This window comes from Eutrigla gurnardus (genome assembly GCF_963514095.1).
Source record: "Eutrigla gurnardus genome assembly, chromosome: 15".
Classification (NCBI taxonomy): domain Eukaryota; kingdom Metazoa; phylum Chordata; class Actinopteri; order Perciformes; family Triglidae; genus Eutrigla; species Eutrigla gurnardus.
The window spans coordinates 21,539,025-21,610,161 of NC_139938.1; the positions used below are offsets into that span (position 1 = coordinate 21,539,025).

The 71,137-nt window shown below is 41.2% G+C and overlaps 12 protein-coding genes across 12 annotated transcripts in view; all 12 read right to left on the reverse strand.

The window, feature by feature from the left end:
- Nucleotides 1–7,594: 7,594 nt before the first annotated feature.
- Nucleotides 7,595–34,451, reverse strand: LOC311025279 (olfactory receptor 8G17-like; the record flags this gene model as incomplete). The annotated part of the gene is made up of 5 exons (XM_084028130.1): nt 7,595–8,378; nt 28,843–29,019; nt 30,455–30,470; nt 30,662–30,888; nt 34,000–34,451. The coding sequence occupies 5 exons, from the start codon at nt 34,449–34,451 to the stop codon at nt 7,595–7,597; spliced, it is 1,656 nt and encodes a 551-aa protein (XP_083884256.1).
- LOC311025244 (olfactory receptor 8G17-like) lies at nt 12,538–13,494 on the reverse strand (the record flags this gene model as incomplete). Its single annotated transcript, XM_084028077.1, has 1 exon — nt 12,538–13,494. The coding sequence occupies exon 1, from the start codon at nt 13,477–13,479 to the stop codon at nt 12,538–12,540; it is 942 nt and encodes a 313-aa protein (XP_083884203.1). The 5' UTR covers nt 13,480–13,494.
- On the reverse strand, nt 24,032–24,979 carry LOC311025245 (olfactory receptor 8G17-like; the record flags this gene model as incomplete). The annotated part of the gene is made up of 1 exon (XM_084028078.1): nt 24,032–24,979. Exon 1 carries the CDS (start codon nt 24,971–24,973, stop codon nt 24,032–24,034), a length of 942 nt encoding a protein of 313 aa, XP_083884204.1. The 5' UTR covers nt 24,974–24,979.
- On the reverse strand, nt 30,115–34,451 carry LOC311025280 (olfactory receptor 2K2-like; the record flags this gene model as incomplete). Its single annotated transcript, XM_084028131.1, has 3 exons — nt 30,115–30,470; nt 30,662–30,888; nt 34,000–34,451. The coding sequence occupies 3 exons, from the start codon at nt 34,449–34,451 to the stop codon at nt 30,115–30,117; spliced, it is 1,035 nt and encodes a 344-aa protein (XP_083884257.1).
- Nucleotides 34,452–35,967: 1,516 nt separating this feature from the next.
- On the reverse strand, nt 35,968–37,663 carry LOC311025368 (olfactory receptor 52N5-like; the record flags this gene model as incomplete). Its single annotated transcript, XM_084028218.1, has 3 exons — nt 35,968–36,323; nt 36,501–36,727; nt 37,602–37,663. The coding sequence occupies 3 exons, from the start codon at nt 37,661–37,663 to the stop codon at nt 35,968–35,970; spliced, it is 645 nt and encodes a 214-aa protein (XP_083884344.1).
- A 2,042-nt stretch (nt 37,664–39,705) lies between these two features.
- On the reverse strand, nt 39,706–40,635 carry LOC311025369 (olfactory receptor 8G17-like; the record flags this gene model as incomplete). Its single annotated transcript, XM_084028219.1, has 1 exon — nt 39,706–40,635. The coding sequence occupies exon 1, from the start codon at nt 40,627–40,629 to the stop codon at nt 39,706–39,708; it is 924 nt and encodes a 307-aa protein (XP_083884345.1). The 5' UTR covers nt 40,630–40,635.
- Nucleotides 40,636–41,791: 1,156 nt separating this feature from the next.
- On the reverse strand, nt 41,792–43,498 carry LOC311025370 (olfactory receptor 52E4-like; the record flags this gene model as incomplete). Its single annotated transcript, XM_084028220.1, has 3 exons — nt 41,792–42,147; nt 42,330–42,556; nt 43,437–43,498. The coding sequence occupies 3 exons, from the start codon at nt 43,496–43,498 to the stop codon at nt 41,792–41,794; spliced, it is 645 nt and encodes a 214-aa protein (XP_083884346.1).
- Nucleotides 43,499–45,536: 2,038 nt separating this feature from the next.
- Nucleotides 45,537–46,466, reverse strand: LOC311025371 (olfactory receptor 8G17-like; the record flags this gene model as incomplete). Its single annotated transcript, XM_084028221.1, has 1 exon — nt 45,537–46,466. The coding sequence occupies exon 1, from the start codon at nt 46,458–46,460 to the stop codon at nt 45,537–45,539; it is 924 nt and encodes a 307-aa protein (XP_083884347.1). The 5' UTR covers nt 46,461–46,466.
- Nucleotides 46,467–51,318: 4,852 nt separating this feature from the next.
- LOC311025598 (olfactory receptor 8G17-like) lies at nt 51,319–52,266 on the reverse strand (the record flags this gene model as incomplete). Its single annotated transcript, XM_084028570.1, has 1 exon — nt 51,319–52,266. The coding sequence occupies exon 1, from the start codon at nt 52,258–52,260 to the stop codon at nt 51,319–51,321; it is 942 nt and encodes a 313-aa protein (XP_083884696.1). The 5' UTR covers nt 52,261–52,266.
- Nucleotides 52,267–57,167: 4,901 nt separating this feature from the next.
- LOC311025372 (olfactory receptor 8G17-like) lies at nt 57,168–58,097 on the reverse strand (the record flags this gene model as incomplete). Its single annotated transcript, XM_084028222.1, has 1 exon — nt 57,168–58,097. Exon 1 carries the CDS (start codon nt 58,089–58,091, stop codon nt 57,168–57,170), a length of 924 nt encoding a protein of 307 aa, XP_083884348.1. The 5' UTR covers nt 58,092–58,097.
- Nucleotides 58,098–59,253: 1,156 nt separating this feature from the next.
- Nucleotides 59,254–61,275, reverse strand: LOC311025374 (olfactory receptor 2K2-like; the record flags this gene model as incomplete). Its single annotated transcript, XM_084028225.1, has 3 exons — nt 59,254–59,609; nt 59,779–60,005; nt 60,899–61,275. 3 exons carry the CDS (start codon nt 61,273–61,275, stop codon nt 59,254–59,256), a joined length of 960 nt encoding a protein of 319 aa, XP_083884351.1.
- Nucleotides 61,276–69,850: 8,575 nt separating this feature from the next.
- Nucleotides 69,851–71,137, reverse strand: part of LOC311025877 (neuronal acetylcholine receptor subunit alpha-10-like) — a gene marked incomplete at its 3' end in the record, with an annotated part of 10,292 nt that continues 9,005 nt past the window's right edge. Inside the window, exon 6 of the mRNA XM_084029018.1 lies at nt 69,851–70,608. Within this exon, the coding sequence (XP_083885144.1) occupies nt 69,851–70,608 (758 nt within the window). The remainder of the gene's footprint in view (nt 70,609–71,137) is intronic.

Below are 71,137 nucleotides of genomic sequence, written 5' to 3' on the forward strand. Positions count from 1 at the left end.
GTCATGCTATCACTGGGAGTCGTGGAGCCTTCCTCCAGTGACTGGTGCAGCCCAGTGGTGCTGGTGCCGAAGCGAGATGGCACCATCAGATTCTGCATAGACTACCGGAAAGTCAATGCCCTCAGCAAGGTTGACCCTTACCCAATGCCCCGGATTGACGATCTGTTGGAACGCCTGGGGAAAGCGAAGTACATCTCGACGATCGATCTTTCCCGGGGCTATTGGCAAGTGCCACTGAGGGAGCGAGCAAAGGAGATCACGGCTTTCCGGACCCCGTTTGGCGTCTACCACTTTCGGGTAATGCCATTCGGCCTACAGGGGGCGCCAGCCAGTTTTCAGAGGCTCATGGACACAGTTCTGGCGGGAGTCAACGAGTTTGCTGCAGCATACCTGGATGATGTGGTGATATACAGCAACACCTGGCAAGATCATCTGTACCACCTTAGGCGTGTCTTTGAGCGTATCCAGGGAGCTGGGCTGACAATAACCTGGGCTATGTGATCAGCGATGGGGTGATCCGACCGCAGGTGGGAAAAGTGGACTCCATTCGCAGCTGCACACCCCCAACCACAAAAAAGAAGGTGAGATCCTTTTTGGGGTTAGTGGGGTGGTACCGAAGGTTTATTCCTAACTTTTCGGAGAGGTCATCTCCCCTTTCGGATCTCACCAGGGCGGCAGCACCAAACAGGGTGGTCTGGACGGAGCAGTGCGAGTCGGCCTTCCAGGACCTGAAGGGGGCAGTCTGCGGCGACTCGGTCCTGCTGAGCCCAGACTTCGACAGGCCGTTCATTGTCCAGACAGACGCCTCTGGGGTCGGGCTCGGTGCTGTCCTGCTTCAGGAGGTGGATGGGTTCCGGAGGCCTGTGGCATTCATCAGCCGAAAGCTGTTCCCGAGGGAGAGGCGGTACTCAGCTGTGGAGCTGGAGTGTCTGGCGATTAAGTGGGCCCTCGACTCCCTGCGATATTATCTGCTGGGGAGACCGTTCCAGCTGGAGACAGACCACAGAGCGCTTCAGTGGCTGGAGAGGATGCGTGACACTAACACCAGGGTCACCAGGTGGTACCTGTCTCTCCAACCATACAGCTTCACTGTGACGTACCGGCCCGGGGCGTCAAACAGAGTGGCGGATTTCCTTTCCCGCATCCCTGAAGAGGGGGGGTAAGGAGTGAGCAGGGAGCTAGGAAGAGTTTTCTCCTTCCCTGGGTCGACAGGCGTCGTCTGTACGGGAGGGGGGAAGTGTAACGGTGCGGCTGCCCGCTACCACTGGCGCAGCTGAGCTGAACGGGACTGACACCGGAATTTATTATATTAGCACGGACGTAGCATCCCGGCGCACACACGAACATGACGTTCCAGCGCATTCAGGAGGCCGCCTGCAACACAAACATAAGGCACAACATTACGGACAAGTGTTGAGGAAACACGGTGCAAACATTTCCCAAGCATGGATGTTACAACCCAACAGTACGAACGAGTCTAGGGACAGAAGGGAAGCAACAAAGCAAGTGTACGGTTGGCTAGTCAGCCATTTATTTAAACACAACACGAACAAGAGCACAGTAACTTGGCTACAGTCCGCCACAAACACACTGTGAGCAGTAAGCTCTAAGCAGACAGAACAAAAGCAGATGTCAGGCCTGCACGGGGTTTTAGACTAGTTAGTGGCCCTCCAAAATAAAAGTACAAAACAAAACCACTCTTCAACTCGTCTAAATCCCCCCTCACTTTCTTTACCTATATTACCTGGTTTTCAGAAAAGAATAAATAAATACCTGACTTACCCACAGATGACAACAAACTCCTGGCTAAGTGGCATGGCTGCTATGAAATCACCAGGAGAACAGGAGAGGTCACCTATGAGGTCCACATGCCAGAGCGGGGTAAGAAGAAACCGATTTTTCATGTTAACCTCTTGAAAGAATTCCATTCCAGAGGCCAAGCGGAGACGCTCTTTGTCCGGGAAGTGACGGAGGAAGAGGAGCCAGAGGAGCAGTTCTTCCCTGTCAAGACCACCTCACAGACAGTGGACCTTTCCCACCTTGGGGAAGGCCAGCAGGATCAAGTAAAGGAGCTCTTAGACCCCAACTTGTTCCAGGAGACACCAGGGCAGACGACGGCTGTGAAGCACGACATCATCCTGCAACCAGACGCGTCCCCTCAGCGGAAGAGCTATAGGGTGCCAGAAAGGTTGGTGGGCGTATTGAAGGAAGAGCTGGATGTCATGCTATCGCTGGGAGTCGTGGAGCCTTCCTCCAGTGACTGGTGACTTAACTTACCTACTCTGTATCACCTGCATGAACAAATTACAAACAAAGTGCACACAACAGGAGGTACCACAACACATACAACACAGTAGTCATAATAGACTCTACGTTCAGAATTTTATAAAGACAATTTACGTCACAATTGTTCAGACAAGTTGGCGTGTCTGATCAAGGTAAATCACAGATCGCGCCTCGCACCAACACAAGAGCAGCTCTTTTATGGACCAGCAGCAATGAGGCTCCACCAAACTCCACTGACGAGCCGATTGTCCACACCTGCAGCAGGAGGAGACGGAGGCGGGGCACAGAGGGAGTTCCCAGACACCTTCCATGACATCACGGGGATCCCTCTCATGAGGAGACAAGCAGCACAGAAGAAAAAACACACGCTATGCCCCAGAACAAACTCAGAACGCCGCCAGCCGTAACAATGGACAAAGACGGTGAAATACTCACGCTGCAGTTGCACTGGCTTCCGGAGGCTGTGAAAGGACCCGACGTGAAGTCAGGAGGAACTTTGTGCAGTGGGGGGTGTGACGTCAGAGATGTGCGGGGTTCAAGTGTGTGGGATGAGAGGGGTGTTTTTGACGTTGTGTGTTAGGGGAATATTTAAGGGGGATAGGAATTGGGGTATAATGATGTAAGGCGGGTAAATATGTGGGGGATAAGGTGATGACTCTGTTTGGTGATGTTTTAAACCGACATGTACGTTTTTAGAGATAATTGATGGGAATGGGTCAGGCCATAGGTGATATAGGCTTGGCCTAAACAGGTCTATGGCAGAGAGGGGTCTGAGGTGAGTGAGCCAGCATCTAGACCATGGACAGAAGGATTCTGATTTTGAAGTCTAAGTTTGAGTGTTAATTGAGAATGGTTTTGCAGTTTTTGTTTATTTCATTTCATTGATTTTCTTTTTCTCCTGACATGGCATATTGAAAATAAATAAATTCAACTGTTTTAGGCCAAACATCTGTGGCACTGCCTCCAGTCTTTCACCGCCGCAAGGTCAGCCCGACTACACAGTGGCATCACTTTAAAGGCTTCCGAAATATCGGCTTTTGCAAGCCAAGCTCCTTGCCATGCCCTTTTGATGAGCTTGATGGCGTCGTCAACGGTACTATAAAACAAGGAGAACGTATGTAAAGGAATGAGGCTATTGATGCTATCAGCCGAATTATTGTGAGGAGCGGAAAGGTCAATGATCAAACGTTTTTTGCCGGAATATTTCCAAGCGGCTATCCCGATGGGGTTTATCCTAAAAATAGAAAAAGGAGACTTATCGAATGGACCTATCATGAACCCTTTTTATACCTCCTTCTCCAACAAGGCATCTACTATTTCGGGCTCCTTCTTCGCAGACAATAGGTTTTTACAAGTGAAAGACACAGCAGGTAAATGTAACAGTCCAGTAAAGAAACCTTGAACAAGACCAGACAATAAATAATTGACAAAACAGCGATTTGAATGGTTCTTCAAAGCTCGTCCCAGCCTGGGAACATTGATGGGAGTAGACGGCTTTATTTCTTTCGGTCTGTTTTCATGAAGCGGGTTCTTCTCGGGCACAGAGACTTGGGGTGGGCATCATTGTGCGGCACCGGCCGGCTCGGAGAGTTTGCGTTTCTGGGTGTGCTTTTTTCCGGATGCTTGGGGTGGAGGCACTGGCAAGACGTAGGCCGGAGGAAAATCCAGGGAGTCACAGAGGAGGGCAAACAAATCCTCGAGAAAGGCGCCGATCGAAGGCTGGATGTGGTGATTGAACAGAGTTACCAGTATGTTGGACACGGGCCAGTCACCGAAGCTGGGAGCATTCGGATTTTTACTCGCCAGCCGGGAGCTTTGACAGACGGTGGCGGCGGAACTTAGTCAGGGGGAATGAAATTTACCACTTTAGAGAAGCTGTCCACTATGGTCAGAATGGTAGTGTTACCTTCAGGTGGGGGCAAACCGGTGACAAAGTCCATGGCAATGTGTGACCAAGGATGGTGAGGGATGAGGAGAGGGCGAAGGTTGGTCAGCAGGAGCATGGTGAGAAACTTTACTCTGGGCACAGACGGAGCAGGCAGAGATGTATGTCTGGGTGTCAGCTGACATGGAGGGCCACCAGAAGTGCAGTCGAAGGAGTGCCAGGGTCCGACGAGATCCTGGATGGCACATGGGCTTAGAACCATGCCCCCACTGGAAAACTGGGGATCTGGCAGTGGGTGGAAGTCCTGGTGGACACCTAGCAATAGCTAGATGGTCATCCTGGGCCTCCTGGACCACCCTTTCAACCTCCCACCCAGGAAGATGGCAGGATGGCCTCCTCTGACGACGTCTTGACCACAGGAGCAAACGTGACCAGGCATCGTGTTTTACATTCCTGCAGCCACGACCGTAGTCTAAGGTAAAGTCAAATTGTCCAAGAAATATGGCCCACCGAGCCTGGTGCAAGTTGAGCCTGCGGGCGGAACAGAGGTTGGATAGGTTCTCATGGTGTGTCCATACCCCAAACGGATTAGCATGGTCTCTCTCAAGACATTTGCTTATAACAAAACAAACAACTAACAACAAATGTTAACAGTGGTTGCATTGTCTTGGGTTATGACACTTTCAAGCTCTATTTAGTAAAGGTGAATTTTGGATGTAGGTAAATTACAATGCAATCCTGATGTGTTCAACTGTAATCTGGAGAAATGTATGTTTTGGTGAGATCCCAGAATAAATACAGTTGCTTAAATGACATTCTCACAGCAATATTAAATATATATACTAGAGGAAGACTAGGAATACAATAACAATCCAGAATTAAAGATAGTTTTTAATCAAAACAATGTTTTCATGAAAATACAATTATTTGTTTCATAATCATTTGAATTGTGTTATTTCATGTAAAGAATCACTTTTGATGACTATAATAAGGATACCATTTGGAATTTAGGATTGTCAAAAGTATTTATTGTATTCATTTATTTGTTGGTTGACTGTGACGAGACAAGTTCATAGAAAGAAAATCGTAATTAGCAGGTCAAAGTTGTAAAAAATCGGAATTGGCCAAGAAAATTATAATTGTTCATCTGCTTTCTAGTATAAATGTGGATTCCACTGTCTATGATTCACCAGAGTTCCTGAATGGGAATTTTACTGTCTCTCGTTTATAGACCCTAAGTTTGGATGCCAGTTGCTCAATTATTTTCTCCAGATCCTCTGTCTAAAGTAAGAGTCAATGTGATAGGCGATAGTGTCATGACTGGGTTTTCTTGTTTTGGTTATTTATTGTAGTCCTTCTGTCTTGTGTTGTCATGTGCTTTGCTTCGTCTTGGTTTCCCTCCTTTTTCGTCTCCCAGCTGTGTCTAATTGTCTCGTCAGCCTTGCTTCTAGTTCTCCCGAATCCCAATATCCTGCCCTTGTGTTTCCACACTTGTCTGTTGTCGAACCTAATCAACCTCTGTGTATTTAGTCTGTAACTTTCGTTTCTGTCTTGGCTTGGTCGTCTTTTTTTTCCAGGATGTGTGTCCACCACCTGATCTGTCCTGCCTGTGTCCTGGGGCCCGTACTACGAAGCGAGTTCAACATACCCAGGGTTTCTTTCAGAGATCCAGCTTGAGTTACCCTAACAAAGGAGATCGGAGATAAGCGGTCACACGAAGCTGGTTATCAACTCGTTAACTCAACCCAGGGTTTTCCAATCGAGCTATCAGCGCGTGCACATGAAAGAGGCGGCGTTTGCAGCATTTGACCAATCACAAACATGGATCAGTCTACGGCAGCGGAGCGGCGTATTTCACGTACTAGGAGCGAACCATAATCTCACAGAAATACGAAAAAGTTAAACATATAATACAGGCAAAAAGCAACAGTTTCATCTGCCAAATGCAGGAAGGACAGCTGGCAAAAACTCGCCGACTGTGTGGATGCGGAAGTCGTATTAATAGTATTAGTAGTAGTATAATATGACTGCCCCATCATAAGGGCACTACTAGATCAGACTGATTTGACTCCAACGGTAACTTCGCTGATAGCTTAGTGGCATCTATTAAATCATGTCGTCACTCTTTCTTTAGTCCCTTTAACTCTTACGATGTCCTTCAGCAATAAAAGGCCAAACATATAACTTTAAAATAATGAATTTGTTGCTTAGATGTATTCTTATAACGTGGTTTATGACAATATCAGCCTCATTCTTTCAGCTGCAATCCCGGCGGTGTAAAACGGACTTGGGAGCAAATCAAATAAATATAAAAACATAATTCAAAGTGGTAAGTAGGCTGTACGCTGACAAAGAAAAGTCTTTCCCTCTGATGAGAATCTGTATCTCTCATATAAAACATCGTCAGGGACAGAAAAAGGGTTTTGCCGGTCTCCGTACACTCTATAGTTCTCCTACCAGACCCTCTCACGATCCACCGAGCTTCTTTTTTTTTATGTCGGCGCACCAAGACAGCTGATTGGTCAGTCGGCAGTGTGTTTCTCCACGTTGATCTCTTATCAGGAACATAACCTGCTCCGGAGCAGGTTAGCTTCACAGCGTAAGTAACCATGGCGATTTACCCTGGTAAGAAGTGAACCAGCGTCGTAGGACGGAAAACCCAGGGTTAACGCTCAACTTACCTCGCTAAGGCCAAATCCCGCTTCGTAGTACAGGCCTCTGGTCTTTGTCTGGATTATTGTTTGTGAGTTTTGTCTATGCTTTGGATTACCTTGTTCTTGTTTTTTTGATAGTGTTTTTGCCCCTGTGGTCTCCCTGAGTTTGCGGACTTGTTTTTTTGTTATCTTATTATTTAAATAAACCGTTTAACTGCATTCAGGTCCACACCTCCTTCATTCATAGTACATCCTTGACAGATACATTTATCAGACATAGATCAATATTGGTGCAGTGTCGGCTAATCATTCACAATTACAAATGGACCAGCCTCTGAGGGACATTTGAAACCCTCTCTTATGATGTGATTATTTCTTTGATTGTGTAAAACAATTTTACTTGTCTGCTTTGGTGGACTGTGAAAACATCAGGGACAACAATGGAAATAACCACACCTTCGTTACATCCTTGGCTAAATCTGATATATTGCTTCTGAGAATGTCAGTAACCACATCACAACATCATAAGTTGATCTAACACGTAATCCTAACATGCATCCTTAAACAGAAACGGCTGTGTGGGATTTCAGGTAGGAAACTCCAGCATTAAAAATTGCACAACTAAATATTCTTAATGACATTGCAGGCAGAGAGTCTAATCCCCACCTCGCATTACGTTACTTGGCAGAAGATGGCGCAATATGAGTCATCTGTAGGAAAGTCCACAAAACATTGAAATGGGGCCCCATAAGTGAAACATTTCTCTTTATTACAATGGCAAAACCTTTTTGGATTCAAACAACTTGGACATGAATTTCTTCATCTCTTTGGACTGCAAGCCATAAATAATGGGGTTGAGGCTGCCGGGGATGATATGATATAAAATAGCAGCAAGTTTTCTGTAGTCTGAGTACTGCGGGAAGCGATGCAGAAGAATAATAGACATTCCACTGACCAACATGATGAGATACACAACCAGATGAGTGCTGCAGGTCTTCAAAGCTTTACTGTTCAAAGACTTGTTGTTACTGGTGAGACAGACCACTGTGATCTTAGTGTAGGTGAGAACCATGCTGCCTATTGAACCTGTGAACAGGACGATGGTGAACGTGAGGCCATAGACATTATTAACAAACACACTCTCACAGGAGAGCTTAAACAGTGCAGCATTGTCACAGTACGGGCTTCTTATCAGAGTTCTGCAGCGGTTCAGTCGTATGGTCAGACCCAGCAGAACCCCAACCAAAACAAAGGCAACCCCCCAGGCAGAGAGTGTCAGTTTGATCACCATCTTGTTGGTCATTATAGCAGTGTAGCGTAGGGGATCACAGATGGCCACGTATCTGTCAAAGGCCATAATCATGAGCACCGTGTGGGAAGTGGTGCCAAATATGTGTGTGGTGAAAGCTTGGACCACACATTCATAGTAACTGATAAGGCGCTCAGATGGAGGTCTCAACATGTCTATCAGTAAACGGGGCAGCATGATAGAATTACCCAGGATGTCATTAAAGGGCAGGTTGCAGAAAAGCAGATACATCGGCTGGTGAAGACTTTTGTCAATGAAAACCAGAAAAGCAATTACTACATTTACAAAAATTATAAACAAGTAGGAGACAAAGATAAATAGAAAGACAGGCCATGTGGAATCCTTTGAGACATTCAACCCCTCCAGTTGTAATGTTAAGCTGTTGTAGGTGTCGTTTTCCATCAACCTGAAACAACCAAAACAACGCTGTCAATGTCACAAGTAATGTCTTTGCAATTTAGAATAAGAGGTTATGTTAAATCACAGCATACAACTAACAGAACAGAAAACAGCTTTTTCCAGATATCAGCAATAAAGAATCCCAGTATGGATCATTTATAGTTTGGTGTTTTATTTCAGCTTGTTTCTATTCAAAATCAAGAACTTCATGCTCAATTCCAGGAAGTCCATCACTCATGTAGTAACTGCAGTATTTTTTAACAGAAATAAACTAAGAAAAATGTGCTGAAAGTTGTAGATAACCTGCTGTGAGTGCCTCTGGTTCCAGTCTGTTGGCCTCTCTTTGTTTTGCCTCATTGCTCGTGAGAATCAGCAGATCTCCGCTCCACAACATTTTATAGACGTGATTTTATCTTTAGGGGACTCAGTATGGTAATCATTATGCTATGCAACACTGAACAAGGAATTCTTAAGGTGGTTTGAGATAGATAGTAATAGCATGTATATGCATTAAGTAATCATACATATAAATATAGGATAGAGAGTGAATGGCTTGCTATTTCCTGGAAGTAGTGCATAACAAACTATAAAAACAGTACAAAAGATTTGCAGAATCATATTTTTAAAAAAAAGACTAAACAGCTCACTGTGTGACTGTGTGACTAGCATTCTAGACAGCGTCTAGAATGCTCTCCTAAGTGTACTGCTTAGGGGGCCACCTAGTCCTGGATAAGCAGAGGATAATGCATGGATACAGGCTTAAATCTGGCATGAAGACACTGGAACACTCGAAGCAACTCTGCAAAAGAGAATGACCACCATGCACTTCTCTAGAGTCGGTGGCATCGTGCTTTACACCACTGCATCCAACGCTTTGCATTGCACTTGCTGATGTATGGCTTGGATGCAGCTGCTCAGCCATGGAAAACCCATTCCAACCTATTCCTCTACGCTGTCCTTGAGCTAGTCTGAAGGCCACATGAAGTTTGGAGGTCTGTAGCGAATGACTCTGCAGAAAGTTGGTGACCTCTGTGCACTATGCGCCTCAGCATCCGCTGACCCCGCTCTGTCATTTTACGTGGCCTACCACTTCTTGGCTGAGTTGCTGTCATTCCCAATCGCTTCCACTTTGTTATAATCCCACTGACAGTTGACTGTGGAATATTTAGGAGAGACTAGCGAGGATATTTCACGACTGGAATTGTTGCACAGGTGGCATCCTATTACAGTACCATGCTGGAATTCACTGAGCTCCTGAGAGCGACCCATTCTTTCACAAATGTTTGAAGAAACAGTCTGCATGCCTAGGTGCTTGCTTTCATACACCTGTGGCCATGGACGTGATTGGAACAACGGATTTCAATTATTTGGATGGGTGAGTGAATACTTTTGGCAATATAGTGTATTTTAAAAAACTAGGAATAGCCACCTCCAGGTCTTGGTTCCCCTACTCCGTCTGGCCGTTGGCATGAGGATGGTGACCCAGCGACAAGCTGGCAGATGCCTCCAAGGACTGACAGAAAGCCGTTGTCCCCCTTGGACACAATGTAGGGGGTTACCATACAACTTAAAAACATGCTCTGTGAGAATTGAAGCAGTCTTGAGTGTAGACAGGAACTTAGTTAGGGGGAATGAAATTTACCACTTTAGAGAAGTGGTCCACTATGGTCAGAATGGTAGTGTTACCTTCAGGTGGGGGCAAACCGGTGACGAAGTCCATGGCAATGTGTGACCAAGGATGGTGAGGGATGAGGAGAGGGCGAAGGTGGTCAGCAGGAGCATGGTGAGAAACTTTACTCCGGGCACAGACGGAGCAGGCAGAGATGTATGTCTGGGTGTCAGCTGACATGGAGGGCCACCAGAAGTGCAGTAGAAGGAGTGCCAGGGTCCAGCGAGATCCTGGATGGCACATGGGCTTAGAAGCATGCCCCGACTGGAAAACTGGGGATCGTGCAATGGGTGTAAGTCCTGGTGGACACCTAGCAAAAGCTAGATGGTCATCCTTGGACTCCTGGACCATCCTTTCAACCTCCCACCTGGCTGCCCCCACCAGCCAGAAAGATGGCAGGATGGTCTCCTCTGACGACTCCTTGACCACAGGAGCAAACGTGACGGGGCATTGGGTTTTACATTCCTGCAGCCACGACCATAGTCCAAGGTAAAGTGAAATTGTCCAAGAAAGATGGCCCACCGAGCCTGGTGCAAGTTGAGCCTGTTGGCGGAAAGGAGGTTGGATAGGTTCTTATGGTGTGTCCATACCACAAACGGATTAGCATGGTCTCTCTCAAGACATTTGCTTATAACAAAACAAACAACTAACAACAAATGTTAACAGTGGTTGCATTGTCTTGGGTTATGACACTTTCAAGCTCTATTCACTAAAAGTACATTTTGGATGTAGGTAAATTACAATGCAATCCTGATGTGTTCAAATGTAATCTGGAGAAATACAGTTGTTTAAAGGACATTCTCACAGCAATATTAAATATATATACTAGAGGAGGACTAGGAATACAATACATAATTAAAGATAGTTTTTAATCAAAGCAATGTTTTCATAAAAATACAATCATTTATTTCATAATCATTTGAATTGTGTTATTTCATGAAAACAATCACTATTAAAACAATAATAAGGATACCATTTGGAATTTAGGAATTCAGGATGGTCAAAAGTATTTTTTGTATTAATTTATTTCTTGGTTGACTGTGACGAGACAAGTTCATAGAAAGGAAATCTTAATTAGCAGGTCAAAGTTGTAAAAAATCGGAATTGGCCTAGAAAAGAATAATTGTTCATCTGCTTTCTAGATATGTAAGAATGTGGATTCCACTGTCTATGATTCACCAGAGTTCCTGAATGGGAATTTCACTGTCTCTCGTTTATAGACCTAAGTTTGGATGCCAGTTGCTCAATTATTTTCTCCAGAGGTTCCTCTGTCTAAAGTAAGAGTCAATGTGACAGCCGATAGTGTCATGACTGGGTTTTGTTGTTTTGGTTTCCTGATTTATTTTGTAGTCCTTCTGTCTTGTGTTGTGATGTACTTTGCTTGGTCTTTGTTTCCCTCCTTTTTTGTCTCCCAGCTGTGTCTATTTGTCTCGTCAGCCTTGCCTCTAGTTCTCCCCAATCCCAGTAGCCTGCCCCTGTGTTTCCACACCTGTCAGTTGTCGAAACTAATAAACCTCTGTGTATTTAGTCTGTAACTTTCATTTCTGTCTTGGCTTGGTCATCTGTTTTATCCAGCATGTGTGTCCACCACCTGATCTGTCCTGCCTGTGTCCTGGTCTTTGTCTGGATTATTGTTTGTGAGATTTGTCTATGCTTTGGATTATCTTGTTGTTTGTTTTTTAATAGTGTTTTTGCCCTTGTGATCTCCCTGAGTTTTTTGACTTTTGTTGATTTGTTGATTTTTGTTAGCTTATTATTTAAATAAACCTTTTAACTGCATTTGGGTCCACACCTCCTTCATTCATAGTGCATCCTTGACAGATACATTTATCAGAGATCAATTTTGGTGTAGTGTCTGCTAATCATTCACAATTACAAATGGACCAGCCTCTGAGGGACATTTGAAACCCTCTCTTACGATGTGATTATTTCTTTGAGTGTGGAAAACAATTTTACTTGTCATCTTTGGTGGACTGTGAAAACATCAGGGACAACAATGGAAATAACCACACTTTCATTACATCCCTGGCTAAGTCTGATATATTGCTTCTGAGAATGTCAGTAACCACACCACAACATCATAAGTTGATCTAACAAGTAATCCTAACATATGCATCTTTAAACAGAAACGACTGTGTGGGTTTTCAGGTAGGGAACTCCAGCATTAAAAATTCACAACTAAATATTCTTCATGACATTGCAGGCAAAGAGTCTTATCCCCACCTCGCATTACGTTGCTTGGCAGAAGATGGTGCTATATGAGTCACCTGTAGGAAAGTCCACAAAACATTGATATGGGGCCCCATGAGTGAAACATTTCTCTCATTTCTCTTTATTACGAAGGCAAAACCTTTTTGGATTCAAACAACTTGGACATGAATTTCTTCATCTCTTTGGACTGCAAACCATATATAATGGGGTTGAGGCTGCCGGGGATGATATGATATAAAATAGCAGCAAGTTTTCTGTAGTCTGAGTACTGCGGGAAGCGATGCAGAAGAATAATAGACATTCCACTGATCAACATGATGAGATACACAACCAGATGAGTGCTGCAGGTCTTCAAAGCTTTACTGTTCAAAGACTTGTTGTTACTGGTGAGACAGACCACTGTGATCTTAGTGTAGGTGAGAACCATGCTGCCTATTGAACCTGTGAACAGGACGACGGTGAACGTGAGGCCATAGACATTATTAACAAACACACTCTCACAGGAGAGCTTAAACAGTGCAGCATTGTCACAGTACGGGCTTCTTATCAGAGTTCTGCAGCGGTTCAGTCGTATGGTCAGACCCAGCAGAACCCCAACTAAAACAAAGGCCACCCCCCAGGCAGAGAGCGTCAGTTTGATCACCATCTTGTTGGTCATTATAGCAGTGTAGCGTAGGGGATCACAGATGGCCACGTATCTGTCAAAGGCCATAATCATGAGCACCGTGTGGGAAGTGGTGCTAAACATGTGTGTGGTGAAAGCTTGGACCACACATTCATAGTAACTGATGAGGCGCTCAGACGGGGATTTCAACATGTCTATCAGTAAACGGGGCAGCATGATAGAATTACCCAGGATGTCATTGACTGACAGGTTGCAGAAAAGCAGATACATTGGCTGGTGAAGACTTTTGTCAATGAAAACCAGAAAAGCTATTACTACATTTACAAAAATTATAAACAAGTAGGAGACAAAGATAAATAGAAAGACAGGGTATTTGGAATCCTTTGAGACATTCAACCCCTCCAGCTGTAATGTTAAGCTGTTGTAGGTGTCGTTTTCCATCAACCTGAAACAACCAAAACAACGCTGTCAATGTCACAAGTAATGTCTTTGCAATTTAGAATAAGAGGTCATGTTGAATCACAGCATACAACTAACAGAACAGAAAACAGCTTTTTCCAGATATCAGTAATAAAGAATCCCAGTATGGATCATTTATAGTTTGGTTTTTCATTTTGTTCAAAATCAAGAACTTCATGTTCAAGTCCAGGAAGACAATCACTCATGTAGTAGCAATGCAGAAATAAACTGTGAAAAATGTGCTGAAAGTTGTAGATAACCTGCTGTGTGTCTCTGCTTCCAGTCTGTTGGCCTCTCTTTGTTTTGCCTCATTGCTCGTGAGAATCAGCAGATCTCCGCTCCACAACATTTTATAGACATGATTTTATCCGTAGGGGACTCAGTATGGTAATCATTATGCTATGCAACACTGAACAAGGACTTCTTAAGGTGGTTTGAGATAGATAGTAATGGCATGTATATGCATTAAGTAATCATACATATACGATAGAGAGTGAATGGCTTGCTATTTCCTGGAAGTAGTGCATACCAAACTATAAAAACAGTACAAAAGATTTGCAGATTCATATTTAAAAAAAAAAGAAGACTAAACACCTGACTGTCTTACAGTTGTGACTGAGGAACAACTCTTGCATACCTTGAGGAGGAAAAGCTGTAAACCATTGGTGGGGCCAAGGTCGTCTGCAGTGCTCTCCTGTACTGCTTAAGGCAAGGCAAGGCAACTTTATTTGTATAGCACATTTCATACACAAGGCAGACTCAAAGTGCTTCACATCATAAAACAAAGTGAGAAGAAAAAAAGAAAAGAAAAAATAGAAGAATTAAAAGAAAATAATAACAAATTTTAAAAATGCATTACAGAAAGAAAATAGAATAAAAACATATTTGCAATAATTAAAAACAGTGCAGACATTAAAAGATTTAGCAGAAAGCTATGGTGAACATAAAAGTTTTCAGTCTAGTTTTAAAAGTGGTCAGAGTTGGGGCAAGTCTTACATCTTCAGGAAGTTTATTCCAGCCATTTGTTGCATAGTGACTAAATGATGCTCTCCCGTGATTGTTGTTTACTCTGGGAATCACTAACAGATTGGTCTCAGAAGATCTTAGTGGTCTAGAAGGCTTATGTAGTGGGAGCATATCAGTGATATACTTCGGTCCTAGACCATGTAGTGATTTATATGTGAGCAGGAGGATTTTGAAATCAATCCTCTGACATACAGGGAGCCAATGTAAGGATTTAAGAATTGGTGTAATGTGCTCACATTTTTTGGTCTTTGTAAGAACTCTAGCAGCAGCGTTCTGAACAAGCTGTAGCTGCCTGCCATTTTTTTTCGGAAGACCTGCAAGGAGACCATTACAGTAGTCTAGCCTACTAGTAATAAAGGCATGTACAAGTTTTTCTAAGTCTTGAGCTGACATGAGCCCTCTAAGTCTTGCTACATTTTTTAGGTGATAGTAGGCGGATTTTGTTACTGATTTAACGTGACTGTCCAGACTGTCAGAATCCATAATAACCCCAAGATTTCTGGCTTTGTTTGAGGTTTTCAGGGACAGAGAGTGAAGGTGTTGAATTACTTTAAACCTTTCTTTTTTAGCACCAAAAACAATTATCTCAGTTTTGTCCTCATTTAGTTGTAGGAAGTTTTGGCACATCCAGTCTTTGACTTGCTCAATGCACTGGCACAGAAGATCTATGGGGCGATAGTCGTTTGGTGATAGTGCTACATAGATTTGGGTGTCATCGGCATAGCAATGGTGGTCAATGTTATTATTTTGCATGATTTGTCCTAGTGGGAGCATGTAGATGTTGAATAAAGTTGGCCCCAAGATTGAACCTTGGGGGACTCCACACGTTACATTGGTAGGTTCTGATACAAAGTCGCCAATGGAAACAAAATAGTTCCTATCTTGTAGATATGACTTGAACCAGTTTAAGACTGTGCCTGAGAGCCCCACCCAGTTTTCCAACCTGTCCAAGAGTATTGAGTGGTCGACAGTGTCAAATGCAGCACTGAGGTCTAATAGCATTAATATTGAAGTTTTGCCAGAGTCTGTGTTAAGACGGATGTCATTTACAACTTTAATAAGGGCCGTCTCGGTGCTATGAAAAGGTCGAAATCCTGACTGGAAGTTGTTGTGGCAGCCAGTTGAAGCCAAGAAGTGATTTAGTTGTTGGAGGACAACTTTCTCAATTATTTTACTTATGAAGGGTAGATTTGAAATTGGTCTGTAGTTGTTGATAATAGAGGCATCTAGGCTCCGCTTTTTTAGAAGAGGTTTAATGACTGCAGTTTTGAAGGCCTTTGGGAAATTGCCTGATTGAATGGAGTTATTAACTATTTGCAATACGTCTATTGATAGGCAGTCAAAAACATTCTTAAAAAAGTTGGTAGGTAAAGCATCAAGGCAGCAGGTGGATGATTTTAGATTTGTCACCGTTTCCACTAGAGTTTTAGAGTCTATGGCATTAAAGCTTGCCATCATTGCTGTGTTACTTTTGCCTGAACAGGGTGCTGATCCAACTTTTTTGTTTGAGATATTGATGGCGCGTCTGATGCCTTCAATTTTATTAGTATAAAAGAATGCAAACTCATTGCATTTCTGCGTGGAATGGAGTTTAGCTGGTATTTGTGTTGGGGGGTTGGTCAGTCTGTCAACAGTTGCAAATAGGGTTTTCGCCTTATTAGTGTTGTTGTTTATGATATTGGAGAAGTATGTTTCTCTCGCACTTTTTAAGACTAAATTGTAGGCCCGGAGGCTCTCTTTATAGATGTCATGGTGAATATGAAGTTTAGTACTCCGCCAGATTCGTTCAGCCTTCCTGCACTCTCTTCTCTGGGCTGTCACAACAGCAGCTTTTCTCCAGGGTGCCTTTTGCTTACCAGAAATTGTTTTAACCGTAGCAGGTGCAATGACATCTATGACATTCAGAATTTTGGAATTAAAGTTGTTTACAAGATCATCAGCATGACATGGGTTTAGAGGTGGTAACGAGGAAATGGCATTTTTAAAGAGTACATTGGCATGTTCATTGATGTACCGCTTTTTGACCTTATTTGATTCTGTTTGTGTGTCAGGAATGAAAGAAATATTAAAGAAAACACAGAAGTGATCAGACAATGAAGGATCAGTCACAAAAACATCAGAAACATGGAGACCTTTTGTGATAATCAGGTCCAGGGTGTGTCCCTTACAATGAGTAGCCTCTTTCACATGTTGAGAAAGGTCAAATGTGTCTAGAATATTAAAAAGTTCTTTTGCACCCTTGTCATTCAAATCATCAATATGAAAATTAAAGTCACCAGTTATAACTAGGCAGTCAAAATCAGTGGAGATGCTAGACAATAATTCAGTAAAATCATCGAAAAAATTTGACGAATATTTAGGTGGCCTGTAAATAATTAACAGGAGAACTCTGGGAGAGCATTTCAACACAGCACAAAGATATTCGAATGATGGAAAAACACCAAGGGACATCTGTTTCCCCTGAAATGTATTTTTAAATATAGCAGCAACCCCTCCACCTCTTTTCCCAGATCTATAAACATCAATAAAATTATAGTTGGGGGGTGCTGTCTCGATCAGAATGCTTGCACTGTTATTTTGTTCTAGCCATGTTTCAGTTAAAAACATAAAATCAAGTTTAGAAGTGGTAATAAAATCATTGACTAAAAATGATTTGTTATTAAGAGACCTTACATTTAGCAGACCCATCCTGATGGTGTTATTGACAGGCTTTGAGGTTGACTTTGATTTTGAGAGAACAGGAATGAGATTGTTTAGGTTAGCAGTGTGTTCAAGTTTCCCAATGTTTACTCTCTTAGTAGTCACAACAGGAATGCAGAAGGTGCCATGTTTTGATGTAGGCGACCTTGGGTCCAGCTGATAATGCGGTCTACTGCTGAACCCTTTTCTGTCTCAGCAATATTCAGGGCTGCTGTCAGGGTGGGGAGGGGGTGGCCAAAAGGGAAGAGGTGGCCATAAGGGAAGAGTCTTGGAGGTCTTGGATTTTAGTGACTTAGTTGCAGCTTTGAGAGAGGGGGTCTTGGATTTTGGTGACTTCGTTGCAGCTTTGGAAGAGGGGGTCTTGAGTTTTGGTGACTTAGTTGCAGCTTTGGAAGAGGGGGTCTTAGATTTTGGTGACTTCGTTGCAGCTTTGGAAGAGGGGGTCTTGAGTTTTGGTGACTTAGTTGCAGCCTTGGGAGAGGGGGTCTGAGTAGGGCGGGGGGTAGGTGGGGGTAGCTCCTGGAATTCCAAGGGGGAGGGGGGAAGAGAAAGGTTTATTGGAGGGAGGGAGAATGACGAAGACCTGGATTGGGATTTGGGAGGGGTGGGGGAGGGATCCACATTCAGTCCTCCTTCGACGTTGTTGATAATCTGAGAAGGGCGGGGGGTAGGTGGGGGTAGCTCTTGGAACTCCAAGGGGGAGGAGGGGAGAGAAAGGTTTATTGGAGGGAGGGAGAATGATGAAGACCTGGATGGAGGTTTGGGGGGGGTGGGGGAGGGATCCACATTCAGTCCTCCTTCGACGTTTCTGATAATCTGTGTTTCGTCTTCCCTCTTTGTTGGTTCCTCTCGTCTCTTGTCCTTGGCGACAGATGGATGACGCAGGCAGTAAGACATGTTGGTGATGAATAGCTTTGCCCCTAGCTTATTTAGGCAAAGTCCGTTTGTCTTAAAAAGATGCCTGCGGTCCCAGAAAAAGCGGAAATTGTCAATAAAATGCATTGGGCGAGTAAGAGATGCAGTTGAGAGCCATTTGTTGAGCCAGAACAGTCTACTGAATGTCTCAGCTCCTCTCCCGGTCGGGGGCAGAGGGCCACTGATGAAAACCTCAGCATTCACAGAGCTGACTGTTTCAAAGAGTTTGTTGAAGTCCTCTCTCAACTCTGTTGATTGTTGTTTTTCAATGTCATTAAATCCAATGTGCAGAATGATATTTTTCACAGTTGGGTGTGCAGCCACAATTTCCAGGATTCTTTTTTCCAAATCAGACACCGTATCCTTCGGAAAGCAAAGTACTTTGATGTTATTACTGCTTTTCATATCTTTTACAGAAAAGTCACCCACAATCAGATTTTCAGGCCCTGTCGTTAGCTTTCTCTGTGGCTTTAAGTTAGCAGGTCTTACCCTGCTGCGTGGTGGTGGGGGGTTATCCAGGCAGTCAGAGGGGGATCCATGGTCCTGCAGCAGTGGAGCAAACCTGTTCTTTAGTTGAACAGTTGTTTGCTGGGGAGGTTTCTTGGTAGCTCTCCTCTCCCCAGCTGTCCGCTGCTGTGTCCTACGAGGCAGTGGGGTTGAGGAGGCGCTGTGCCTGGATGGAGATGGTAACGCAGGCCAGCCGGTCAGATCACAGATATCGGGGCGCTGGGTCCTGCCAGATATCCGTTCTCCCATGTCACGGGGAAATGGTCTTCTCTTTGGCTTCGCACCAAGTGTGTTCCAGGGAGGATTATCGCTGGTAGATTTATTACCGTGTACAGGATCCTCCCGTTTCTTCATAGCTTCATTATTGCTACTTAGCTGGGTTCTAGCATGCTCCTGTACTGTTTTGAGTCAGTGCTAGAGTGGTGTTGTTCCCACAAAGTCCATTCACTTCTACATTTACTTCTAACCGATTCATTTTTGTTTCCAGCAGTAAAATCTTCTGTAGGAGTTTATGGTAATCTTCCGTAGAGAAGGGAGGCATCTTCTGCTAATTACCTTTAGCAGGCTCAGGCTTATCTTGTTTGGTAGGCCTCCCCGCGTAGCATTGAGGAAGTCGTAAAAATATTGAAAAATGCCCGTTTTATCTCAAAGAAAATATAATCCCACTGGTTTTGTAAATATCCAGGAGCTGCTGCTCTTTGTTTCTTATTGAGGAGAAGCAGATAGCAAAAAATAGCAGAAAATCGCAGGCAGGGGTGAGAGCAAAGAGGAAAAGCGTCTGCACTGTAGCAAAGCCGGAAGCATTATGGGGCGACCTAGTCCTAGATAAGCAGAGGATAATGCATGGATACAGGCTAAAATCTGGCACATCAGTTTTATGTCAAAACCAATCCATGAAGACACTGGAACACTCAAAGCAACTCTGCAAAAGAGAATGACCACCATGCACTTCTCTAGAGTCGGTGGCATTGTGCTTTACACCACTGCATCCAACGCTTTGCATTGCACTTGCTGATGTATGGCTTGGATGCAGCTGATCGCCATGGAAAACCCATTCCAACCCATTCCAACCCATTCCTCTATGCACTGTTCTTGAGCTAATCTGAAGGCCACAAGAAGTTTGGAGGTCTGTAGCGATTGACTCTGCAGAAAGTTGGCGACCTCTGTTCACTATGCGCCTCAGCTTCCGCTGACCCCGCTATGTCATTTTACGTGGCGTACCACTTCTTGGCTGAGTTGCTGTCGTTCCCAATCGCTTCCACTTTGTTATAATCCCACTGACAGTTGACTGTGGAATATTTAGGAGCGACTAGCGAGGATATTTCACGACTGGAATTGTTGCACAGGTGGCATCCTATTACTGTACCATGCTGGAATTCACTGAGCTCCTGAGAGCGACCCATTCTTTCACAAATGTTTGAAGAAACAGTCTGCATGCCTAGGTGCTTGCTTTCATACACCTGTGGCCATGGACGTGATTGGAACAACGGATTTCAATTATTTGGATGGGTGAGTGAATACTTTTGGCAATATAGTGTATTTTAAAAAACTAGGAATAGCCACCTCCAGGTCTTGGTTTGCCTTCTCCGTCTGGCCGTTGGCATGAGGATGGTGACCCAAGGACAAGCTGGCAGACGTCTCCAAGGACTGACAGAAAGCCATTGTCCCCCTTGGACACAATGTAGGGGGTTACCATGCAACTTAAAAACATGCTGTGTGAGAATTGAAGCAGTCTTGAGTGTAGACAGGAACTTAGTTAGGGGGAATAACATTTACCACTTTAGAGAAGCTGTCCACTATGGTCAGTATGGTAGTGTTACCTTCAGGTGGGGGCAAACCGGTGACGAAGTCCATGGCAATGTGTGACCAAGGATGGTGAGGGATGAGGAGAGGGCGAAGGTGGTCAGCAGGAGCATGGTGAGAAACTTTACACAGACGGAGCAGGCAGAGATGTATGTCTGGGTGTCAGCTGACATGGAGGACCACCAGAAGTGCAGTAGAAGGAGTGCCAGGGTCCGGCGAGATCCTGGATGGCACATGGGCTTAGAAGCATGCCCCCACTGGAAAACTGGGGATCTGGCAATGGGTGTAAGTCCTGGTGGACACCTAGCAAAAGCTAGATGGTCATCCTTGGACTCCTGGACCATCCTTTCAACCTCCCACCTGCCTGCACCCACCAGCCAGAAAGATGGCAGGATGGTCTCCTCTGACGACTCCTTGACCACAGGAGCAAACATGACGGGGCATTGGGCTTTACATTCCTGCAGCCACGACCGTAGTCCAAGGTAAAGTGAAATTGTCCAAGAAAGATGGCCCACCGAGCCTGGTGCAAGTTGAGCCTGCGGGCGGAACGGAGGTTGGATAGGTTCTCATGGTGTGTCCATACCACAAACGGATTAGCATGGTCTCTCTCAAGACATTTGCTTATAACAAAACAAACAACTAACAACAAATGTTAACAGTGGTTGCATGGTCTTGGGTTATGACACTTTCAAGCTCTATTTAGTAAAGGTGAATTTTGGATGTAGGTAAATTACAATGCAATCCTGATGTGTTCAAATGTAATCTGGAGAAATACAGTTGTTTAAAGGACATTCTCACAGCAATATTAAATATATATACTAGAGGAGGACTAGGAATACAATACATAATTAAAGATAGTTTTTAATCAAAGCAATGTTTTCATAAAAATACAATCATTTATTTCATAATCATTTGAATTGTGTTATTTCATGAAAACAATCACTATTAAAACAATAATAAGGATACCATTTGGAATTTTGGGGAATTCAGGATGGTCAAAAGTATTTTCTGTATTAATTTATTTCTTGGTTGACTGTGACGAGACAAGTTCATAGAAAGGAAATCGTAATTAGCAGGTCAAAGTTGTAAAAAATCGGAATTGGCCAAGAAAATTATAATTGTTCATCTGCTTTCTAGATATGTAAGAATGTGGATTCCACTGTCTATGATTCACCAGAGTTCCTGAATGGGAATTTCACTGTCTCTCGTTTATAGACCTAAGTTTGGATGCCAGTTGCTCAATTATTTTCTCCAGAGGTTCCTCTGTCTAAAGTAAGCGTCAATGTGACAGCCGATAGTGTCATGACTGTGGGTTTTGTTGTTTTGGTTTCCTGATTTATTTTGTAGTCCTTCTGTCTTGTGTTGTCATGTGCTTTGCTTGGTCTTGGTTTCCCTCCTTTTTTGTCTCCCAGCTGTGTCTAATTGTCTCGTCAGCCTTGCCTCTAGTTCTCCCCAATCCCAATAGCCTGCCCTTGTGTTTCCACACCTGTCTGTTGTCGAACCTAATCAACCTCTGTGTATTTAGTCTGTAACTTTCGTTTCTGTCTTGGCTTGAGGGGTACTCCACCAAACTCGCTAATTAACGCGGCACTTACCTAGTTAAGCCTGGTTAGAACTAACGCCAACTTCCACTTGCGGCTAAACCCATTCCATTAACGCATTTCAGCCGCGCCTTGTTGAGGCTTATTCAAGCCAGGTTAACGTTGTCGTGTGTTACGCACGTTCACAGGATATGAAGCCAGACCAGAACCGTGAATGTCGAATCATCGAGAAAATGGCAGAAAAGACCAGAGCAAAAATTGGAACTGTACGAGGAGTACAAACCCATCATAACCAAAAAATGGAATACTGTAGTGATAAATAAAAATTGCGAGGCTGCTTGGGCAAGAATTGCCGAACGATTAAATACGGAAGTACCGTTAAGAGTAACATGTTCTAATATAACACTGACAACGATTTCTCGGACGTGAGGATAGTGTAGCGGTAACGCGCCGGCTTTGCACACGGCCGGCCACGGTTCAATTCCCGACTATGGAACTTTGTGAAACGTCTTTCTTTGGCCGGAACTCTCTCTCCCTCTCTCTCTCTCTCTCTCCCTCTCTCTCTCTCTCTCTCTCTCTCTCTCTCTCTCTCTCTCTCTCGATAGGCCTAGTAAATGGATCTACATTGACCAACTCATTTATCTCAACAATTGCCTATCATGTTTTTGCAAGTTATATTAGGGTTCTGGGGAAATTGTATGACATATTTATCATAGTTAAGGTAAAATGTTGCTCTAATTCTCTGATCTAAAGACAATTATACAGGCACAAAAAAAAAAAAGACACGTGATGTCCTCCCCGGGATGTGAACCTGGGATGCCCATGTTCAAGGGCAGGTGCATCACCACTCACCCAACTGGGGGCTCTAGATAATGATATGGCCAGTCGGTCTTAAACAAAATAAACGATTTATTCATAATTTTTTAATTGCAAGCATGTATTCTTAGACGCTTGATGAAAATATAGCCTGTTTGTACTTCATATATGTAATTTTGGTAATTTTTGGTCTTTCACGTGACGAAATCACGAGGACTAGGCTTGGCGGAACCTTCTGCTGGTAAAGTTGTTTCCGACAGACGGACTTCTCTGAAACCCCCGCTAAAGTAAGCCTGATGGTTAGCCTGCCCCGGGGCAGGCTAGTTTGGTCGGATAAATTCCCATGGTTACTTAGCGGAGAGTGCCTCAAGTCACGTTGATGGAACGCAACTCTCACTAAAGGTAGTGAGGCTTATCGAAATTAGCCCGGCTTTGCGCTTAGCGAGGTTGATGGAATACCCCTTTGGTCGTCTTTTTTATCCAGGATGTGTGTCCACCACCTGATCTGTCCTGCCTGTGTCCTGGTCTTTGTCTGGATTATTGTTGGTGAGTTTTGTCTATGCTTTGGATTATTTTGTTCTTTGTTTTTTGATAGTGTTTTTGCCCCTGTGGTCTCCCTGAGTTTTTGGACTTGTTTTTTTGTTAGCTTATTATTTAAATAAACCTTTTAACTGCATTTGGGTCGATACCTCCTTCATTCATAGTTCATCCTTGACGGATATATTTATCAGAGATCAATATTGGTGCAGTGTCGGCTAATCATTCAGAATTACAAATGGACCAGCCTCTGAGTGACATTTGAAACCCTCTCTTACGATGTGATTATTTCTTTGAGTGTGGAAAACAATTTTACTTGTCTTCTTTGGTGGACTGTGAAAACATCAGGGACAACAATGGTAGTAGGACTTTTGTTACATCCCTGGCTAATTCTGATATATTGCTTCTGAGAATGTCAGTAACCACATCACAACATCATAAGTTGATCTTACATCTAACAAGTAATCCTAACATGCATCCTTAAACAGAAATGGCTGTGTGGGTTTTCAGGTAGGAAACTCCAGCATTAAAAATTGCACAACTAAATATTCTTTATGACATTGCAGGCAAAGAGTTTTATCCCCACCTCGCATTACGTTACTTGACAGAAGATGGTGCTATATGAGTCATCCGTAGGAAAGTCCAGAAAACATTGATATGGGGCCCCATGAGTGAAACATTTCTCTTTATTACGATGGCAAAACCTTTTTGGATTCAAACAACTTGGACATGAATTTCTTCATCTCTTTGGACTGCAAACCATATATAATGGGGTTGAGGCTGCCGGGGATGATATGATATAAAATAGCAGCAAGTTTTCTGTAGTCTGAGTACTGCGGATAGCGATGCAGAAGAATAATAGACATTCCACTGATTAACATGATGAGATACACAACCAGATGAGTGCTGCAGGTCTTCAAAGCTTTACTGTTCAAAGACTTGTTGTTACTGGTGAGACAGACCACTGTGATCTTAGTGTAGGTGAGAACCATGCTGCCTATTGAACCTGTGAACAGGACGACGGTGAACGTGAGGCCATAGACATTATTAACAAACACACTCTCACAGGAGAGCTTAAACAGTGCAGCATTGTCACAGTACGGGCTTCTTATCAGAGTTCTGCAGCGGTTCAGTCGTATGGTCAGACCCAGCAGAACCCCAACCAAAACAAAGGCAACCCCCCAGGCAGAGAGCGTCAGCTTGATCACCATCTTGTTGGTCATTATAGCGGTGTAGCGTAGGGGATTACAGATGGCCACGTATCTGTCAAAGGCCATAATCATGAGCACCGTGTGGGAAGTGGTGCCAAACATGTGTATTGTGAAAGCTTGGACCACACATTCATAGTAACTGATGAGGCGCTCAGACGGAGGTCTCAACATGTCTATCAGTAAACGGGGCAGCGTGATAGAATTACCCAGGATGTCATTGACTGACAGGTTGCAGAAAAGCAGATACATCGGCTGGTGAAGACTTTTGTCAATGAAAACCAGAACAGCTATTGCTACATTTACAAAAATTATAAACAAGTAGGAGACAAAGATAAATAGAAAGACAGGCCATGTGGAATCCTTTGAGACATTCAACCCCTCCAGCTGTAATGTTAAGCTGTTGTAGGTGTCGTTTTCCATCAACCTGAAAGAACCAAAACAACGCTGTCAATGTCACAAGTAATGTCTTTGCAATTTAGAATAAGAGGTCATGTTAAATCACAGCATACAACTAACAGAACAGAAAACAACTTTTTCCAGATATCAGCAATAAAGAATCCCAGTATGGATAATTTATAGTTTGGTGTTTTATGTCAGCTTGTTTCTGTTCAAAATCAAGAACTTCGTGTTCAAGTCCAGGAAGTCCATCACTCATGTAGTAACAATGCAGCAATAAACTATGAAAAATGTGCTGAAAGTTGTAGATAACCTGCTGTGTGTCTCTGCTTCCAGTCTGTTGGCCTCTCTTTGTTTTGCCTCATTGCTCGTGAGAATCAGCAGATCTCCGCTCCACAACATTTTATAGACATGATTTTATCTTTAGGGGACTCAGTATGGTAATCATTATGCTATGCAACACTGAACAAGGACTTCTTAAGGTGGTTTGAGATAGATAGTAATAGCATGTATATGCATTAAGTAATCATACATATACGATAGAGAGTGAATGGCTTGCTATTTGCTGGAAGTAGTGCATACCAAACTATAAAAACAGTACAAAAGATTTGCAGATTCATATTTAAAAAAAAAAAAAGACTAAACACCTGACTGTGTGACAGTTGTTACTGAGGAACAACCCTTGCATACCTTGAGGAGGAAAAGCTGTAAACCATTGGTGGGGCCAAGGTCGTCTGCAATGCTCTCCTAAGTGTACTGCTTAGGGGGCCACCTAGTCCTGGATAAGCAGAGGATAATGCATGGATACAGGCTTAAATCTGGCACGTCAGTTTTATGTCAAAACCAATCCATGAAGACACTGGAACACTCAAAGCAACTCTGCAAAAGAGAATGACCACCATGCACTGCTCTAGAGTCGGTGGCATCGTGCTTTACACCACTGCATCCGACGCTTTGCATTGCACTTGCTGATGTATGGCTTGGATGCAGCTGCTCGGCCATGGAAAACCCATTCCAACCCATTCCTCTACGCTGTCCTTGAGCTAATCTGAAGGCCACAAGAAGTTTGGAGACCTGTAGCGATTGACTCTGCAGAAAGTTGGCGACCTCTGTGCACTATGCGCCTCAGCTTCCGCTGACCCCGCTCTGTCATTTTACGTGGACTACCACTTCTTGGCTGAGTTGCTGTCGTTCCCAATCGCTTCCACTTTGTTATAATCCACTGACAGTTGACTGTGGAATATTTAGGAGCGACTAGCAAGGATATTTCACGACTGGAATTGTTGCACAGGTGGCATCCTATTACAGTACCATGCTGGAATTCACTGAGCTCCTGAGAGCGACCCATTCTTTCACAAATGTTTGAAGAAACAGTCTGCATGCCTAGGTGCTTGCTTTCATACACCTGTGGCCATGGACGTGATTGGAACAACGGATTTCAATTATTTGGATGGGTGAGTGAATACTTTTGGCAATATAGTGTATTTTAAAAAACTAGGAATAGCCACCTCCAGGTCTTGGTTCGCCTACTCCGTCTGGCCGTTGGCATGAGGGTGGTGACCCAAGGACAAGCTGGCAGACGTCTCCAAGGACTGACAGAAAGCCATTGTCCCCCTTGGACACAATGTAGGGGGTTACCATACAACTTAAAAACATGCTGTGTGAGAATTGAAGCAGTCTTGAGTGTAGACAGGAACTCAGTCAGGGGGAATAAAATTTACCACTTTAGAGAAGCTGTCCACTATGGTCAGAATGGTAGTGTTACCTTCAGGTGGGGGCGAACCGGTGACGAAGTCCATGGCAATGTGTGACCAAGGATGGTGAGGGATGAGGAGAGGGCGAAGGTGGTCAGCAGGAGCATGGTGATAAACTTTACTCCGGGCACAGACGGAGCAGGCAGAGATGTATGTCTGGGTGTCAGCTGACATGGAGGGCCAACAGAAGTGCAGCCGCAGGAGTGCCAAGGTCCGACGAGATCCTCACCTAGCAATAGCTATATGGTCAACCTGGGCCTCCTGGACCATCCTTTCAACCTCCCACCTGGCTGCCCCCACCAGGTAAAAAAGCTAATTTAGTTTACACATTGCTGAAGGTCCGAGAGTTGTTTTGTCAACTCCATTAGGTGCTGTTAGCTCTCAACTACAATCGAGAATACTCATTTACAAGAAACCACTTGGGGCTATACATTGTCTGTCTTAGGTATAACAGTAATACTACAGTAGTTTTATCCATTGTATGCCTTTTGTGTTGAGTTTAATAAATTGCCATCAAAGTAGGTCAATTTGCATTTTACAGCCCTCATTTTTGGTTATTACACAAACCTATCCTATATTTACAGGGAATGACTCTGGCCTTATGAGTTTAAGTTAGAGTACTTTAATTTTGTTACTTATTTAACAATATATGCCAGAAAGATTACAAAATATTTTTTTTTCTTCACGAAAAACAAAATATGATACATGGTTACATCAGCTAGATCAACAAATTACGAACAATAATATGACATCCATCCATCAATCAATGGGAAACAACTTTACACAGAGCTTAAGAAGGTTATCAGCTCATATCAGCTAATCTTTTCAAATCCAAATAAATATAACTCCTCCCAACATTTTGTCCCGCCTGCTGATCCTGTTTCTGAAATACGTCACAAGGGATAGAGATTCTGTAATTTATTTTTTACTACTTTTGCAATGTCTTGCCACAATTCGTTATAATTTTAAAACTATTATCTGTTGGTGTTTAAAACTCAGATTGTTTTAGGTCCCTGCATAAATACACCGATCAGCCATAACATTACGACCACCAGCCTAATATTGTGTAGGTCCCACTTTTACTGCCAAAACAGCCCTGACCACTGGTGGCATGGACTCCACTAGACCTCTGACATCTATCTGGCATTAAGCCGTCGGTAGCATGGGGCCTCCATGGATCGGACTTGTTTGTCCAGCACATCCCACAGATGCTCGATTGGATTGAGATCTGGAGAATTTGAACCTGAACCATTTCTGCTTTGTGGCGCATTATCCTGCTGTAAGTGGCCACTGCAATCAGGGAATACCGTCTCCATGAAAGGGTATAAAACACATATGTTGTGGTGATGAATTCAACAAGAACAAAACAAACATGGAATTTCTCTTTATTATGATGGCAATAGTTTAGACAAGAATTTTCGTATCTCTTTGGACTGAACTCCATAAATAAAGGGGTTGAGACAGCCAGGGACGACATGAAACATAATTCTACCGAGTTTTCTGTACTCTGAGTACAGAGTGAAGCGATGCAGTGTAATGTTTGATATTGCAATGATCATCATGATCAGAAACACAACCAGATGAGTGCTGCAGGTCTTCAAAGCTTTACTGTTCAAAGACTTGTTGTTACTGGTGAGACAGACCACTGTGATCTTAGTGTAGGTGAGAACCATGCTGCCTATCGAAGCTGTGAACAGGACGACGGTGAACATGAGGCCATAGACATTATTAACAAACACACTCTCACAGGAGAGCTTAAACAGCGAGGCGTTGTCACAGTACGGGTTTGTGATCAGAGTCCTGCAGCGGTTCAGTCGTATGGTCAGACCCAGCAGAACCCCAACCAAAACTAAGGCCACCCCCCAGGCAGAGAGCGTCAGCTTGATCACCATCTTGTTGGTCATTATAGCAGTGTAGCGTAGGGGATTGCAGATGGCCACGTATCTGTCAAAGGCCATAATCATGAGCACCGTGAAACTACTGGTACCAAACATGTGTATGGTGAAAGCTTGGACCACACATTCATTATAACCAATTATGCGCTCAGACGGAGGCCTCAACATGTCCATAAGTAAACGCGGCAGAAAGACAGAATTTCCAAGTATATCATTAATGGGCAGGTTGCAGTAAAGAAGATACATGGGCTGGTGTAGGTTCTTGTCAATGAGAATAAGAACAGCAATGCTCATATTTGCAATCGTTAAAAATACGTAGGAGACAAGAAGGAAGAGAAAGAACGGGTACATAGCCCCTTTTGAAATAGTTATTCCCTCCAGCTGGAGTGTGAGGCTGTTATAGGTGTAGTTTTCCATCAACCTGAAACAACAAAATAACGTTAAAGTCACAGATAATGTCCTTGTCATTTCAATGTATTCAAAAATTACAGGAGCCAATATTCTTTACATGGATGTGACCTTGATTATAAACTATAATAATTAGTTACTTGCATGTAAATATTACCACCTTTCTCAATGTTTCATCTTCCCCCCTCACTGAGTCACTGACGGTAGTATGGCCCAGCAAATATCAACACCGCAAAGGGTCACAAAGTTTTATAGACACAGTTTCATCATGGGAGTAATTAATTATCTTTATGTTGGATAATGTGTGATGCAACAATAAGAAATCATTACGCAAATGTTTACAAGCTACACAGTCAAGAAGTAATGTTTGATACCTTCCCTTACATTCCAAACTGTAGCTCTCACAATATGTATAGAGAAAATATCTTTAATGAAAAGTGTTTTACAACTGATGGACATTAATAATTCAACCATAGGCATAGTAAACAGTAAACCCAACCCGGCATATTGGTCAGCTCATATAAGGCTGTTTTCCCTTTTAGGCCTCTCTACTTGTTTATGTGGGAAAGCCTAGAAACCTGTAGACCACATGGGGCAACAGGAGTTTTCCCCCTTTAGGCCCATCTGGATGTTTTTCTGGCAACCTACAGATTGGCTTTCCCAAAGAACACCCATATCTTACTTAAATAACGACTGTTCATTTTTATTTCACCCTGAACACCAGGATAATCCACAGACCTCGCTGTGAGCAGGTTGTAAAAATGTATTTGTAAAAGCTTGATGAAGTTATGTAGTTAGAGAAACACGTCATTACATTTTTCGAGTGTCATTTTTTTATGCTTTGAGCATCACAAATCCAAATTCTATCTTCATTACTTCCTCTTTGGAGGGCCAGTGATCAGGCTCAGCAATCAAACGAAGATAATTAACAATATGTTGATAGTTACTAGCTACGGACAGAAATAGGGAAAGCACTTGACCACCAGGTCACTGATGTGGAAATGTGCCAGGATATTAAAAACTTTACAAACAGGTTAAATAGGTTAAAAACAATTTGACAGTTTACGAAATTATCTTGAGTATGATGGCCTAAAGAAATAAAACAACCTCATTTTTTAAAGCCTTTTAAATTAGTAAAATGCTTGATGATGCTAGCACGTAACTCTTTACTGACCAGGCCGTAGATAATGGGGTTGATGGCTGGGGGAATGATAATAAACAGGATGCTGAATAACTTCTTGATATTTTGTGAGAGAGAGGGGAACCTGTGACTCACAATTATGACCACTGAAGCTATTTGGTACAGCACATACACAGAAAGGTGTGATGCGCACGTCTGAAAGGCCTTATTGCGGATTGCATTGTTAGCACTGCCTTCTTTTACAGAAGCATGCAGGATTTTGAAGTAGGAAAATGCAATGATGAGGAAGATACTTGTAGTCACACACCAAGTCATGGACAGACCTAGAAAAACAAACAGAAAATTACAAATGTGATATTATGTGACTTTTAACTGCTGAAATGTTAACTGCTGAGATTAGAGAGACATCATTAGATTTGTTGTGTGTGTGTGTGTGTGTGTGTGTGTGTGTGTGTGTGTGTGTGTGTGTGTGTGTGTGTGTGTGTGTGTGTGTGGTCTAAACGAGTTGACTGACCATAGATGTTATTTATGGGGGTGGGGCCACAGGCCAGGTTCAGGATAGCACGGTTGCTGCAGTAGACGTGTTGGATGGTGTTACTACACAGCGGAGCATTCTTGTGGAAGGAGAAGAGCACAGCAATACACAGCAGAGCGACGATCCAGGCCAGAGCACAGCAGGTGTGCAGCCGAGCCGATGTCATGATGGCGTGATACCTGAGTGGTTCACACACAGCAATATACCTGCAGAGGCAGAGCACTGTTAAACATCCACAGCTTGTTCCAGTTAAAAATATATATTTACAGGATATGAGCAAACTGTTTGCATCTGTTTATGTAAAACATCTTGAAGTTGATCTCATTTAGGCTTTCCTCAAATAAAAAGTCATGAACCCATTCGGGTGAATTTTGTGCAAAATCTATTCAACATTAAGGCATTATTAAGTGCAAAGCACACAGGAGAGGCCTTCAACGACATTAATAATGATAACAATTATAACAAAACAGTGTAACAGCGTTTTCCCAACTAATTAAAAAAAGTAATTCAGATGAAAACCAGGTTGCAAGACAAATTTCATCAGGAAGCCATGATAGCAAAAGCACAGTTCTTTAAGGTTTTAAGTGCAGGTCAGGGGTTGAGTTTCTTTGTACGATGTAGGTACAGGTATAAGGGACATTAATGTTAATAAAGATGTATGGTTGGGCTGGACTAGGCTGTGCTTTAACAGTAACCCTGAAATCAATCCTGAAATTATTGGAAGCCAAGGCAGGGAGTCTAAAATGGGGGGTTATGTGATATTTTTTGTTTGATCCACCTAACAGTCTGGCTGCTGTTTTTTTGCATAATTTGAAGGTGTGAACGTGCTTCATTGTTTCGGCAGGTAAAGCGAGGAATAACAATTGTCAACAAGAACATCAAGGCATAACTTTCTCCAGTCCAACGAAGATCATCCTTTAAGATGGGTAGCCAGAGCTGTGAGTCTTTGTTTGGCGGTCTCCAGGGTCTCTGGTATGTAGTGTTTGGTGTACTTCCTAGGTAGTTATTTCTTTCTAGCACCTTGTTGTGGCTCTGATAGCTGGTATACCTCTCTCCATGTTGCCTTGATTTTAGTCTCCAACCTCCAACCTCCTGGGGGATACTGCTCCTTATGGCTTATGCCGTTCATCTTGTAGCCAAGCATCTCTAGCATTGTTGCTGTACTGTACAGTTCTCCAGACTAACTTTTTACATTGTTCGCAGTGGTGCATCTAACTTTTTCTTTCCTAACTTGCACCAGCACATAATTTAGGTGCCCCCAAAGTTTTCACTGTGCCTTTTGGCACCACAATAACACACCAATTATTATTGTACTACTTTGGTGCTTCTTGCACTTCAATCATCTGGGAAGGAGCATACAGCTGCTTGGTCCTCCTGACTGGCTTGCTGTCCTTCACATCCAATTCATTTTCATTTATAGATGTTCAGCATTCCACCTTCTGAAAATTATGGTTATAATACTTTGCAGGTACAATATAAGCAGACACCTCAAGCCATGGAAAATTGGCTGCAATAACATGAAACAAGAGAAAGCCAATGACGCTCTTGCTGAACATATTTATCAGCATATTTACGACACTTCATCTCTTTATTGAGACACACAGCCCAATGTCCATGTTTTTCTGTTGAACTTCCTCATGTGTGGTCAGCAGTACTCCTTCCTCCACAGAGGCGATATTTATTTACTACTGTGGTCACGAAACCACTCTGGTCAGCTCTATATCGCCACCTTGAGGACTGACGTTGAATATGTCAGCATGGGTCAACTTGTGTGGACCATGTTTCTGGCTTGACAACGATTCCACTCTTCGACTGCTGCTAATTTCAAATCAATGCCACCCATGATTCAGACATATTATTCAACCTAATCTTATGGGCTCAGCGTTCCTTTTTTGGTAGAGTAAAAGTGAAAGATTAAGTCATGTATTTATTACTTAGGATACTGAGGATCCCATTTGCTTGTTTTTCTTTCTTTTTTTCTTTTTTTTTTTGCTTTCCTTTTTACTGCTCATATGCTTTATTTAGTTTGCATTATTATTATTATTATTTTTTAACATGTTCAATAAAATAATAATAATAAATTGTGCCTTTGGTATCAGAAAAAAGCAAATTTAGTTTACACATTGCTGAAGGTCCAAGAGTTGTTTTGTCAACTCCATTAGGTGCTGTTAGCTCTCAACTACAATCGAGAATACTCATTTACAAGAAACCACTTGGGGCTATACATTGTCTGTCTTAGGTATGACAGTAATACTACAGTAGTTTTATCCATTGTATGCCTTTTGTGTTGAGTTTAATTAATTGCCATCAAAGTAGGTCAATTTGCATTTTACAGCCCTCATTTTTGGTTATTACACAAACCTATCCTATATTTACAGGGAATGACTCTGGCCTTATGAGTTTAAGTTAGAGTACTATAATTTTGTTACTTATTTAACAATATATGCCAGAAAGATTACAAAATATTTTTTTTTCTTCACGAAAAACAAAATATGATACATGGTTACATCAGCTAGATCAACAAATTACGAACAATGATATGACATCCATCCATCAATCAATGGGAAACAACTTTACACAGAGCTTAAGAAGGTTATCAGCTCATATCAGCTAATCTTTTCAAATCCAAATAAATATAACTCCTCCCAACATTTTGTCCCGCCTGCTGATCCTGTTTCTGAAATACGTCACAAGGGATAGAGATTCTGTAATTTATTTTTGACTACTTTTGCAATGTCTTGCCACAATTCGTTATCATTTTAAAACTATTATCTGTTGGTGTTTAAAACTCAGATTGTTTTAGGTCCCTGCATTAATACACCGATCAGCCATAACATTACGACGACCAGCCTAATATTGTGTAGGTCCACCTTTTACTGCCAAAACAGCCCTGACCACTGGTGGCATGGACCCCACTAGACCTCTGAAGGTGTGCTGTGGTATCTGGCATTAAGCCGTCGGTAGCATGGGGCCTCCATGGATCGGACTTGTTTGTCTACAGATGCTCGATTGGATTGAGATCTGGAGAATTTGAACCTGAACCATTTCTGCTTTGTGGCGCATTATCCTGCTGTAAGTGGCCACTGCAATCAGGGAATACCGTCTCCATGAAAGGGTATAAAACACATATGTTGTGGTGATGAATTCAACAAGAACAAAACAAACATGGAATTTCTCTTTATTATGATGGCAATAGTTTCTTGCAGTCAAACAACTTAGACAAGAATTTTCGTATCTCTTTGGACTGAACTCCATAAATAAAGGGGTTGAGACAGCCAGGGACGACATGAAACAAAATTCTACCGAGTTTTCTGTACTCTGAGTACAGAGTGAAGCGATGCAGTGTAACGTTTGATATTGCATTGATCATCATGATCAGAAACACAACCAGATGAGTGCTGCAGGTCTTCAAAGCTTTACTGTTCAAAGACTTGTTGTTACTGGTGAGACAGACCACTGTGATCTTAGTGTAGGTGAGAACCATGCTGCCTATCGAAGCTGTGAACAGGACGACGGTGAACGTGAGGCCATAGACATTATTAACAAACACACTCTCACAGGAGAGCTTAAACAGCGAGGCGTTGTCACAGTACGGGTTTGTGATCAGAGTCCTGCAGCGGTTCAGTCGTATGGTCAGACCCAGCAGAACCCCAACCAAAACTAAGGCCACCCCCCAGGCTGAGAGCGTCAGCTTGATCACCATCTTGTTGGTCATTATAGCAGTGTAGCGTAGGGGATTGCAGATGGCCACGTATCTGTCAAAGGCCATAATCATGAGCACCGTGAAACTACTGGTACCAAACATGTGTATGGTGAAAGCTTGGACCACACATTCATTATAACCAATTATGCGCTCAGACGGAGGCCTCAACATGTCCATAAGTAAACGCGGCAGAAAGACAGAATTTCCAAGTATATCATTAATGGGCAGGTTGCAGTAAAGAAGATACATGGGCTGGTGTAGGTTCTTGTCAATGAGAATAAGAACAGCAATGCTCATATTTGCAATCGTTAAAAATACGTAGGAGACAAGAAAGAAGAGAAAGAACGGGTACATAGCCCCTTTTGAAATAGTTATTCCCTCCAGCTGGAGTGTGAGGCTGTTATAGGTGTAGTTTTCCATCAACCTGAAACAACAAAATAACGTTAAAGTCACAGATAATGTCCTTGTCATTTCAATGTCAAATTATATTTCATTGAATTGGTAACAAATCCACCCCCTGCAGTACTTCTGATTTTGTAGAAGAAGAAAAATTACAGGAGCCAATATTCTTTACATGGATGTGACCTTGATTATAAACTATAATAATTAGTTACTTGCATGTAAATATTACCACCTTTCTCAATGTTTCATCTTCCCCCCTCACTGAGTCACTGACGGTAGTATGGCCCAGCAAATATCAACACCGCAAAGGGTCACAAAGTTTTATAGACACAGTTTCATCATGGGAGTAATTAATTATCTTTATGTTGGATAATGTGTGATGCAACAATAAGAAATCATTACGCAAATGTTTACAAGCTACACAGTCAAGAAGTAATGTTTGATACCTTCCCTTACATTCCAAACTGTAGCTCTCACAATATGTATAGAGAAAATATCTTTAATGAAAAGTGTTTTACAACTGATGGACATTAATAATTCAACCATAGGTATAGTAAACAGTAAACCCAACCCGGCATATTGGTCAGCTCATATAAGGCTGTTTTCCCTTTTAGGCCTCTCTACTTGTTTATGTGGGAAAGCCTAGAAACCTGTAGACCACATGGGGCAACAGGAGTTTTCCCCCTTTAGGCCCATCTGGATGTTTTTCTGGCAACCTACGGATTGGCTTTCCCAAAGAACACCCATATCTTACTTAAATAACGACGGTTCATTTTTATTTCACCCTGAACACCAGGATAATCCACAGACCTCGCTGTGAGCAGGTTGTAAAAATGTATTTGTAAAAGCTTGATGAAGTTATGTAGTTAGAGAAACACGTCATTACATTTTTCGAGTGTCATTTTTTTATGCTTTGAGCATCACAAATCCAAATTCTATCTTCATTACTTCCTCTTTGGAGGGCCAGTGATCAGGCTGAGCAATCAAACGAAGATAATTAACAATATGTTGATAGTTACTAGCTACGGACAGAAATAGGGAAAGCACTTGACCACCAGGTCACTGATGTGGAAATGTGCCAGGATATTAAAAACTTTACAAACAGGTTAAATAGGTTAAAAACAATTTGACAGTTTACGAAATTATCTTGAGTATGATGGCCTAAAGAAATAAAACAACCTCATTTTTTAAAGCCTTTTAAATTAGTAAAATGCTTGATGATGCTAGCACGTAACTCTTTACTGACCAGGCCATAGATAATGGGGTTGATGGCTGGCGGAATGATAATAAACAGGATGCTGAATAACTTCTTGATATTTTGTGAGAGAGAGGGGAACCTGTGACTCACAATTATGACCACTGAAGCTATTTGGTACAGCACATACACAGAAAGGTGTGATGCGCACGTCTGAAAGGCCTTAGTGCGGATTGCATTGTTAGCACTGCCTTCTTTTACAGAAGCATGCAGGATTTTGAAGTAGGAAAATGCAATGATGAGGAAGATACTTGTAGTCACACACCAAGTCATGGACAGACCTAGAAAAACAAACAGAAAATTACAAATGTGATATTATGTGACTTTTAACTGCTGAGATTAGAGAGACATCATTAGATTTGTTTGTGTGTGTGTGTGTGTGTGTGTGTGTGTGTGTGTGTGTGTGTGTGTGTGTGTGTGTGTGTGTGTGTGTGTGTGGTCTAAACGAGTTGACTGACCATAGATGTTATTTATGGGGGTGGGGCCGCAGGCCAGGTTCAGGATAGCACGGTTGCTGCAGTAGACGTGTTGGATGGTGTTACTACACAGCGGAGCATTCTTGTGGAAGGAGAAGAGCACAGCAATACACAGCAGAGCGACGATCCAGGCCAGAGCACAGCAGGTGTGCAGCCGAGCCGATGTCATGATGGCGTGATACCTGAGTGGTTCACACACAGCAATATACCTGCAGAGGCAGAGCACTGTTAAACATCCACAGCTTGTTCCAGTTAAAAATATATATTTACAGGATATGAGCAAACTGTTTGCATCTGTTTATGTAAAACATCTTGAAGTTGATCTCATTTAGGCTTTCCTCAAATAAAAAGTCATGAACCCATTCGGGTGAATTCTGTGCAAAATCTATTCAACATTAAGGCATTATTAAGTGCAAAGCACACAGGAGAGGCCTTCAACGACATTAATAATGATAACAATTATAACAAAACAGTGTAACAGCGTTTTCCCAACTAATTAAAAAAAGTAATTCAGATGAAAACCAGGTTCAAGACAAATTTCATCAGGAAGCCATGATAGCAAAAGCACAGTTCTTTAAGGTTTTAAGTGCAGGTCAGGGGTTGAGTTTCTTTGTACGATGTAGGTACAGGTATAAGGGACATTAATGTTAATAAAGATGTATGGTTGGGCTGGACTAGGCTGTGCTTTAACAGTAACCCTGAAAGCAATCCTGAAATTATTGGAAGCCAAGGCAGGGAGGCTAAAATGGGGGGTTATGTGATATTTTTTGTTTGATCCACCTAACAGTCTGGCTGCTGTTTTTTGCATAATTTGAAGGTGTGAACGTGCTTCATTGTTTCGGCAGGTAAAGCGAGGAATAACAATTGTCAACAAGAACATCAAGGCATAACTTTCTCTAGTCCAACGAAGATCATCCTTTGAGATGGGTAGCCAGAGCTGTGAGTCTTTGTTTGGCAGTCTCCAGGGTCTCTGGTATGTAGTGTTTGGTGTACTTCCTAGGTAGTTATTTCTTTCTAGCACCTTGTTGTGGCTCTGATAGCTGGTATACCTCTCTCCATGTTGCCTTGATTTTAGTCTCCAACCTCCAACCTCCTGGGGGATACTGCTCCTTATGGCTTATGCCGTTCATCTTGTAGCCAAGCATCTCTAGCATTGTTGCTGTACTGTACAGTTCTCCAGACTAACTTTTTACATTGTTCGCAGTGGTGCATCTAACTTTTTCTTTCCTAACTTGCACCAGCACATAATTTAGGTGCCCCCAAAGTTTTCACTGTGCCTTTTGGCACCACAATAACACACCAATTATTATTGTACTACTTTGGTGCTTCTTGCACTTCAATCATCTGGGAAGGAGCATACAGCTGCTTGGTCCTCCTGACTGGCTTGCTGTCCTTCACATCCAATTCATTTTCATTTTTAGATGTTCAGCATTCCACCTTCTGAAAATTATGGTTATAATACTTTGCAGGTACAATATAAGCAGACACCTCAAGCCATGGAAAATTGGCTGCAATAACATGAAACAAGAGAAAGCCAATGACGCTCTTTCTGAACATGTTTATCAGCATATTTACGACACTTCATCTCTTTATTGAGACACACAGCCCAATGTCCATGTTTTTCTGTTGAACTTCCTCATGTGTGGTCAGCAGTACTCCTTCCTCCACAGAGGCGATATTTATTTACTACTGTGGTCACGAAACCACTCTGGTCAGCTCTATATCGCCACCTTGAGGACTGACGTTGAATATGTCAGCATGGGTCAACTTGTGTGGACCATGTTTCTGGCTTGACAACGATTCCACTCTTCGACTGCTGCTAATTTCAAATCAATGCCACCCATGATTCAGACATATTATTCAACCTAATCTTATGGGCTCAGCGTTCCTTTTTTGGTAGAGTAAAAGTGAAAGATTAAGTCATGTATTTATTACTTAGGATACTGAGGATCCCATTTGCTTGTTTTTCTTTCTTTTTTTCTTTTCTTTTTTTGCTTTCCTTTTTACTGCTCATATGCTTTATTTAGTTTGCATTATTATTATTATTATTATTTTTTAACATGTTCAATAAAAGAATAATAATAAATTGTGCCTTTGGTATCAGAAAAAAGCTAATTTAGTTTACACATTGCTGAAGGTCCGAGAGTTGTTTTGTCAACTCCATTAGGTGCTGTTAGCTCTCAACTACAATCGAGAATACTCATTTACAAGAAACCACTTGGGGCTATACATTGTCTGTCTTAGGTATAACAGTAATACTACAGTAGTTTTATCCATTGTATGCCTTTTGTGTTGAGTTTAATTAATTGCCATCAAAGTAGGTCAATTTGCATTTTACAGCCCTCATTTTTGGTTATTACACAAACCTATCCTATATTTACAGGGAATGACTCTGGCCTTATGAGTTTAAGTTAGAGTACTTTAATTTTGTTACTTATTTAACAATATATGCCAGAAAGATTACAAAATATTTTTTTTTCTTCACGAAAAACAAAATATGATACATGGTTACATCAGCTAGATCAACAAATTACGAACAATAATATGACATCCATCCATCAATCAATGGGAAACAACTTTACACAGAGCTTAAGAAGGTTATCAGCTCATATCAGCTAATCTTTTCAAATCCAAATAAATATAACTCCTCCCAACATTTTGTCCCGCCTGCTGATCCTGTTTCTGAAATACGTCACAAGGGATAGAGATTCTGTAATTTATTTTTTACTACTTTTGCAATGTCTTGCCACAATTCGTTATAATTTTAAAACTATTATCTGTTGGTGTTTAAAACTCAGATTGTTTTAGGTCCCTGCATAAATACACCGATCAGCCATAACATTACGACCACCAGCCTAATATTGTGTAGGTCCCACTTTTACTGCCAAAACAGCCCTGACCACTGGTGGCATGGACTCCACTAGACCTCTGACATCTATCTGGCATTAAGCCGTCGGTAGCATGGGGCCTCCATGGATCGGACTTGTTTGTCCAGCACATCCCACAGATGCTCGATTGGATTGAGATCTGGAGAATTTGAACCTGAACCATTTCTGCTTTGTGGCGCATTATCCTGCTGTAAGTGGCCACTGCAATCAGGGAATACCGTCTCCATGAAAGGGTATAAAACACATATGTTGTGGTGATGAATTCAACAAGAACAAAACAAACATGGAATTTCTCTTTATTATGATGGCAATAGTTTAGACAAGAATTTTCGTATCTCTTTGGACTGAACTCCATAAATAAAGGGGTTGAGACAGCCAGGGACGACATGAAACAAAATTCTACCGAGTTTTCTGTACTCTGAGTACAGAGTGAAGCGATGCAGTGTAATGTTTGATATTGCAATGATCATCATGATCAGAAACACAACCAGATGAGTGCTGCAGGTCTTCAAAGCTTTACTGTTCAAAGACTTGTTGTTACTGGTGAGACAGACCACTGTGATCTTAGTGTAAGTGAGAACCATGCTGCCTATCGAAGCTGTGAACAGGACGACGGTGAACATGAGGCCATAGACATTATTAACAAACACACTCTCACAGGAGAGCTTAAACAGCGAGGCGTTGTCACAGTACGGGTTTGTGATCAGAGTCCTGCAGCGGTTCAGTCGTATGGTCAGACCCAGCAGAACCCCAACCAAAACTAAGGCCACCCCCCAGGCAGAGAGCGTCAGCTTGATCACCATCTTGTTGGTCATTATAGCAGTGTAGCGTAGGGGATTGCAGATGGCCACGTATCTGTCAAAGGCCATAATCATGAGCACCGTGAAACTACTGGTACCAAACATGTGTATGGTGAAAGCTTGGACCACACATTCATTATAACCAATTATGCGCTCAGACGGAGGCCTCAACATGTCCATAAGTAAACGCGGCAGAAAGACAGAATTTCCAAGTATATCATTAATGGGCAGGTTGCAGTAAAGAAGATACATGGGCTGGTGTAGGTTCTTGTCAATGAGAATAAGAACAGCAATGCTCATATTTGCAATCGTTAAAAATACGTAGGAGACAAGAAGGAAGAGAAAGAACGGGTACATAGCCCCTTTTGAAATAGTTATTCCCTCCAGCTGGAGTGTGAGGCTGTTATAGGTGTAGTTTTCCATCAACCTGAAACAACAAAATAACGTTAAAGTCACAGATAATGTCCTTGTCATTTCAATGTCAAATTATATTTCATTGAATTGGTAACAAATCCACCCCCTGCAGTACTTCTGATTTTGTAGAAGAAGAAACATTACAGGAGCCAATATTCTTTACATGGATGTGACCTTGATTATAAACTATAATAATTAGTTACTTGCATGTAAATATTACCACCTTTCTCAATGTTTCATCTTCCCCCCTCACTGAGTCACTGACGGTAGTATGGCCCAGCAAATATCAACACCGCAAAGGGTCACAAAGTTTTATAGACACAGTTTAATCATGGGAGTAATTAATTATCTTTATGTTGGATAATGTGTGATGCAACAATAAGAAATCATTACGCAAATGTTTACAAGCTACACAGTCAAGAAGTAATGTTTGATACCTTCCCTTACATTCCAAACTGTAGCTCTCACAATATGTATAGAGAAAATATCTTTAATGAAAAGTGTTTTACAACTGATGGACATTAATAATTCAACCATAGGCATAGTAAACAGTAAACCCAACCCGGCATATTGGTCAGCTCATATAAGGCTGTTTTCCCTTTTAGGCCTCTCTACTTGTTTATGTGGGAAAGCCTAGAAACCTGTAGACCGCATGGGGCAACAGGAGTTTTCCCCCTTTAGGCCCATCTGGATGTTTTTCTGGCAACCTACGGATTGGCTTTCCCAAAGAACACCCATATCTTACTTAAATAACGACTGTTCATTTTTATTTCACCCTGAACACCAGGATAATCCACAGACCTCGCTGTGAGCAGGTTGTAAAAATGTATTTGTAAAAGCTTGATGAAGTTATGTAGTTAGAGAAACACGTCATTACATTTTTCGAGTGTCATTTTTTTATGCTTTGAGCATCACAAATCCAAATTCTATCTTCATTACTTCCTCTTTGGAGGGCCAGTGATCAGGCTGAGCAATCAAACGAAGATAATTAACAATATGTTGATAGTTACTAGCTAGGGACAGAAATAGGGAAAGCACTTGACCACCAGGTCACTGATGTGGAAATGTGCCAGGATATTAAAAACTTTACAAACAGGTTAAATAGGTTAAAAACAATTTGACAGTTTACGAAATTATCTTGAGTATGATGGCCTAAAGAAATAAAACAACCTCATTTTTTAAAGCCTTTTAAATTAGTAAAATGCTTGATGATGCTTGCACGTAACTCTTTACTGACCAGGCCGTAGATAATGGGGTTGATGGCTGGGGGAATGATAATTAACAGGATGCTGAATAACTTCTTGATATTTTGTGAGAGAGAGGGGAACCTGTGACTCACAATTATGACCACTGAAGCTATTTGGTACAGCACATACACAGAAAGGTGTGATGCGCACGTCTGAAAGGCCTTAGTGCGGATTGCATTGTTAGCACTGCCTTCTTTTACAGAAGCATGCAGGATTTTGAAGTAGGAAAATGCAATGATGAGGAAGATACTTGTAGTCACACACCAAGTCATGGACAGACCTAGAAAAACAAACAGAAAATTACAAATGTGATATTATGTGACTTTTAACTGCTGAAATGTTAACTGCTGAGATTAGAGAGACATCATTAGATTTGTGTGTGTGTGTGTGTGTGTGTGTGTGTGTGTGTGTGTGTGTGTGTGTGTGTGTGTGTGTGTGTGTGGTCTAAACGAGTTGACTGACCATAGATGTTATTTATGGGGGTGGGGCCGCAGGCCAGGTTCAGGATAGCACGGTTGCTGCAGTAGACGTGTTGGATGGTGTTACTACACAGCGGAGCATTCTTGTGGAAGGAGAAGAGCACAGCAATACACAGCAGAGCGACGATCCAGGCCAGAGCACAGCAGGTGTGCAGCCGAGCCGATGTCATGATGGCGTGATACCTGAGTGGTTCACACACAGCAATATACCTGCAGAGGCATAGCACTGTTAAACATCCACAGCTTGTTCCAGTTAAAAATATATATTTACAGGATATGAGCAAACTGTTTGCATCTGTTTATGTAAAACATCTTGAAGTTGATCTCATTTAGGCTTTCCTCAAATAAAAAGTCATGAACCCATTCGGGTGAATTTTGTGCAAAATCTATTCAACATTAAGGCATTATTAAGTGCAAAGCACACAGGAGAGGCCTTCAACGACATTAATAATGATAACAATTATAACAAAACAGTGTAACAGCGTTTTCCCAACTAATTAAAAAAAGTAATTCAGATGAAAACCAGGTTGCAAGACAAATTTCATCAGGAAGCCATGATAGCAAAAGCACAGTTCTTTAAGGTTTTAAGTGCAGGTCAGGGGTTGAGTTTCTTTGTACGATGTAGGTACAGGTATAAGGGACATTAATGTTAATAAAGATGTATGGTTGGGCTGGACTAGGCTGTGCTTTAACAGTAACCCTGAAATCAATCCTGAAATTATTGGAAGCCAAGGCAGGGAGTCTAAAATGGGGGGTTATGTGATATTTTTTGTTTGATCCACCTAACAGTCTGGCTGCTGTTTTTTTGCATAATTTGAAGGTGTGAACGTGCTTCATTGTTTCGGCAGGTAAAGCGAGGAATAACAATTGATTGTCAACAAGAACATCAAGGCATAACTTTCTCCAGTCCAACGAAGATCATCCTTTAAGATGGGTAGCCAGAGCTGTGAGTCTTTGTTTGGCGGTCTCCAGGGTCTCTGGTATGTAGTGTTTGGTGTACTTCCTAGGTAGTTATTTCTTTCTAGCACCTTGTTGTGGCTCTGATAGCTGGTATACCTCTCTCCATGTTGCCTTGATTTTAGTCTCCAACCTCCAACCTCCTGGGGGATACTGCTCCTTATGGCTTATGCCGTTCATCTTGTAGCCAAGCATCTCTAGCATTGTTGCTGTACTGTACAGTTCTCCAGACTAACTTTTTACATTGTTCGCAGTGGTGCATCTAACTTTTTCTTTCCTAACTTGCACCAGCACATAATTTAGGTGCCCCCAAAGTTTTCACTGTGCCTTTTGGCACCACAATAATACACCAATTATTATTGTACTACTTTGGTGCTTCTTGCACTTCAATCATCTGGGAAGGAGCATACAGCTGCTTGGTCCTCCTGACTGGCTTGCTGTCCTTCACATCCAATTAATTTTCATTTTTAGATGTTCAGCATTCCACCTTCTTAAAATTATGGTTATAATACTTTGCAGGTACAATATAAGCAGACACCTCAAGCCATGGAAAATTGGCTGCAATAACATGAAACAAGAGAAAGCCAATGATGCTCTTTCTGAACATGTTTATCAGCATATTTACGACACTTCATCTCTTTATTGAGACACACAGCCCAATGTCCATGTTTTTCTGTTGAACTTCCTCATGTGTGGTCAGCAGTACTCCTTCCTCCACAGAGGCAATATTTATTTACTACTGTGGTCACGAAACCACTCTGGTCAGCTCTATATCGCCACCTTGAGGACTGACGTTGAATATGTCAGCATGGGTCAACTTGTGTGGACCATGTTTCTGGCTTGACAACGATTCCACTCTTCGACTGCTGCTAATTTCAAATCAATGCCACCCATGATTCAGACATATTATTCAACCTAATCTTATGGGCTCAGCGTTCCTTTTTTGGTAGAGTAAAAGTGAAAGATTAAGTCATGTATTTATTACTTAGGATACTGAGGATCCCATTTGCTTGTTTTTCTTTCTTTTTTTTTTTTTTTTTTTGCTTTCCTTTTTACTGCTCATATGCTTTATTTAGTTTGCATTATTATTATTATTATTTTTTAACATGTTCAATAAAAGAATAATAATAAATTGTGCCTTTGGTATCAGAAAAAAGCTAATTTAGTTTACACATTGCTGAATGTCCGAGAGTTGTTTTGTCAACTCCATTAGGTGCTGTTAGCTCTCAACTACAATCGAGAATACTCATTTACAAGAAACCACTTGGGGCTATACATTGTCTGTCTTAGGTATAACAGTAATACTACAGTAGTTTTATCCATTGTATGCCTTTTGTGTTGAGTTTAATTAATTGCCATCAAAGTAGGTCAATTTGCATTTTACAGCCCTCATTTTTGGTTATTACACAAACCTATCCTATATTTACAGGGAATGACTCTGGCCTTATGAGTTTAAGTTAGAGTACTTTAATTTTGTTACTTATTTAACAATATATGCCAGAAAGATTACAAAATATTTTTTTTTCTTCACGAAAAACAAAATATGATACATGGTTACATCAGCTAGATCAACAAATTACGAACAATAATATGACATCCATCCATCAATCAATGGGAAACAACTTTACACAGAGCTTAAGAAGGTTATCAGCTCATATCAGCTAATCTTTTCAAATCCAAATAAATATAACTCCTCCCAACATTTTGTCCCGCCTGCTGATCCTGTTTCTGAAATACGTCACAAGGGATAGAGATTCTGTAATTTATTTTTTACTACTTTTGCAATGTCTTGCCACAATTCGTTATAATTTTAAAACTATTATCTGTTGGTGTTTAAAACTCAGATTGTTTTAGGTCCCTGCATAAATACACCGATCAGCCATAACATTACGACCACCAGCCTAATATTGTGTAGGTCCCCCTTTTACTGCCAAAACAGCCCTGACCACTGGTGGCATGGACTCCACTAGACCTCTGACATCTATCTGGCATTAAGCCGTCGGTAGCATGGGGCCTCCATGGATCGGACTTGTTTGTCCAGCACATCCCACAGATGCTCGATTGGATTGAGATCTGGAGAATTTGAACCTGAACCATTTCTGCTTTGTGGCGCATTATCCTGCTGTAAGTGGCCACTGCAATCAGGGAATACCGTCTCCATGAAAGGGTATAAAACACATATGTTGTGGTGATGAATTCAACAAGAACAAAACAAACATGGAATTTCTCTTTATTATGATGGCAATAGTTTAGACAAGAATTTTCGTATCTCTTTGGACTGAACTCCATAAATAAAGGGGTTGAGACAGCCAGGGACGACATGAAACATAATTCTACCGAGTTTTCTGTACTCTGAGTACAGAGTGAAGCGATGCAGTGTAATGTTTGATATTGCAATGATCATCATGATCAGAAACACAACCAGATGAGTGCTGCAGGTCTTCAAAGCTTTACTGTTCAAAGACTTGTTGTTACTGGTGAGACAGACCACTGTGATCTTAGTGTAGGTGAGAACCATGCTGCCTATCGAAGCTGTGAACAGGACGACGGTGAACATGAGGCCATAGACATTATTAACAAACACACTCTCACAGGAGAGCTTAAACAGCGAGGCGTTGTCACAGTACGGGTTTGTGATCAGAGTCCTGCAGCGGTTCAGTCGTATGGTCAGACCCAGCAGAACCCCAACCAAAACTAAGGCCACCCCCCAGGCAGAGAGCGTCAGCTTGATCACCATCTTGTTGGTCATTATAGCAGTGTAGCGTAGGGGATTGCAGATGGCCACGTATCTGTCAAAGGCCATAATCATGAGCACCGTGAAACTACTGGTACCAAACATGTGTATGGTGAAAGCTTGGACCACACATTCATTATAACCAATTATGCGCTCAGACGGAGGCCTCAACATGTCCATAAGTAAACGCGGCAGAAAGACAGAATTTCCAAGTATATCATTAATGGGCAGGTTGCAGTAAAGAAGATACATGGGCTGGTGTAGGTTCTTGTCAATGAGAATAAGAACAGCAATGCTCATATTTGCAATCATTAAAAATACGTAGGAGACAAGAAGGAAGAGAAAGAACGGGTACATAGCCCCTTTTGAAATAGTTATTCCCTCCAGCTGGAGTGTGAGGCTGTTATAGGTGTAGTTTTCCATCAACCTGAAACAACAAAATAACGTTAAAGTCACAGATAATGTCCTTGTCATTTCAATGTCAAATTATATTTCATTGAATTGGTAACAAATCCACCCCCTGCAGTACTTCTGATTTTGTAGAAGAAGAAAAATTACAGGAGCCAATATTCTTTACATGGATGTGACCTTGATTATAAACTATAATAATTAGTAACTTGCATGTAAATATTACCACCTTTCTCAATGTTTCATCTTCCCCCCTCACTGAGTCACTGACGGTAGTATGGCCCAGCAAATATCAACACCGCAAAGGGTCACAAAGTTTTATAGACACAGTTTCATCATGGGAGTAATTAATTATCTTTATGTTGGATAATGTGTGATGCAACAATAAGAAATCATTACGCAAATGTTTACAAGCTACACAGTCAAGAAGTAATGTTTGATACCTTCCCTTACATTCCAAACTGTAGCTCTCACAATATGTATAGAGAAAATATCTTTAATGAAAAGTGTTTTACAACTGATGGACATTAATAATTCAACCATAGGCATAGTAAACAGTAAACCCAACCCGGCATATTGGTCAGCTCATATAAGGCTGTTTTCCCTTTTAGGCCTCTCTACTTGTTTATGTGGGAAAGCCTAGAAACCTGTAGACCGCATGGGGCAACAGGAGTTTTCCCCCTTTAGGCCCATCTGGATGTTTTTCTGGCAACCTACGGATTGGCTTTCCCAAAGAACACCCATATCTTACTTAAATAACGACGGTTCATTTTTATTTCACCCTGAACACCAGGATAATCCACAGACCTCGCTGTGAGCAGGTTGTAAAAATGTATTTGTAAAAGCTTGATGAAGTTATGTAGTTAGAGAAACACGTCATTACATTTTTCGAGTGTCATTTTTTTATGCTTTGAGCATCACAAATCCAAATTCTATCTTCATTACTTCCTCTTTGGAGGGCCAGTGATCAGGCTGAGCAATCAAACGAAGATAATTAACAATATGTTGATAGTTACTAGCTACGGACAGAAATAGGGAAAGCACTTGACCACCAGGTCACTGATGTGGAAATGTGCCAGGATATTAAAAACTTTACAAACAGGTTAAATAGGTTAAAAACAATTTGACAGTTTACGAAATTATCTTGAGTATGATGGCCTAAAGAAATAAAACAACCTCATTTTTTAAAGCCTTTTAAATTAGTAAAATGCTTGATGATGCTAGCACGTAACTCTTTACTGACCAGGCCATAGATAATGGGGTTGATGGCTGGCGGAATGATAATAAACAGGATGCTGAATAACTTCTTGATATTTTGTGAGAGAGAGGGGAACCTGTGACTCACAATTATGACCACTGAAGCTATTTGGTACAGCACATACACAGAAAGGTGTGATGCGCACGTCTGAAAGGCCTTAGTGCGGATTGCATTGTTAGCACTGCCTTCTTTTACAGAAGCATGCAGGATTTTGAAGTAGGAAAATGCAAATGATGAGGAAGATACTTGTAGTCACACACCAAGTCATGGACAGACCTAGAAAAACAAACAGAAAATTACAAATGTGATATTATGTGACTTTTAACTGCTGAAATGTTAACTGCTGAGATTAGAGAGACATCATTAGATTTGTTTGTGTGTGTGTGTGTGTGTGTGGTCTAAACGAGTTGACTGACCATAGATGTTATTTATGGGGGTGGGGCCGCAGGCCAGGTTCAGGATAGCACGGTTGCTGCAGTAGACGTGTTGGATGGTGTTACTACACAGCGGAGCATTCTTGTGGAAGGAGAAGAGCACAGCAATACACAGCAGAGCGACGATCCAGGCCAGAGCACAGCAGGTGTGCAGCCGAGCCGATGTCATGATGGCGTGATACCTGAGTGGTTCACACACAGCAATATACCTGCAGAGGCAGAGCACTGTTAAACATCCACAGCTTGTTCCAGTTAAAAATATATATTTACAGGATATGAGCAAACTGTTTGCATCTGTTTATGTAAAACATCTTGAAGTTGATCTCATTTAGGCTTTCCTCAAATAAAAAGTCATGAACCCATTCGGGTGAATTTTGTGCAAAATCTATTCAACATTAAGGCATTATTAAGTGCAAAGCACACAGGAGAGGCCTTCAACGACATTAATAATGATAACAATTATAACAAAACAGTGTAACAGCGTTTTCCCAACTAATTAAAAAAAGTAATTCAGATGAAAACCAGGTTGCAAGACAAATTTAATCAGGAAGCCATGATAGCAAAAGCACAGTTCTTAAAGGTTTTAAGTGCAGGTCAGGGGTTGAGTTTCTTTGTACGATGTAGGTACAGGTATAAGGGACATTATTGTTAATAAAGATGTATGGTTGGGCTGGACTAGGCTGTGCTTTAACAGTAACCCTGAAATCAATCCTGAAATTATTGGAAGCCAAGGCAGGGAGGCTAAAATGGGGGGTTATGTGATATTTTTTGTTTGATCCACCTAACAGTCTGGCTGCTGTTTTTTGCATAATTTGAAGGTGTGAACGTGCTTCATTGTTTCGGCAGGTAAAGCGAGGAATAACAATTGTCAACAAGAAAATCAAGGCATAACTTTCTCCAGTCCAACGAAGATCATCCTTTAAGATGGGTAGCCAGAGCTGAGTCTTTGTTTGGCAGTCTCCAGGGTCTCTGGTATGTAGTGTTTGGTGTACTTCCTAGGTAGTTATTTCTTTCTAGCACCTTGTTGTGGCTCTGATAGCTGGTATACCTCTCTCCATGTTGCCTTGATTTTAGTCTCCAACCTCCAACCTCCTGGGGGATACTGCTCCTTATGGCTTATGCCGTTCATCTTGTAGCCAAGCATCTCTAGCATTGTTGCTGTACTGTACAGTTCTCCAGACTAACTTTTTACATTGTTCGCAGTGGTGCATCTAACTTTTTCTTTCCTAACTTGCACCAGCACATAATTTAGGTGCCCCCAAAGTTTTCACTGTGCCTTTTGGCACCACAATAATACACCAATTATTATTGTACTACTTTGGTGCTTCTTGCACTTCAATCATCTGGGAAGGAGCATACAGCTGCTTGGTCCTCCTGACTGGCTTGCTGTCCTTCACATCCAATTCATTTTCATTTTTAGATGTTCAGCATTCCACCTTCTTAAAATTATGGTTATAATACTTTGCAGGTACAATATAAGCAGACACCTCAAGCCATGGAAAATTGGCTGCAATAACATGAAACAAGAGAAAGCCAATGACGCTCTTTCTGAACATGTTTATCAGCATATTTACGACACTTCATCTCTTTATTGAGACACACAGCCCAATGTCCATGTTTTTCTGTTGAACTTCCTCATGTGTGGTCAGCAGTACTCCTTCCTCCACAGAGGCGATATTTATTTACTACTGTGGTCACGAAACCACTCTGGTCAGCTCTATATCGCCACCTTGAGGACTGACGTTGAATATGTCAGCATGGGTCAACTTGTGTGGACCATGTTTCTGGCTTGACAACGATTCCACTCTTCGACTGCTGCTAATTTCAAATCAATGCCACCCATGATTCAGACATATTATTCAACCTAATCTTATGGGCTCAGCGTTCCTTTTTTGGTAGAGTAAAAGTGAAAGATTAAGTCATGTATTTATTACTTAGGATACTGAGGATCCCATTTGCTTGTTTTTCTTTCTTTTTTTCTTTTTTTTTTTGCTTTCCTTTTTACTGCTCATATGCTTTATTTAGTTTGCATTATTATTATTATTATTTTTTAACATGTTCAATAAAATAATAATAATAAATTGTGCCTTTGGTATCAGAAAAAAGCAAATTTAGTTTACACATTGCTGAAGGTCCAAGAGTTGTTTTGTCAACTCCATTAGGTGCTGTTAGCTCTCAACTACAATCGAGAATACTCATTTACAAGAAACCACTTGGGGCTATACATTGTCTGTCTTAGGTATAACAGTAATACTACAGTAGTTTTATCCATTGTATGCCTTTTGTGTTGAGTTTAATTAATTGCCATCAAAGTAGGTCAATTTGCATTTTACAGCCCTCATTTTTGGTTATTACACAAACCTATCCTATATTTACAGGGAATGACTCTGGCCTTATGAGTTTAAGTTAGAGTACTATAATTTTGTTACTTATTTAACAATATATGCCAGAAAGATTACAAAATATTTTTTTTTCTTCACGAAAAACAAAATATGATACATGGTTACATCAGCTAGATCAACAAATTACGAACAATGATATGACATCCATCCATCAATCAATGGGAAACAACTTTACACAGAGCTTAAGAAGGTTATTAGCTCATATCAGCTAATCTTTTCAAATCCAAATAAATATAACTCCTCCCAACATTTTGTCCCGCCTGCTGATCCTGTTTCTGAAATACGTCACAAGGGATAGAGATTCTGTAATTTATTTTTGACTACTTTTGCAATGTCTTGCCACAATTCGTTATCATTTTAAAACTATTATCTGTTGGTGTTTAAAACTCAGATTGTTTTAGGTCCCTGCATTAATACACCGATCAGCCATAACATTACGACGACCAGCCTAATATTGTGTAGGTCCACCTTTTACTGCCAAAACAGCCCTGACCACTGGTGGCATGGACCCCACTAGACCTCTGAAGGTGTGCTGTGGTATCTGGCATTAAGCCGTCGGTAGCATGGGGCCTCCATGGATCGGACTTGTTTGTCTACAGATGCTCGATTGGATTGAGATCTGGAGAATTTGAACCTGAACCATTTCTGCTTTGTGGCGCATTATCCTGCTGTAAGTGGCCACTGCAATCAGGGAATACCGTCTCCATGAAAGGGTATAAAACACATATGTTGTGGTGATGAATTCAACAAGAACAAAACAAACATGGAATTTCTCTTTATTATGATGGCAATAGTTTCTTGCAGTCAAACAACTTAGACAAGAATTTTCGTATCTCTTTGGACTGAACTCCATAAATAAAGGGGTTGAGACAGCCAGGGACGACATGAAACAAAATTCTACCGAGTTTTCTGTACTCTGAGTACAGAGTGAAGCGATGCAGTGTAACGTTTGATATTGCATTGATCATCATGATCAGAAACACAACCAGATGAGTGCTGCAGGTCTTCAAAGCTTTACTGTTCAAAGACTTGTTGTTACTGGTGAGACAGACCACTGTGATCTTAGTGTAGGTGAGAACCATGCTGCCTATCGAAGCTGTGAACAGGACGACGGTGAACGTGAGGCCATAGACATTATTAACAAACACACTCTCACAGGAGAGCTTAAACAGCGAGGCGTTGTCACAGTACGGGTTTGTGATCAGAGTCCTGCAGCGGTTCAGTCGTATGGTCAGACCCAGCAGAACCCCAACCAAAACAAAGGCCACCCCCCAGGCAGAGAGTGTCAGCTTGATCACCATCTTGTTGGTCATTATAGCAGTGTAGCGTAGGGGATTGCAGATGGCCACGTATCTGTCAAAGGCCATAATCATGAGCACCGTGAAACTACTGGTACCAAACATGTGTATGGTGAAAGCTTGGACCACACATTCATTATAACCAATTATGCGCTCAGACGGAGGCCTCAACATGTCCATAAGTAAACGCGGCAGAAAGACAGAATTTCCAAGTATATCATTAATGGGCAGGTTGCAGTAAAGAAGATACATGGGCTGGTGTAGGTTCTTGTCAATGAGAATAAGAACAGCAATGCTCATATTTGCAATCGTTAAAAATACGTAGGAGACAAGAAAGAAGAGAAAGAACGGGTACATAGCCCCTTTTGAAATAGTTATTCCCTCCAGCTGGAGTGTGAGGCTGTTATAGGTGTAGTTTTCCATCAACCTGAAACAACAAAATAACGTTAAAGTCACAGATAATGTCCTTGTCATTTCAATGTCAAATTATATTTCATTGAATTGGTAACAAATCCACCCCCTGCAGTACTTCTGATTTTGTAGAAGAAGAAAAATTACAGGAGCCAATATTCTTTACATGGATGTGACCTTGATTATAAACTATAATAATTAGTTACTTGCATGTAAATATTACCACCTTTCTCAATGTTTCATCTTCCCCCCTCACTGAGTCACTGACGGTAGTATGGCCCAGCAAATATCAACACCGCAAAGGGTCACAAAGTTTTATAGACACAGTTTCATCATGGGAGTAATTAATTATCTTTATGTTGGATAATGTGTGATGCAACAATAACAAATCATTACGCAAATGTTTACAAGCTACACAGTCAAGAAGTAATGTTTGATACCTTCCCTTACATTCCAAACTGTAGCTCTCACAATATGTATAGAGAAAATATCTTTAATGAAAAGTGTTTTACAACTGATGGACATTAATAATTCAACCATAGGTATAGTAAACAGTAAACCCAACCCGGCATATTGGTCAGCTCATATAAGGCTGTTTTCCCTTTTAGGCCTCTCTACTTGTTTATGTGGGAAAGCCTAGAAACCTGTAGACCACATGGGGCAACAGGAGTTTTCCCCCTTTAGGCCCATCTGGATGTTTTTCTGGCAACCTACGGATTGGCTTTCCCAAAGAACACCCATATCTTACTTAAATAACGACGGTTCATTTTTATTTCACCCTGAACACCAGGATAATCCACAGACCTCGCTGTGAGCAGGTTGTAAAAATGTATTTGTAAAAGCTTGATGAAGTTATGTAGTTAGAGAAACACGTCATTACATTTTTCGAGTGTCATTTTTTTATGCTTTGAGCATCACAAATCCAAATTCTATCTTCATTACTTCCTCTTTGGAGGGCCAGTGATCAGGCTGAGCAATCAAACGAAGATAATTAACAATATGTTGATAGTTACTAGCTACGGACAGAAATAGGGAAAGCACTTGACCACCAGGTCACTGATGTGGAAATGTGCCAGGATATTAAAAACTTTACAAACAGGTTAAATAGGTTAAAAACAATTTGACAGTTTACGAAATTATCTTGAGTATGATGGCCTAAAGAAATAAAACAACCTCATTTTTTAAAGCCTTTTAAATTAGTAAAATGCTTGATGATGCTAGCACGTAACTCTTTACTGACCAGGCCATAGATAATGGGGTTGATGGCTGGCGGAATGATAATAAACAGGATGCTGAATAACTTCTTGATATTTTGTGAGAGAGAGGGGAACCTGTGACTCACAATTATGACCACTGAAGCTATTTGGTACAGCACATACACAGAAAGGTGTGATGCGCACGTCTGAAAGGCCTTATTGCGGATTGCATTGTTAGCACTGCCTTCTTTTACAGAAGCATGCAGGATTTTGAAGTAGGAAAATGCAATGATGAGGAAGATACTTGTAGTCACACACCAAGTCATGGACAGACCTAGAAAAACAAACAGAAAATTACAAATGTGATATTATGTGACTTTTAACTGCTGAGATTAGAGAGACATCATTAGATTTGTTTGTGTGTGTGTGTGTGTGTGTGTGTGTGTGTGTGTGTGTGTGTGTGTGTGTGTGTGTGTGTGTGTGTGTGTGTGTGTGTGTGGTCTAAACGAGTTGACTGACCATAGATGTTATTTATGGGGGTGGGGCCGCAGGCCAGGTTCAGGATAGCACGGTTGCTGCAGTAGACGTGTTGGATGGTGTTACTACACAGCGGAGCATTCTTGTGGAAGGAGAAGAGCACAGCAATACACAGCAGAGCGACGATCCAGGCCAGAGCACAGCAGGTGTGCAGCCGAGCCGATGTCATGATGGCGTGATACCTGAGTGGTTCACACACAGCAATATACCTGCAGAGGCAGAGCACTGTTAAACATCCACAGCTTGTTCCAGTTAAAAATATATATTTACAGGATATGAGCAAACTGTTTGCATCTGTTTATGTAAAACATCTTGAAGTTGATCTCATTTAGGCTTTCCTCAAATAAAAAGTCATGAACCCATTCGGGTGAATTCTGTGCAAAATCTATTCAACATTAAGGCATTATTAAGTGCAAAGCACACAGGAGAGGCCTTCAACGACATTAATAATGATAACAATTATAACAAAACAGTGTAACAGCGTTTTCCCAACTAATTAAAAAAAGTAATTCAGATGAAAACCAGGTTCAAGACAAATTTCATCAGGAAGCCATGATAGCAAAAGCACAGTTCTTTAAGGTTTTAAGTGCAGGTCAGGGGTTGAGTTTCTTTGTACGATGTAGGTACAGGTATAAGGGACATTAATGTTAATAAAGATGTATGGTTGGGCTGGACTAGGCTGTGCTTTAACAGTAACCCTGAAAGCAATCCTGAAATTATTGGAAGCCAAGGCAGGGAGGCTAAAATGGGGGGTTATGTGATATTTTTTGTTTGATCCACCTAACAGTCTGGCTGCTGTTTTTTGCATAATTTGAAGGTGTGAACGTGCTTCATTGTTTCGGCAGGTAAAGCGAGGAATAACAATTGTCAACAAGAACATCAAGGCATAACTTTCTCTAGTCCAACGAAGATCATCCTTTGAGATGGGTAGCCAGAGCTGTGAGTCTTTGTTTGGCAGTCTCCAGGGTCTCTGGTATGTAGTGTTTGGTGTACTTCCTAGGTAGTTATTTCTTTCTAGCACCTTGTTGTGGCTCTGATAGCTGGTATACCTCTCTCCATGTTGCCTTGATTTTAGTCTCCAACCTCCAACCTCCTGGGGGATACTGCTCCTTATGGCTTATGCCGTTCATCTTGTAGCCAAGCATCTCTAGCATTGTTGCTGTACTGTACAGTTCTCCAGACTAACTTTTTACATTGTTCGCAGTGGTGCATCTAACTTTTTCTTTCCTAACTTGCACCAGCACATAATTTAGGTGCCCCCAAAGTTTTCACTGTGCCTTTTGGCACCACAATAACACACCAATTATTATTGTACTACTTTGGTGCTTCTTGCACTTCAATCATCTGGGAAGGAGCATACAGCTGCTTGGTCCTCCTGACTGGCTTGCTGTCCTTCACATCCAATTCATTTTCATTTTTAGATGTTCAGCATTCCACCTTCTGAAAATTATGGTTATAATACTTTGCAGGTACAATATAAGCAGACACCTCAAGCCATGGAAAATTGGCTGCAATAACATGAAACAAGAGAAAGCCAATGACGCTCTTTCTGAACATGTTTATCAGCATATTTACGACACTTCATCTCTTTATTGAGACACACAGCCCAATGTCCATGTTTTTCTGTTGAACTTCCTCATGTGTGGTCAGCAGTACTCCTTCCTCCACAGAGGCGATATTTATTTACTACTGTGGTCACGAAACCACTCTGGTCAGCTCTATATCGCCACCTTGAGGACTGACGTTGAATATGTCAGCATGGGTCAACTTGTGTGGACCATGTTTCTGGCTTGACAACGATTCCACTCTTCGACTGCTGCTAATTTCAAATCAATGCCACCCATGATTCAGACATATTATTCAACCTAATCTTATGGGCTCAGCGTTCCTTTTTTGGTAGAGTAAAAGTGAAAGATTAAGTCATGTATTTATTACTTAGGATACTGAGGATCCCATTTGCTTGTTTTTCTTTCTTTTTTTCTTTTTTTTTTTGCTTTCCTTTTTACTGCTCATATGCTTTATTTAGTTTGCATTATTATTATTATTATTATTTTTTAACATGTTCAATAAAAGAATAATAATAAATTGTGCCTTTGGTATCAGAAAAAAGCTAATTTAGTTTACACATTGCTGAAGGTCCGAGAGTTGTTTTGTCAACTCCATTAGGTGCTGTTAGCTCTCAACTACAATCGAGAATACTCATTTACAAGAAACCACTTGGGGCTATACATTGTCTGTCTTAGGTATAACAGTAATACTACAGTAGTTTTATCCATTGTATGCCTTTTGTGTTGAGTTTAATTAATTGCCATCAAAGTAGGTCAATTTGCATTTTACAGCCCTCATTTTTGGTTATTACACAAACCTATCCTATATTTACAGGGAATGACTCTGGCCTTATGAGTTTAAGTTAGAGTACTTTAATTTTGTTACTTATTTAACAATATATGCCAGAAAGATTACAAAATATTTTTTTTTCTTCACGAAAAACAAAATATGATACATGGTTACATCAGCTAGATCAACAAATTACGAACAATAATATGACATCCATCCATCAATCAATGGGAAACAACTTTACACAGAGCTTAAGAAGGTTATCAGCTCATATCAGCTAATCTTTTCAAATCCAAATAAATATAACTCCTCCCAACATTTTGTCCCGCCTGCTGATCCTGTTTCTGAAATACGTCACAAGGGATAGAGATTCTGTAATTTATTTTTTACTACTTTTGCAATGTCTTGCCACAATTCGTTATAATTTTAAAACTATTATCTGTTGGTGTTTAAAACTCAGATTGTTTTAGGTCCCTGCATAAATACACCGATCAGCCATAACATTACGACCACCAGCCTAATATTGTGTAGGTCCCACTTTTACTGCCAAAACAGCCCTGACCACTGGTGGCATGGACTCCACTAGACCTCTGACATCTATCTGGCATTAAGCCGTCGGTAGCATGGGGCCTCCATGGATCGGACTTGTTTGTCCAGCACATCCCACAGATGCTCGATTGGATTGAGATCTGGAGAATTTGAACCTGAACCATTTCTGCTTTGTGGCGCATTATCCTGCTGTAAGTGGCCACTGCAATCAGGGAATACCGTCTCCATGAAAGGGTATAAAACACATATGTTGTGGTGATGAATTCAACAAGAACAAAACAAACATGGAATTTCTCTTTATTATGATGGCAATAGTTTAGACAAGAATTTTCGTATCTCTTTGGACTGAACTCCATAAATAAAGGGGTTGAGACAGCCAGGGACGACATGAAACAAAATTCTACCGAGTTTTCTGTACTCTGAGTACAGAGTGAAGCGATGCAGTGTAATGTTTGATATTGCAATGATCATCATGATCAGAAACACAACCAGATGAGTGCTGCAGGTCTTCAAAGCTTTACTGTTCAAAGACTTGTTGTTACTGGTGAGACAGACCACTGTGATCTTAGTGTAAGTGAGAACCATGCTGCCTATCGAAGCTGTGAACAGGACGACGGTGAACATGAGGCCATAGACATTATTAACAAACACACTCTCACAGGAGAGCTTAAACAGTGAGGCGTTGTCACAGTACGGGTTTGTGATCAGAGTCCTGCAGCGGTTCAGTCGTATGGTCAGACCCAGCAGAACCCCAACCAAAACTAAGGCCACCCCCCAGGCAGAGAGTGTCAGCTTGATCACCATCTTGTTGGTCATTATAGCAGTGTAGCGTAGGGGATTGCAGATGGCCACGTATCTGTCAAAGGCCATAATCATGAGCACCGTGAAACTACTGGTACCAAACATGTGTATGGTGAAAGCTTGGACCACACATTCATTATAACCAATTATGCGCTCAGACGGAGGCCTCAACATGTCCATAAGTAAACGCGGCAGAAAGACAGAATTTCCAAGTATATCATTAATGGGCAGGTTGCAGTAAAGAAGATACATGGGCTGGTGTAGGTTCTTGTCAATGAGAATAAGAACAGCAATGCTCATATTTGCAATCGTTAAAAATACGTAGGAGACAAGAAGGAAGAGAAAGAACGGGTACATAGCCCCTTTTGAAATAGTTATTCCCTCCAGCTGGAGTGTGAGGCTGTTATAGGTGTAGTTTTCCATCAACCTGAAACAACAAAATAACGTTAAAGTCACAGATAATGTCCTTGTCATTTCAATGTCAAATTATATTTCATTGAATTGGTAACAAATCCACCCCCTGCAGTACTTCTGATTTTGTAGAAGAAGAAAAATTACAGGAGCCAATATTCTTTACATGGATGTGACCTTGATTATAAACTATAATAATTAGTAACTTGCATGTAAATATTACCACCTTTCTCAATGTTTCATCTTCCCCCCTCACTGAGTCACTGACGGTAGTATGGCCCAGCAAATATCAACACCGCAAAGGGTCACAAAGTTTTATAGACACAGTTTCATCATGGGAGTAATTAATTATCTTTATGTTGGATAATGTGTGATGCAACAATAAGAAATCATTACGCAAATGTTTACAAGCTACACAGTCAAGAAGTAATGTTTGATACCTTCCCTTACATTCCAAACTGTAGCTCTCACAATATGTATAGAGAAAATATCTTTAATGAAAAGTGTTTTACAACTGATGGACATTAATAATTCAACCATAGGCATAGTAAACAGTAAACCCAACCCGGCATATTGGTCAGCTCATATAAGGCTGTTTTCCCTTTTAGGCCTCTCTACTTGTTTATGTGGGAAAGCCTAGAAACCTGTAGACCGCATGGGGCAACAGGAGTTTTCCCCCTTTAGGCCCATCTGGATGTTTTTCTGGCAACCTACAGATTGGCTTTCCCAAAGAACACCCATATCTTACTTAAATAACGACTGTTCATTTTTATTTCACCCTGAACACCAGGATAATCCACAGACCTCGCTGTGAGCAGGTTGTAAAAATGTATTTGTAAAAGCTTGATGAAGTTATGTAGTTAGAGAAACACGTCATTACATTTTTCGAGTGTCATTTTTTTATGCTTTGAGCATCACAAATCCAAATTCTATCTTCATTACTTCCTCTTTGGAGGGCCAGTGATCAGGCTGAGCAATCAAACGAAGATAATTAACAATATGTTGATAGTTACTAGCTAGGGACAGAAATAGGGAAAGCACTTGACCACCAGGTCACTGATGTGGAAATGTGCCAGGATATTAAAAACTTTACAAACAGGTTAAATAGGTTAAAAACAATTTGACAGTTTACGAAATTATCTTGAGTATGATGGCCTAAAGAAATAAAACAACCTCATTTTTTAAAGCCTTTTAAATTAGTAAAATGCTTGATGATGCTAGCACGTAACTCTTTACTGACCAGGCCGTAGATAATGGGGTTGATGGCTGGGGGAATGATAATTAACAGGATGCTGAATAACTTCTTGATATTTTGTGAGAGAGAGGGGAACCTGTGACTCACAATTATGACCACTGAAGCTATTTGGTACAGCACATACACAGAAAGGTGTGATGCGCACGTCTGAAAGGCCTTAGTGCGGATTGCATTGTTAGCACTGCCTTCTTTTACAGAAGCATGCAGGATTTTGAAGTAGGAAAATGCAATGATGAGGAAGATACTTGTAGTCACACACCAAGTCATGGACAGACCTAGAAAAACAAACAGAAAATTACAAATGTGATATTATGTGACTTTTAACTGCTGAAATGTTAACTGCTGAGATTAGAGAGACATCATTAGATTGTGTGTGTGTGTGTGTGTGTGTGTGTGTGTGTGTGTGTGTGTGTGTGTGTGTGTGGTCTAAACGAGTTGACTGACCATAGATGTTATTTATGGGGGTGGGGCCGCAGGCCAGGTTCAGGATAGCACGGTTGCTGCAGTAGACGTGTTGGATGGTGTTACTACACAGCGGAGCATTCTTGTGGAAGGAGAAGAGCACAGCAATACACAGCAGAGCGACGATCCAGGCCAGAGCACAGCAGGTGTGCAGCCGAGCCGATGTCATGATGGCGTGATACCTGAGTGGTTCACACACAGCAATATACCTGCAGAGGCAGAGCACTGTTAAACATCCACAGCTTGTTCCAGTTAAAAATATATATTTACAGGATATGAGCAAACTGTTTGCATCTGTTTATGTAAAACATCTTGAAGTTGATCTCATTTAGGCTTTCCTCAAATAAAAAGTCATGAACCCATTCGGGTGAATTTTGTGCAAAATCTATTCAACATTAAGGCATTATTAAGTGCAAAGCACACAGGAGAGGCCTTCAACGACATTAATAATGATAACAATTATAACAAAACAGTGTAACAGCGTTTTCCCAACTAATTAAAAAAAGTAATTCAGATGAAAACCAGGTTGCAAGACAAATTTCATCAGGAAGCCATGATAGCAAAAGCACAGTTCTTTAAGGTTTTAAGTGCAGGTCAGGGGTTGAGTTTCTTTGTACGATGTAGGTACAGGTATAAGGGACATTAATGTTAATAAAGATGTATGGTTGGGCTGGACTAGGCTGTGCTTTAACAGTAACCCTGAAATCAATCCTGAAATTATTGGAAGCCAAGGCAGGGAGGCTAAAATGGGGGTTATGTGATATTTTTTGTTTGATCCACCTAACAGTCTGGCTGCTGTTTTTTGCATAATTTGAAGGTGTGAACGTGCTTCATTGTTTCGGCAGGTAAAGCGAGGAATAACAATTGTCAAACAAGAAAATCAAGGCATAACTTTCTCCAGTCCAAGAACAATAGAACAAATACGATTAAAACTAATTGAAGTTGATAAAAACAGGACTGAACTAACGTTTTCACATGATCATCAAAAGTTAAGTCTTTTGAAACACATCATGTGAAAATAAGTCACCTGTCTGTAGTATTTATGTGTGGCAGTAAAATACTTGGTGACTAGTTCTTTAGATGTGCTGATGCGTTTTGATACCTGTCATAGGCCATCACACCCAGAATAGTCTGCGTTGCGAAGCCGTACGTGTGCACCGAGAAGGCCTGGGCAATGGCCAGGATGTAGGGAATCTTCCTCTGGCCCGTCAAAAAGTGCAGCATGAGGCGAGGAACCACTGCCGTGGCCCCCAGCAGATCACAGACTACCAGGTTACAAACCATTACAAACATTGGTCTGTGCAGGTTCTTGTCCATGACAATGATGCACAGCACCACACCATTGGCCAATAGCATTACCATGTAGTGAACCAGAGCCAGGAAGAACAAGAAGGCGCCGTAGCCTGGTGGTACATAGAAGCCCTCCAGCTGGAAGACGATAGGCTGTTTGAGAGGAGTTACCATTGTTACGTTCTCCATCCAAAACAGTACGGTTCTGTAAAAGATAGTTCTTAATAGTTCACTTTTCAGACATGAGGGAGTGAAAGTTTAAGACTGAGAAACACAATAAACTCCAGTACAGCATTGTTAAATGAGTGAAATTTGTCTTTTCTTCTAATTTATAACTAACAAAAAGAAATAGGTTGCACAGTATTACCTGCAATAAAACAAATGACTAAGTCTCAGAACAATTCGATATTTCATACAATAATTCAATAATTCATCAAACACATAAAATAAAAGAACTAAAGGTAATAACTTATGATCCCAACACTAATACTTCACGTTGATGCTCTGACTTTTTTGCTTTTTAAAGATTTTACTTTGTGTTCTAAGTGTCCATCAGTAATGCCAAGCCCTCCACAGTCAGCGTTACCATTGAAACCCCGCCTCCTGCAGCTGTCTGAAGCTGGTAGTAAAACTGAACCTGTTATTTTAAAATGACAACTGCCTGGGAATATGTAAACTATTGACACAGAAGAGAGAGATTGATTTAAAGCATTATGCAAACCATACTAGCGTTAGTGGAACAAAACTGACCACATTAAAAAATACAGGAATGTTTACCCTAAGTTACAAAGAAAAGCATTTGATACCAAGGTCCCCTTTATTATTTGTATACATCCATGTCAATATTAGATGCTCAGAACAATTGTTGTAGTAGAAAGAGCAAGAAAGTCTGTATAGGATTGAAGGGGAAGTTGGATGGGTTGACCAAAAAGGACAATGGATGATGTTACCAGAGGAGCTTCTGTCAACAGTTTCTGGATGGAAAACCAAAATACTGATAACTTTAAAAGGGCGTTCAGGTCGCTCACCTGTCAGTAGCTGCTGGACAGCTGCACCAATGTGACTGACAGCAGATATTTACTGAATCAAAACAGTTTTCATGTCGTCTCCATGGGAAGAAATCAACAGTGTTTGCAGGCCGATGTGTTGAGCAAGTAAGGGTATCTGCCTGCAGTGAAGCAGGCGAACTCACAGATGGACTGCTGGACCGCCACGTTAATCCAGTTGCGCCCGGGAGACTAAAGCGCTTTTGACCACAGTGAAAATGTTTTTGACCTTGCTAAATGTCAGCATGTATGCATTAGAACATTTCATCAATGTCACAAGTGCCGGTTATATATGCAGGGAATGCAGCTGTGAAAATATGACGGGGCAAATTCAATTCAGCCATTTAATGTTATAATACATATTTTATACATTAATGGGAAAATGAGCCATATATCGTCTTGACATTGGAAAAGTCATCGGCTATGGGCGATCGCTCTGACCACCGTCGATTCCCAAGATCATCGTCTGTCAGCACAGCCCGAGTGTGTGTGTTTTGGTTCACTTATGTTATTATTATTGGGCTGTAATTGGCGTCCTGGAGGCCTCCCAGGCTCCCAGGTGTCCCATTGACCAGCAGGTTAATAGAATTAAATCTTCAATGAGGCATTCTGGGAGACGATCTTTCTCTGGAGAGACTCCAGCCTGCAGACCAGCCTTCCCTTTTTACCTTCCACTCCCTCAGTCCATCCAAGTGTGTCACCTAGGAAGGCTTCCCAAAGGACTTACAGTTCGTACCACAGGTGTTGGATGGGCTTGAGGTTGGGGTTCTGTGTAGTTCTTGAACACTGAACCAGAAAAGGCCATTTCTTTATCAATCAGTTCTTTGTTTATGGGGGCATTGCCATTGTCAGGAGAGAGTCGGGCCAAACTGTTGCCATAAAGTGAGAAGCACAACCATGAAACACTGCCTCAGACCAAAAGTGCCTGGAAAGAAGGACCAAACTGTTTTTTTTTTATCAACAAAAAAGTAATTAAAGCCAAAAAGTTTTGTGTGCTCAATGACATTTCATAGGAGTGTCTATAAGATAATGATATGTTTATGTTTAAATGCCAAATGACGGCACAACTTTCTCACTATGGACCAATGTTGGAAAATCAGCAGCCAAAGTTTCATCATGCATTGACAATGAAGTGAGTCCCTGTAGATCGCAGGAGCTTTCATTAGCGACTGTAATCATAGTTATCCTCTGAGCTCTGATTCACATCTATTACTGGGCTTGCTCTTTGCTCCCTGAGGGCTAATTACCACCAGAAACTGTTGATAAGTGTTCCTCAAGTGGACCTCATTAACGATTTGCTTCAGAAACATTAACAATATTTACTGGCTGCTGTGGCAACTTGAACACAGTGATGAAACTGGTGGGCCATTACAGGGCAGGATAGTCCCCTGAGCTCCCAACATGCAACAGTTTGTAGATTTTACTAATGTTTTTGACTCACTGTGCACAACAAAGTTTTACAATCCAATACTACAGAACTGCAAAACTAACTACATATCCCACATTGTACTGGTTTCCAGTGTCAAATCTGTCCTGCTCTCGGACAATCAGAATTATACTCTAGTTTATCGGTCAAATATACAGACAAGAAAAGAAGTGTGTTAATGTTTATTTTAGTGTCCACTGTAAAGTGCTCAATACAATCTACAAGGGAGAAGAAGCAGTAATACGTTCAGGGTATTAATCATGGTGGTTTACCAAGGCCATTTGTTGGCAAGAAAAGTTATCTATAACTGAACGACAGGTCACTGAAGCCAATCCCAAACAGCTCACGATATCACAAAGTCAATATGCAAATGGACACACCAACAGAATATTTGGGATGAAGTGGTAACCCCTGGAGCCTCAGTCCGTTTGCCGGTGACTCCTTCATCCCTCTGCTGGTTAATACTTTCACCTTCAGTGTCGTGTTTATGGTTGCGTCACACAGAACACTGTGCTTTTTAACATTTATCACCTCTAAAATATCTACTTTATATTAATGTGAAAACTTTGTCTGGATTTAACAACGTCAAATACATGTATTCAACTTTCTCTCCAAAAACTGTATTTTACAAGATTACACTTGAAAACAGTATAGTAACCTTTAGATTTTTGCCCAATATTATTTGTTACTGAAAAGAGCCTTAAAGACATTAACGGTGATCTTCAGATCACAAATTTTTACTGAAGACCCCTGATCAAACTATTTAAAACAAATCTCAGGTGATTGGAGACGAATATAAGGTGATCAGCTGATGCAGCCGGATTAGTAATCCGATTAAACTGTGGAAATCAACTTCCGCAAAGCCAACGTTAAATAAAATAAAAGACATTTACAACAGAAAACATTAAAAGTAGATATAGCCCTACGAAAATGTGCCAGCAAAGCTCAGTCAGTGGAGTGCCAGAGTAAAAGGAAAGTGCCTCGAAACTTTTTTCTTTTTTTCAAAAGCAGAATCAACTTAAACTGACCTCTTTACTATAAACTATAAGCTTTTTAAGGCAACAAAAATGGAAACACTTTTTCAAAATGACCTCTGGTGGCGCCTGCTCTGCACTAAAATACATCACATCAATATAGCATCGTAGAAAGCATTCTTATGTACTGTTAATGTAGGAGGAATGGCATCAGCACTACCACATTAATTAATCACTGTTAAAAATGGAGCAGTGTACTGTAAGGAAGTTGAGTTTGTCTTGTTGACCTGTTCATTGTAATGATCACATTGCTGTATGTGTAGCTGATAACATGTTGTTAATATTTGCCCTGATCAATGGGAACAGTTTGTGTGTTGGTCCACTGTGATTGAAACTAGTAACTAGAGATGATGTGACACATTACACAATACATTGCTCATTTGCTGTGGCTGTAGATATAGTGATTACCCCGTTGCCAGCTTCATTTGTGTTCGGATAAAGCTGCTACTTTTTACTGCCTCGTATTACCAAATGGTGCATGAATAACACCAACTTCTCAGTCATATTTATCATTTTGCATTTTGCATTTAATATAAATTCAAGATGTGGCAATATAAGATGCTCAGGTGCTTCAGAAGTCAGGTGATTTAGTGAAAAGAGAGGAAATCTGCATAAGGAGGTCAGGGGGGGTCAAACCAACAGGTGACTTTCACCCAGGAGACCGCATCCAATTTTAATCCAAATCCCGATCTTTTCCAAAAACCTTACCAAGCAGATTTGTTGACAGCATATCTACCACATATTTAAAATGACAACTGACATCTGAATCTAATCAGTTGGGAACAAAAATAGGGTGTTATATGACGCTTAAGATATGTGACGACATGTGAAATGTCCTTAAAAGTTCCCATGAGATCACGTATTGACCAGAGCCAAGAAAGCAAGGCTCATCCATCTGATATGACAGATCCTTTAATAGGACACGACAGGAGTTAAGATATACTGTTGGTTCAGTGCAATGCTCATCCAACACAACCATATAAAAAACAACACTGTGTAAATCAATGTGTCACCGCCATAATCAGAACCACCAAAGCACAGCAACAGCAAAGTCGTCCCAGCAGCCTGTCATGACACAGAGGTCCAACTACTAGTGAACCAAACAAAACAAACCTTTCCTTGATTACATTTCACATTAATGTGTGTCATAGACAGAACAAATATAAAATAACATACAGAATACATTAAGGACTGAATGAGGCGTATTGCAAGTATCTTTGTAGTCAATGTGATTCTAGAGGTCTAGTGCAGATTCATTTTAAAGTGATTTAGCTCCATCTGCTGCTCACTTTTTGGTACTGCAATGTAGAGTTCAAACAGCAGGAAAAGCAACGGAAACAGCATACTAACAAAATAATCTCAACCTTCTTACCGTACTATGTCTGCATAGGTTTATAACAGTCCTCAACCCTTTACACTATAACAGCATGCCAGACTGGCTATATTTTGCAGAGACAGCACTGGTGACTCTGGCCTGTTTAAACCACAGGAGCCAAACTGAGGTGCTTCTTTCCAAGGGGCCAGTGTTACTGAAATGTGACTACAAAAAGAAAGTTGCAGGATAATGAAGAATGTTTAAACACAGTGTCACATTAGCACAAGTAGAAGACAGTCGACCAACACAAATGCTATGGATATGTGAATGACCCTGACCTCTGACCCTCTGGCTGTGAGGTGACCACGCTAACTACGAGGCCAACACACCATCCTCTTTAGGCCAGTTGATAGTTTAGACTGCATGAAAAATACAAAGACAAAAACATGAAAATAAGTCTCCACAGTAAACAAAGTTGTTTCAATAAGAAATGTTTTATGTATTTGATGGAATTAACATACTGTATATCATGTATAAATATGTCTTGTGATAAATGTTCAACACCACACAAACGGGATATATAATACAAGTTACAGTGGAAAATTTGGCTTTTCTTGTTTTTACATTTTGAAAATTACAAACACTGCAAAAATAAAAAGTTAAGAACTGGTTGCTTTTTATGAAGAGTTTCAGTCAATTTAACTTCAGTCAAACATTTTAAGTCACAGTATCCTTTAATTGTGGTTATTGAATCATCAACATGTGTACTGATGTTTAAAAATAAATGCTGTTTTTAAGATATTTTTTAATTGTTTACTTGTTTTCAACAGACATTTGATACAATGAATAAAGTCTTGTGAAAGCATATAAACTGCTTGCAGCAAGAAGATCTAGTTGCGCTTAATATCCCAAAATTGAATGAAAAAAGTAATTTCTTGCAGTGAATAACTAAATACCTAGTAGCTCTGTGAAATCATCAGGCTGCCACCATGATTATCACTCACTCAACAACATAACAGTCACATTATTATTATTACACATAAAAGTTGCAGTGAGCTACTCTGTGGTAAACTTGTGTGGTGTCAAAACATTATAATGTGAGTGATAAGCTGTAGGATTCTCTCTGAATCATCATTAAACCACGAAAACAACCTCAATTCAAAAGGACAATTCTGACAATTAAATCTGAAGTCTGTGGCTCACCACTTTGAAGACTTGAGATGAGAATTTATGAGAACTTATATACTGTACTTAATATAAATACATAAATAGAAAAAATGTATTGTTAAGTCACAGATATCACTAATTTTAACGTGGTTGATGATTCAAAAACGATTCTGCATACTCATATTTGTATAAAAAGTGTTCCAAACATATGTTTTTAAAACGTTGATAGTGAGAGTTGTGTGTGTGTGTGTGTGTGTGTTCAGTTGTAAGACATACAGTTGTCAGTCATCATGTAAACAAATGTTTTTTGTTTTGATCGTCACAAACAGATGGAAGTCTGTTCATACAATGTTGTATTTATATCTTAATACATTTAATGATCATCTTTAAAATCATGTTTTTTCTCCAAAAGAGTGAAAAATGCTGAAACTCGCTTGAAGTTATTGACGTTTAGTTTGAGATAATTCCTAACTAATGGGATTATACTGCATAAAACTCCTTTTCCTTCGTACCTCATTTGAGATTTCATCAGAAAAGTTTTCAGTATATTTATGTGAAGCTGTGGTCTTTAAATAAATCTGTTTGGGTTGAAGAAGGTAAACAAAGCAGTCAAACTTCAGATTTTACCGTAACACTGATATAACTCTACATTCTGGTCAAAGTATTTCAGGAATGAAGGACTATATTGTTTTGGCCCAAAATTGCAGACTTAAATTATTTACATGTCTGCAGAGATTATAACGCACCATAAAGCCACACAGATTGGATGAGACAAAAAACTATACTTTTAGCTTTCAGCCGAAGCCTGACTTGTAGTACTTAGACACAGCCACAAGAGGGTAACAGACACTGACAAACTATACATTACTCGGGGGTGTCCAATCTTATCCAAGAAGGGTCGGTGTGGGTCCAGGTTTTTGTTTTAGCGTAGCACTCAGACACATGATTCAACTAATTAACGAATAATGGTCTTCAATCAAGCCTTAGGCTTGTTTGTGTGAGTCCAATATTTAACGCTAGAACTTGGGCTGTTAGTCTCATGTTGTGCAATTAAAGTTAAATCTGTTATTATATCTCATGTGGTTGATAATGTCAATATAAATCATAATAACGGCAATACAAGAGGTTATTTATCCATTTACCCTTATCAAAACGAGCAATTATCCTACAGTGTGCCTTAAAAGGTAGACATAAAAAAAAACAAAATACAGATAGCCTACAGATTGCGTCTAACAGGATGTAACTTTTTCTATGACTTCCTGTCAAATCTTCGAAGGCCGATGGAAACTGTCCGGCTGGAGCGCAGCTTTAAGGCTCCGCCTCCTGCTGCTCCGCCTGCTCTTGTCTACTTTCCAGGCGAGCCTCTTGATGATTTGGTCAGGTGAGGTAGTGCTGGGCTAAAACAAAAACCTGGACCCACACCGGCCCTTCTTGGATAAGACTGGACACGCCTGCATTACTGTCTTTGTCTCATCCCTACTGTAGGAGCCAAAAATGGTATGGCCTTTATTATTATTTGTTTATCTTACACACGCCCCTTTTGTTACTAGCATTTACGGTGATTATCACCTGGGTGTGGTTTCACAGTATTTCACCTGTTCAGTTTCACGGCGCACTTGGTTAGACATGGGGGGTGAGTGGGGTTGTATAATTTTGTTGACCGCTTCGTTACGTTTCGTTTCTTTGCTTTTCATTAATTTACATGACTTATAATTTTGTTGTCATATAATTTGTTAGTTCAATAAACACTTAAAACTAACGTCGGGAAAGAATGATTCTTTACGAGCGCGTCGGACAAGACCTCACTGAGCCTCCAAGCGGCTAATTAATGGGACAATTGGTCGCTACACCTACAACTGTCATGATATCTCATGGAGCTCTGTGGGCCTTTGCGTTGTCCATTTATCTGCCTGTATAGCATGGAGCTCTTCTTTGTGTCTCTTCTTTGTGTCTCGCCTCCCTCGATTCCCGGTTCGGGTTCCTTCTGTGTGGAGTTTGTTCTCCCCGTGTAAGCGTGGGTTCTCTCCTTGTTCTCCGATGGATGGATGGATTCTTTGTGTGTATTACTATTTCAATGATTTTGGGAGATTTGTTCAGAGCCAAAACACTGAGACCACCTGATCATTTATTGTACATAAAGTATGATGAATGATGTATTCTATTTTTTAATTTAAGTGTATTTTCGATCAAATGTATAACTACATTTGTATTCAGTAATAATGAAGGAATAGAAGATGACATGTGGGTGCATCGTTGTTTACAGGTGCTTGTTTTTGATAGTGATATTGGCTCTGGAATTTAGATTTTATACTTGCAAAGATACAAATCTCATTCGTTCCTTTTTTGTTTCTCCATTTCTGTTGAATAGTCATATAGTTTAGTTTACTTCCAATGGATTAATTTTACTAAGCTTTACCTTTCAATTGAGACTATATGCGAATAAGCCTTATTGTTGAGGTTCCTGATTCATTTTGGGTAAATGATTTGAGGCGTTATTTCTGAGGGTTAGGAGATTATTTTACCCTCATAATCTTTGATGTATCCACCAATCTGTGGCTCTCTCTGTGCAAATTCATTTTGTGTTGTTGTCTTTCTGGTGTAAATCATTATTGACCAGATAGAGATACATTTATGGCAGGTTGGTGTGCTGTTGAACCAAGCCATCAATGTTCACTTGTCAAAACGACTGATTTTAGACTTAATGGAACGTTATACAAATTGTTTTAGTGGTGTATCGACTCGCTACCCTTTCATATAACTCTTCAATGGAGCTCCATCAGATGGCTTTTCCCAGAATGAGGATGCTCATGAAGAAGACCATAATGAAGAAGAGCCACATGAAAAAGCGATCCATGACCTTGGCGACCTTCCTCCACTCCCCAATACGCAGCTGCGCGGCTCGCTGGTCCTGGTATGAGTTGGCAATGTACTCAACATTCTTGCGTAGTCCTTGATGCTGGCACACACACAGGGTTTTCACCACGATCTCCCTCCTGTTCTCCCCGGCTCTGCCTCCCCCATCACCTCCTACGCCTTTCTTTTCCTTGACGTGCTCTCCTCCTCCTCCTCCTCCTCCTCCTCCGGCACTGTTTGACTCCCCTTCATGTCCTCCAGCAGCTCCTTCCTCCTCCGAGTGGTCAATTGTCACAAACAAATCCTCTTTCCACTCAGTCTGGTTGGCCAAATCCTGCCCCGGCTTCAGAGACTCCCCACTCCTAGCCCCATCGTCCTCCACCCTCCCTCTCCACACCTGCCCGTTCACGTCCCAGTTTGTTCCTTTGGTGTTGTTGCCGTTGGCTGATGGGACTTCAGATTCCTCCTGTGAAAGAGGTTGTTTCCTGGATGAAGTCCCACTTAGGCAGTTTTCACCGACCTCGTAGACAAAACAGATGCGGGCAAGGTAGTTAAGGATGAAGCGCTCGGCCCATTGTGGAACGGGACGCGCCTCAGGACCGCAGTGGTGGATGTTCATGATGAAGATGGTGAGCGCTGTTGATGCGGTGACCATCGTCATCGTAGCAATGTAGTACTTTCCTGTTGAAAAATTATATTGAAGATCATTCAGTGAAAATCCCATGTACAGTTCATTTTCAAAGATAAATGTTAGCGTTGTTTCTCTGACCAATACAATCTGTTTGCTTATTGACCCTTTTAGAATTGTGAAGCAATGATGACGTACATTACAACGGAGTACAACATCTTGTTAAGCTATGTAAGAATATTAACCAGCACAGATGCCGAATGCAACCTCAACAAATAGACCTCTTTTGTGAGATGGAAATAGCATATGTGGCAGTACAGAAAGTTCTGTGAGGATTTAATAAACAAATAACAGCTGGAAACACTGAGGCTTGAAGTTTAAACTTCTGAGAGATCATTGATTTCTGAACTTCCTCTTGTTGTATTTTAAATAACCGCTGAAAGGTAGGTTTTCGCCTGTTCATGCAACATTTTCTAACCACCCAGAGCGTTTGAGAGTGTTGGTTTGCTGCAAGAAGAAACCCCGGACAGAGTATAAAATACCCTAATGTTTACTGACTCAACTCTCGTCCCTGCGACCCAC